Consider the following 59660-nt stretch of genomic DNA (forward strand, 5'->3'; position numbering starts at 1 on the left):
TCATTCTCTATCAGTTATTTATGAATACCAGAGCTGTCACTTCTTATTCAATAAAACAGGTACGTATTAATTTGAATTAATGCAAATAAGGACCATTGATTCCTCTGACCCCTTTAATTCATTAACCGGGCTGATTAGTTTTTTAGATAAAGTTGAAGCGAAAAAATATACCCAAGGTGAATTTTGAAACAACTGTGTCAAACTGAAACTGATCCTGGAGTGATCCTTATCAGCAAACTACAGGATATTTGTTCCATTGAACATCAGAAGGATAAAATCAGTCTAAAGTCTCATGTTAGCAATGGACAGCCACTTAAGAGCACTGTACTTGAGAACAGGCTTTACTTTATTGACCGTAAAAGTAAACAATGTGTCTTATCATGCTCCTACTTAGGCAGCAAAATACTTTGAGGGGTAATTTTCTAAGTTTTCCACACTGTAAGTATACAATTCTTAATGGGCCAGTACTTTACTGAAAAAGAGTCCTCAGCATAGATCTTGTAAAATCCAGCCATTGCATCAGTAAATATTCTGACCATGTATTCTGATCTTTGCTTCCAGAATTGGAAGATGGACAAAGGAAATAACATGAGACTCTTACAACCCAAGTGGGAATTTTCAAGGTGCTCAGTCTGGTGTGAACCACTCTGGCCCCAAAGGCTTTACTCACAGTAACCAGACACTGACTGTATTACATGATGATGGGGCACTTAAAAAGATTTCTCCTCAGAATATATGTCTCCTCTTACAATATAAAGAACACTTAAGAACAAGGCAGTCACAGAATTGAGTTTTTCAAATAAGCTCAAAAAGTTTGTCAAGGATTGTGGTAACACAAGGCAAGCCAGGCACATGATTTGAGAAAAAAAAGGAAACTTCCACACCCTGATCTTGACCTATCAAGCTTGTGCAAAGTGCTCACTGAGTCTGGCAGCTGGGATTACACCCTCCTACTCTGCCCATGAAGACTCAAAACCATGGTGCCTGACACTTTTCAGGGGAAGAAAGCTCTCTCTTTTAGGTTACCACAGGTTGCTGGGGGTGACAGGAAGGAAGAAATCCCATTTTTCCTGTTAGAGTTGCTCATTTTATATAGGATGATTAAATATTAATTGACCAGAAGATAAGCATCACTCTCTATACGCTCCTTTAGGCAAGGGGACAACTGTGTTTCTATCCTGCCTCCTGTTAATGCCTGCACAGGGACAGGAATGCAGATGTCTCTTCTGCTCTCTCCTCTAGCTCAGGAGAGTGCCCAGTGGCTGGGATAATAGACTTTCCCTTCAGCCAAAGGAACATGCAGCTACACAATGCAGTGCCAAACAGCTGCAAGAGGAGGATGGGGGAGTCCCAGCCTGAGGTACCCCACAGCCTGCTGCTAGGGCACTCACCCCTGCAACTGAGTACACAGGCAGAAGGAAGAGTGCAAACCTGCTCTTCTTACTTTTGGAGATGCAGAGAAGCTGTGTGCCCCAGCTTGATAGTTGCCTTTTGGTCCACTCCATACATCAGTAAAAGCATTGCTTTTTGTCCTTGGTTATTTAGCTCTGAGTCACCCATGAAAAAGGGAAAATATTCCTTGAAAAATTTTCCTATGTTCTTTATAATCTTATTTTCAAATGTGAGTCATAGGCCACAGTGCCTTCTAGATTCTTAGGTTATGCAGAAGAAATGAAAGACGAGACATTCCTGTGGATAAAGAGAATTTGTCACATCTATACAATACCATACTTGGCTATCACCCTGCAAATCCTGGTAACAGGGTTAGGAGCAGGCAGAACCAGCATGGCAAGAGCTCTATGTCCTTCATCAGATGCAGATCACCAGCAAGAACTTCACTTATACAATAAGAATTTAATTCAACCCTGTATTAAGCAAATCTATTGGAACTATTTATTTCTACCATGTAAATAATGAACTTTATATCATGTATCATAGAAGACTGATTAATCCTTTCTTACATTTCATATTACCCAAGTGTACTAGGTATGAAATAGTGTCTTAGATGGCTTTAAGAGACACCTTTGGAAATGCTAGGACAAATCTGCACACTATTTTTCTTCATACAAATGCATTTCAGGCTTTATTCAAAATCGTCTGGAGAAAACAGTGTTCTTTCTTTCCAGGTCAGATTCTTGCTCTGCAGGCAACATTTGTGCTGACACACCAAAACTAAGTATTTCTAAGCTTCGCCTAGATACAAATGAGGAAACATGGGGTTTGTGGGAAACAGGGTACACACATCAATTTTGGAGACATATTTACCACAGGTGCCAAAATCTTGAATATTGACCCTACAGGTCTTGAGTCTGTAAATACCAACAAACTGTAAATAATAGCAACTAACATAAAAGTGATCCCCACCTACCTCTATTTCTGAATTCCCTTCCTTTAGTAGGCTATTATCTCTGTTCTGCAGGAATAGTTTTTCCCTCTCAGTACCAATTCTTTTTAGTACAAGTGGGAACAAGAAACTGGCCAAGTCATTTACAAGCAGATTAGTCACTAATCCAACAGCAAATGTGGACTAACATGCAATAGACAAATCCGAGTTTCAATCCACTAACACAACTATATATACACAACTTATACCTAACTTGGATAGATATGAGTTAGAGACCTCTGGCACTGCTCATCACTTTTATGAGGGGGAACTTAGGTGGCTATTGTGCACTCTGACCTGGGGGTTCACCCTTTTCCTAGCCTCCCCTGCAGCTCTTAGCCTGGTCATAAGAGCTGCTGAAGGATTTCTCTAATTACTCTGAGTTCTTTGCTCACCTACTCCAGCCACCTTGGTTCACAGAGGTGCCATGGCAGTTGTCAAAATGATTTTTCCCAGCGCCATGGATCTCCCTGAGCTGGGGATCATCTGGATGCCATTTAAATGGCATTAGGGCTGCTTTGTGTGAATGATGCAGAACAAAGCTGCAGGAGTGTTAGGGCAACAGTATTTGGGACTCCTTCCAGTGGTATGAGATTTCCTGGGCATGGTGACCTGGTACTGGAAATAAGGTGCCTTACTGAGCCAAGGTTGCAGGACCTGATAAAACAAGGGTATTTCCTGCTAAAAGCTTAAAGGACCTCTCTCCTTACCTCCTCCTAATTAAAGCCCTGAGAAGGAAAGAAAAAAAAAAGGAGTAATTAATTTTCATGTTTTCTAATGCTACAGAAACTGACACATTTTAAGGGTTTTGTGGGTTTTCTTGGGTTTTTTTCACAAACTACTAAATAAAATAAAATAAAATAAAGGACTCCAGAATATTCTGAATTACATACCAATGCACAAATGTTTGCTTAGAAAAGAACCCAGGTCCAAAGGGAGATGTAAACAAACAAACAAAACGGAAAAGCTGATAATCAAGATTGAAGTCAATGTACATCTCCCAGACCAGCACTGCCTGACAGCTAATAGCATTTGCAGGAGCAGTGATTTAACTCATATTTTTATGCCTCATGCTTAAAGGCATTAGAAAGACTTCAGCATCATCAAGGAGAGCTACTAAAACAGTTGCATCAAATTCTTTTTGATGGCTCCAAATACTTTAATTTGCCAGTGTAAAATACTTACAAATGACCACCCTATAACTGCTTTGCCTCTACTTTAAAGCAATTGACTCTATAAAAACCATATATGTTATCCATAGAAGGAATGAGAAATTTTACCTAGAAAGGATAACACCTTCTAACAAAAATAGAAACCTATATTTAGGTTCTGTTACTTCATGTCTGGTTCATCTAGAGAGCATGTCCGGGAGAGCAACTGGTGTTAACCAGTCTGATAGTGTGATGCCCACAGCAATACGAACTTGTTAATCTTAAGTTTAAAATAGATCTTCACAAGGAATTCAAGTTAACTATATCTGATCTGACTAGTTCTATCTTAGACTATTCAGTTCCATGTCATCTCCTCTCTTTTGGTGCTGGGAAAGTTTGATCTCAATTTGATATAATGTCATGATCATTGAATTGTAGAGACAGGAAATTTGTAAACTTTCCAAACTAATAGCTTGAGCTCAGTGGAGTTAAATGAAACAGACACTTAGATATGAAGACCATTCAGGCACAGTTATGCGTGTTTCAGTGGTCCTTGCGGCTGAAATCATAAATTAGCTATGGTCCCAATCAAAAAAAAAATATTTTATTCCACTTTGGAGGTTTAGGAAGAAGTTCACCTTCTTCCAGTTTGAGCTACAGTACACCCCACAAAAGGTCCTGAAACTGATGAGGATGATAATCTTTTCTGCCTGCAGGAAAAACTTTTGTGAAGTGATGGTGACTATCTGCAGCTTCCACTGCTTTAATAGGATTTTTGTGCATTTGAGTTTTGGAAAGTCATACAGTGTGTCCACAGGTGCCTAGATATAGACTTTGGAGTCTGATATAAATCTCTAAACTGTTTTGCCTCTATCAGGCAATCTGACTAAACAATACGTATTATTCTTTTGCCAGCCTTTCTTCTCTTAGGAGAAAGAAAGATCCATTTGAAAAACTGAGCTGCAAAGTGTTACATTTTCACTTGTTTTCTAGCATTTGTTAACAACTTTGATTCAAAGAACAGAAAATCACATTTAGCTTACATTATTAATAAATTTATCCAGCCTCAAGAGATCTTCAAATATTTCTATATCACAACATCAGGACTCAGAAGCCCAGAACTTTTCCTCCCTAAGAAGTTTCAAACACTAAAGAAATGAGGTTTTTAGTTTGCTGCAATTCAGGCAGAAAATGTTCATCCAGAAGCAATCTTAAGATACTTTTTTATTGACTAAAAAAACTTGTCTCCCTTCTTCTTTTAATAAACTTTTAAAAATTAAGCTTCACACTCTAGTTTTTCTCATGATATCAGATATGCTCTCAGCAGCAACCCTCCCCACTGGGATGGGAGGAAGTGAATATTACTTGGTCCTTTCAGTCCCTGCTACCAGTGGCCCAGCCAGCTCCTCCCCCAGCACAGGACAGAAATATGTATAGATTCCTGTATACAACAGTGCTATGGGCTGATTGTGGATAAAACCAGAAAGCAGACCAGTTTGAAAAAATAAATCCATCATTCTTCCTCCTAAAAGCATGTTTGTATTTTTTCAAATATGTATTTTCTGATCATTGTGACAGGGGAATGATAAAGCCCCAAGAGCTATAGGTCTGGGTATATTACAACCATACTAGTTAATGAAAAAGACCATTTCTCAAGATTTAAAGACTTTCTTATGACATTCAAGACTGTCTTCAGACCCCTTCCAGATTGAAGTAGTGCTTTCCTATGGTCTTCACTGAGGATAAGTGCAAAAATCCTGCTTGAACTCAGGCTACTTTGTGTGGGTCACCTCTGGTGGGAGTTCCTGGACCGTGTCACCTCTGGTGGGAGTTCCTGGACCGTGTCTTCCACATGCAAGTTCCAGATACTTTCTAGTTTTCAACATTTTTAGGAGTACACTCTTGCTGTTTGCTTGTGCCTTACTGTCTTTTGATTATGTGGAGAGGAGATCATGAATCACAATTACCGGTGATCTCCACATGAAGAAGTCACCGTGAAGAAAGCTTCCGCCAACTTTATTGCCTAAAGAATCCAGACTGCCCACTATGCCATCCTGTGAAATTAAAGCCTCCTCCCACTTTCTTGAATTGTATCTGCTTTGTTATATTAGTTTTAGGAACAGATGACCTTGAAGATTTATGTGTAGCAAAAGGGAACAACATGAGTCCTGTGTAAGAAACAGGAGAAGTACTAAGGCTTTTATATCAATGTGCAAAGCATCAAGAAGCCAGACAGACACATGTTCATTGTGGCTGTGAGTTAAAAAAAGTCCCACCCCGGCATCCAGAGAAGAGATGTGGTTTGCAATATTTAATAATACATCTTCAGGTTACTTGAAACATTAATTATAAAGATTAAAGATTAATCCCACTCTATGAACTAGGCTTGTCAGTGGAAAGTGTATGATGAAAAAGATTGTTCTAAGTCTCTAGAAACAGTGCTGAAAAGGCTCGCTGAAGTTAGCAAACTTTCCTCAAAGACAAAGGCTCTAAGTGTACCAGAAAGTGAAGAGTAGACATGCAAAACACTCCTTATTCTTCCACTTATCTGTACCCTAGATAATATCAGAGAAGAGGAGAAGTATCCACCCAAAAGTCATGTAGGATATTCATGAAATAAAGAGAACAATGCAAATTTGAATGGAAAAACAGAATGAGCCTGCTGTAAAGTAAATGAGCTACCCACAGTGCAAGCTTTTGGTCAGTGAAGCATAAGCTCTGTAGGATAAAAGTAGGACTTGAATGGAGCTCAGCACCAGCACAAATATTTACTTTCTGGTATGTCTCTCCTTTAGCATGCAGAATGACTTCAAGAGAAGTTACTAGAGCTCTGTCTGCACCAGAGCAAGAGTAATTTGTCTTTGTACATATGGCTGGAGAAAGTCACCCTCAGATGGGTGGAGGGACAAGGATAATCCCTTACTGGGGCTTCCTTCAGGTCTAACACAGGTCTGTCAGGCTGCAGCGATGCTGGTGTTAAAGTTCACAAGTTTTACTATTTCTCAGTTGGTTTATTCAGTTCTTTGTAGCTTTTCTCTGCCCATTCTCGTCACAGATTCACATATTCACAGATTCAGGCTGCAGAGTACCTCCTTTTGAAGGCACAGCTTTTATCTGTCAGTTTTGCCCTCCATTATTCCTTACCCTCCTCCAGGCTGTGGGAAGAGCATGGATGTGATGAAAAGCAGAGGGACAGACATTTCAAAACAGTCATTTTGAAACTGAGTAACTGATACAGCCAGTGAGACATTGCTGAAAAGTTGTGGGAAATCTCTGGATATTATTCTCATTACCAGCAAGTTTGGGATATGTTCACTACAGACAAACTGGCATCTGGGAGCCAGTCCAGGAACCTGAATATGTGGGATTCCTATGTTTCAGGTGAAGAGCCCCACTACAGCTAATGGTGGATCACAAAGGAAATCAGTGTAAAAATCTTGCTGATAGGACTGTGGAAGACAGAAGGCTTTCTGAGAGTGTTCCTATGTTTCTTTCACAAGCAGATATGGGACTAGAAACCTGGAGCTGAGGTCAGTCTTGTGTTGCAATTGGTGAGACCAAGAGAAAAACACCTGGGCAAGTAAGTTTGTGCCCTGAAAGGACAGAACTAATTTCAAGTATTCATGAAACATTTTTCCTGTATGGTTGAGTGCAAAACCTGATCAGTTGGTATGTCCATAACATGTACTTTTTTCATGTAATTTCTTTAGTTTGGAGCCGTTTCAATATAGGGTTAACTTTCTCGAATTTACATTGCTTCCACCTGGTCAAACCGGCAGTCCTGCTGAAGGCCATGGCTAGTCCTCAGTTGAGAACAGAAAGCAAGCTCCTCAAAATCTTTTCATGACAGATAGTAAATACTCTCATTCACTGATGAAGAATAATGCAGCAGGTTGGTCTGCATAGCCCTTACATTCCTACTTGTTCCCACACCACCGGTATCACATGAAGCACAGTGGGAATCAACTTGCAGTCCAAGTCGACCTCAGTCAGAAGGAACAAAGAACTTTGTGAGTCTGGAAAAGGGCTGTGAGGCTAAAGTTGTAAACTGATAACAGGTTGGACGCACTGCACTGTTGTGTGTTGTGAAAGCCTAACGTTTAGCTTCTGTTTGCTTTAACTTGCTAACATTTTCCATTCTCTGGCTGTTGTAAATGTCATTTCTTTCCATGATCATAAAGCGAGGCCCTGATCTTTGCTCAGAAAAGGGTCCAGCTTTTATATCAAACCTTCTAATCATAATTTTACTGTAAACCTTGGACAATTTTGATAAGTGGTTATGTTATGAATTGTTAGAAGGAAAGCTTCTAATCTTGAACTTGAGTGCAGGCAGGTAGAATGGATCAAATTTTGCAATAAAACAGAATTAATGCTTTTTAATGTATCATTCACAAGCTTACAAGAAACCACTGTGCTTATCAGGTGCTGTAATCATTTCCAGGAGTTACTTAGAAGTAGCTGTCAATCCTCTTCAGAAGTGATATGCCTCAGAGAATTAATAAAGAGATTCCTTACCAAATTTCTCTTTTCTGATCTTGAACTCATCTACAAAGTAAATTATTTAAATTTCTAAAGAGCATTAAACTTTTCTTTAAATAGATCAGAGGCATGGAAAACACTGTTAGCAAGTCTGCTTTCCCAATGTAACATTCTATATTCTTGATAAAATCACACATATATTTTAATCTGTGGATAAGAAAGGAGATAAGATGGTGGAAATATTAAAAGTAAAAAGAAAAAATATAAAATAATAAAAGAATCCATAAGTCTATGCAAAAAGAGTTCATATAATTTGGGAGATAAATAGTATATTGCAGACTTATTATGCCTTTTATATGCAAGATTACCAGCCACTGATCTGCAATGAGAGCCATGCATAAGAATGGACCTTACAGCTGAACTACAGTTATGGTAATTGCATGGAAAAAGTAAACAGAGTTACATGCGTGCCTCAATAGACTTCCAATTGCAGTAATCATTGATCACACAGATTTCTGTCCATACCAAGAACCCCCATTGTTGTGCAGCAGCATGCAGTGACTGAGATTTTTATTACAACGGCGCTTACGTCATTTTTGCTGAGCTAGTTTTGAGTTCAGCACAGTTAGAAGATGAACCTGTTCACCTTATAATATTGTTTGCTTTATTTATTGTTTTTTCCATATTACCCTTTGAGACTCTCACCATGTAATTTTACGGCTTTGAAGTTGTGTGGGTTGACCTATAACTGTAATAAAAGAATTTGGAATGAGATAACACAAGTTTTTCCATTACTTACAAAAGGTTGAGGCTACTTATTAAACACCTTCATATTCTGTAACTTTGTCAAAATGAATACTTTTTCAAGCTACTGTTATGTTGTGGTAGACCCTTGCAGCACACGGATTGGATAGGATAGCTCTGTGCTGTGAACTCAAAAAGAAAAAAACTGCGGTTTAAGTTTTTAATTCAACCTTTATGAAGAACACTGCATTTCCTAGTTACAAATTAACAGTAAGTGATCATCCTGCATAGCTACTCTGGGACACAGGTTGTGTTTCTCATGATTCATGGTCTTCTTAAAGATCATTGAGTTCAGTTAAGAAGATGTACAGAGAGCAGAGAGGACGATATTTCTCCCATTCTGTCCACAGGAAATTGACCTATAAAACCATTTAACATGGACCCCATCACATCTAATGTACTCCTAAACTGCATCCCCAAGTTTCAGTCACACAATCAGCTTCTCCTCCAAGTACAATAATGCCCCATGGATGTGCCTGGACTGCAGAGCAGGTGTGCCCCAGGGTGCACCCCCATAGCCCTGGTCCCTCACTCACCAGGACTGCAGGACCTGTGGGTGTACTATTTTTCCTTTCAGCTGTCAGCTCAAGTTTCTTTGAAAAAAAAAAAAGTCACATCTCAGGAAGTGAAGACTCTGGGAACAGGGACCACTGACACACATCCAGCTCTCCTCCCATTGTGGAGCTAATGCTTAGCCAAAGCATGCATACTGCCTAGTAAACCAGACACAGTCTGAGTTCTCCAGGATGTAAAGAGAAAGTGTCCTAAATACTAAAAAAAGGCACTCTAAAACCCTCCAAAGAGGCAAGCAAACCTCCTAAATTAGGATCCTAAATTTCCAGCTGTCTCCCAGTAAGATGTCTCACAAGGTGGGTCTCTGAAATCTTCAGTAACTGCCACCTCTATTAGCATCACTGACATCCCAGATAATAACTTGCTGGACAACTAAACTGTGCTGAATCCACTTGCAATTATATGCAAATATACATGATCCAAATAGAGGAACAGAAAGAAAATCTAATAAAAAGTAAAACAAAAATGTGATCTGTCATACAGCAATATAATCCACTAAAAATCCCGTGGCAACTCACTGAAAATCAAGGACAAACGCTGATTTTAATAAACATTGGGTCAGGCTCTCACACAAAGCACTGGGCCCAGTGACCTACAGCCCATCCCAGTCAGTCTGTGCCATGCAGAGAGCTCAAGGCAACAGCTGAAGGTCTCCTGGTGTCAGGAGTATCTTTGGCTGTAGCAGTAACTTCACAGCACCTCACATGCCACCAGTGTAAAGGTACTGTGGTATTGTGGCAGGTAAGCAAGAGGAGCTGCTTTTCCTGGCATGAGTTAGGTCATTCCCAAGCTGCTTTCTACTGGTATCAGTTAAGTCATCCCTGAGAGTCTTCTATATCTCATAGAAAGGGAGGCATTTACCAGTAAAATACAAGAAAGGCATTATCTTGGAAAAGGTGGAGCCAAGTACGAGAATGCTGCATGGTTTCACTTGTTTTCTTCTTGCCTTCCTAGTTGGTCTGTAGTAACCCAGATCATCAAACAGATCCCACCCACCTCAGGTGCTTTTCCTGGTGGCACTGATGCATTGATAACCCAGTATAGCCCTTCATGCATATCTAGCACGAACATGGTAGCATATTCCTTCAAGATAAATGCTGTTTCCCCATTCCTGTAGCAACGGGTTGTCATGCTCCCAGCCCTTGGGAATGGTTGGGCTAGAGAAAGTTGCCGGACCAGTGCCACCCATGAGGGCTGTGCTGGGCATCCATGTAGTTCTTGAAGGAAGGGAGCTGCAATTTAAAGAATGAAATATTCTGATGGCTCTGAGGATCTTACGGGGTGGGAAGACCCAGCAAAACATGGTGACATGGACTTTGGACGTTCCTAATATTAAGAAAACTGTTGTTGAACATTGCCTTGTCATTATGCTGCTCCTTGGAAAGCTACAAATGAGACTATAAGGGTATAAAATAGGTTAAAAAGGGATGAATTAGGCCCTAGTTTCACCTGTCAAGGTACAGCTGGAATTCACAAATGACTCACCAATTTGCAGTTTCTATTAAAATACATTTCAAGTCCTCAAAATTATTTTGGACAATTCTGTCTTGTGCATGAAAAATGTATTTGTATATAATGCTGTCTGTGAAAAACAGTGAAGGCTCATGTACATCACTATTTCCATAATATATTTCCTGTACCAATAGTGGTTTACCATAAGGACTATATAAGCCAATGGCAGCATAAAGCAGAGTGTGAATTTCAATGTTGCATTTTCCTTTCCATTTTTAAAGAATAAAAATACTAATTGAAATGTAGATAAAGAAAAAGTAAGCAATAAATTTTTCTGTGGTATTAGCCAAATATTCTGAAAAGACACATTCCTCCACCCACAGGCACCCATACTTGATGGCAGTTGTACATATCTTCTAGGGCACAACACTACTACTGCAAGTCCTACCACAGCCCAAACCAGGTACCAAGGCTGTTACAGCTTCTCTGCCTGGTTTATGTGTCAGGAGTAGGTTTGGGGATCTTATTTGAGTACCTGGATCAAAGATATACCCAGAAAAAAAAAAGTCTTCTGTAGGTTTCGGATTGCTAGGATCACTTTATGAAGCACCAGCCCATACCTATCATCTGGTCTGTGCATTAGAACTTGCAATAGCAGAATGTACTGTACTACACTCTGTATAGGTACAGGTGTTTGCCCTTTTTCAGAATTAACATAATCTACACACTTTTTTTTTCTTATGGAAGACTTCCAGTTATGATGTTTTTCAGATACGTATTTTAATGTAGGAGCACAGAAGAGTAAGAGAGACCCTCTCTGTATCTGACAGTCATGAAAAGGTTATAGTTACAATCTAGGTATTCAACTGCTTCAAAATGCTTCTTACTCCTATGGTTCTCTATAGAAAGGTAGAACTGTAGTGAGTAACTACAGCCAAGGACCAGAATTTCCTTTCACATCTTTCAAGACTTACTGTTCTGCTATTAGTCACTAAGCATCAAGTGGGAAAGAAGATATTGATTAGGTAAATCCAGCTACAACTCAGGATCACACAAGAATTTGGCTTTTCAGAAGAGAGGTGACACAATGGTCTCTGTCTTTGACATATCTTCTGATGATGGACTGAGAATAGCTGAATTAACAAATTCTGTGGAGCTTTTGTGTCCTTTATGAAGGATGTGTTCATTTGAAAGTTCTTGCATTTGGGTCTCTTTTGATTTCTGTTCCACAAAATCAAGTTTGTGATGCTTGACATGATGCTGAAATGTTGGTGTTTTCTGACTGAAAATTACTTGCCCTGTTATTTCTTGTTTTTATTTGGGGGATATTTTAGGTTGAATTGCTATTATAATTGGTGTATTTGATTTCCATATGTCTTGAGAAACCCTTGGGGTCTTACTAGGCACTGCAAGGTGCCTTTCTGAGAGTCAAGACAGAAGTCTGGTAGTCAGAGTGAAGTCATCTCAGAAAAGCCACATACAAAAAAAAGAAATATTAGTGAAAAGCTTTTGAAGAACAGCTATGAACAACAAATGTTTTCAAATACAGTAATTTTCACTTCGATTCTGGGTCAAATTCCTACCTGGCTTCAGTGTAACATTTCTGATTTCTGCCAGATATGGATCTGGTTCATGTAGCTTTAGCTAAAATGAATGGCAAGGCTTAGGCTTCTGTATATATGCTTATCACAATACACATAAATTCTGAAAATATGAAGAATTTTGTCCTTGCATAAAGCCCTCTAGAATCACTGGAAAAATTTGCATAGACTTCATTGGGTTATGGATCACATCCTGTATATATCTACATTTTTAAATCTTTTCCAGTACTTCCTCTTTCAATGGAAATTAATAGCCTCTTGGAATTGAAATGACCAGTTTCTGATTTAGTTTTGCATAAGAAGCAGAGTCCAGTGGGATTAAATATGAATGCTGGCTTGGTAATTTATTAATCATGAAAATATGGTGTGCAGTTAGTTATATAAGTGATTATTTTTGCACGGAAATGTCTGCTACTTTTATGCCTGTGCAGAGGGATCATGTCAAGTGCAGCAGTGAGAACTTATGAACACATTCACCTTGATATACTGTTTTATAAAGAACACAAAAAAAATATATAAATACTCTGTAGCCAATACTGATTTTGTAGATGTTAGCATAATGAGAGGTCAACATGTCCAAGCACCTGCACTCAGTTATACAATTACGGGGAGAAGCACCATATTTGCAAAGTTCTGGTGAGACTTCTTTCAAATCCTCCTGGCCACATATGACCTATGTAAAATATTTTATTCTGAGAACTTCTGGAAATGTAAACATTGCAGCTCCTGTTTATTTAAAAGTCTGAACAGTCAGATGAACAAGGCTGAGCTGGTCCCAAACAATGTTAAATTTTTTGCCCCCATTCAGCTACAGTCTTCTGGGTCAGAGAAAAGGAACAAGCACAAGATTTGATGTGCCATTGGAAAATGGGATGCAGCAAGGAGCAAATCAACATAAGATGCAAGTCAGAGGTCTGTTGAAACAGGTTCAGTACTCGGTTTCCTTTCCTGCAGGCTTGCTGGAAGCTGAAATTCTGCACTGGATGGGGTAATTCAATATGTTTGGCGTATAAGAAGTTGCCTCATTGGCACAGACCTCTTCTATCTAAAAATGATGGAAATGCTAGTTCTACCTTTGTCTCCTTCCAGTGTCCTTGCGTCACTGGCACCCCACTGTCTTTTCCAAGCACAATGGATAATGCCAAGCTCAATTCACTAAGCTTACAATTCTCAAGGCCAGATCTGTACCTGTAAAAAAAAGCCTCATTAATTCTCTCTTTTCTGATCATCATTGCTACTTTATGGAAATGTGTTAGTTTCAGACTTTTATTTTCAAGGCAAGATGTAGGCAGATTACAGAAGTTTCAGGGTGGGGTTCCCACTGAAGTCTACTTCTCTGAGAAAGCCATGCCTGAAAAATTGTTCCTAGATGAGAAACTGGACTGGTCATAATTTTTTATTTCTTTTTTTTTTTTACATGGTGAAACACAGAGTAGGATTGTAAGGAAATATTTAAAATTTCTTCATTCCTTTTGCAAGTATAATGGTATTTGTGACTGCAAAACTAATCTGAACACTTTTCACTAATACAAATATTTTCAACTGAAGAGATTAATGATCATATTCTTGTATCTTTCCTCTTAGCTGCTGCTTTGTTCATCAGCTAACAAAACACAGGCCAACCCAGTGTATCTCTTGAAGAACTCACAGCCAAACAGCAGCAACAGAAGGAGAGAAAGCTGCACATAACAGGTGGAGAAATAGGAGAATGGAAAGATGGAGGGAATCAAGTATAAGGTCTCATGATTACTTAATCGCTATGCCCACATCTTGTTCCATAATGCATACAAGATTTCAGCCACCCAATCTACTGAAATCCCTCTCAGGACATGTCAGCCTTTACTAAGCATCCACTTCTCATCCAGCTGGGTTATCCCCCCCCATTGGCATTTTGCTGTCTTCTGCATTATCCTATTTATTTTTATGTTCACCTTGTACATGAGTCTTAACATACTGTTGTCCTACTGTTGCTAATGTTGCTCTCTTAACACATGGAGATTCCTGGTTTTCCCAGCTTTTCTCATCCCTCATCCTTACTATACCGTCTACTGTATTTGGCAGTGTCCTGTAAGTTTTGGTCATTTTGACCCTCATATGTAACTCAGTGTAGCATCTGAGAGATAGTGCTGGAAGGAGAAAGTCAGGTTCAGTGCACCCAGTGACCCTAATGGCTAAAATGAGTCATCCCAAAAGGGACTTAATCATCATTACTAGAACAGCAACAGGTTACCCCATCACAGAAGGAAGACTTTTGTGAGCTGCTCTGTCCCTTCCCACCAACCTACTCCTATAGAAGGACAAGTCTGCAAAACTGATCTACCAAAAAAAAGCTCTTACCCACTCAGAGCAGACTGGTGGTGTCCCTCACACCTATGAGCTGTATGTATACTGTCTCAATAAAGATATCTCAATACCCCATTATATCTCAGAGGGAGTATCACGTTTCCGCTCTTCAAAGATCAAGTCTGTGCAAAGCTGTCTGCAGGTCTGGGTTGGGGATGGAGCAGTGAAAATCGGGCTCCTTGAACCCTACATGGTGTCCCAAGTGGCTTTTTCTTTGTACTGTGATGTCCTGAGGTGCTACCAGCCACATTCTGACATTCAAGGACCCTCTTCCAGATGGAAACCTCGTGGCTAATCTGGGAGGTTGTCCTCACGTCTCATGGTCACACTTTCTACATCAAGGGATCCTCAGCAACTCCCTCTGCCCGGGGCTCCCCGCTCGGCACACGCACACCCCTCCTTGCCTCCCTCCCTCCCTGCCAAGTCGAGGGTGTCGCTTCCCGAGGGCTCAGCTTCGGGCCGGCCCCAGCCGCGGTGCCGCCGTCGGGAGACCCGGCCCCCCCCGCGCAGGGCGGGGAGGGCGCGCCGGGGCTCGCGGAGAGGAAGGGAGGGCAGCGCCGGGGGGAGTGGCCCGGCCGGGGCGGCCTCATAAATAGCCCTCGGCGGGGCGGCGGCGGGAGGAGCCGTCGGATCTGTCGGAGCCGTCGGAGCCGCCGCCGCGCCGGCCGCGGTCACAGTCAAGTCAGGACCGCGGACAGCGCCCCCCCCCCCGCGCCGCCGCCCCGCGCCCACCATGACGGCGGAGACCCACCTGCAGGGCGTGGAGATCTCGGCCGCCCAGTTCTTCGAGATCTGGCACCACTACGACTCCGACGGTGACTCCTTTCCCCCCGGGGCAGCGGGGGAGCGGGGGGCGAGGGGGGCAGGCCCGCGGGAGGCTGGGGGGACCCCTCCGCTCCCCGCCTGGCGGCCGCCGCCACAGCCTCGGGGCGCAGCCCCGCAGCCGTGAAGGGGTCCGGGCGAGGGGCGCGGGCGCCGCTCCCCCGGGAGCGAGAGAGACGGGTCGGAGACGTCCCTGTGCCGGCGCTGGAGAGCAGAGAGTTTGGAGGGAGCGGTGACGGCAACCGTAACTCTTTGTGTTGTAGGCAATGGGTTCATGGATGGGAAGGAGCTACAAAACTTCATCCAGGAGCTGCAGCAGGCACGAAAGAAGGCAGGCTTGGTAGGTTAATGTTTGGCCCCACTTTTCCGTCTTCTCGGGAAAGAAGAGTTTTCTTGAGCAAACTCCAGTGTCCCAGTTCCTTTTGTTCTCTCTTGCCATGACACGGGTCACGCACCTGCCTCACCAGGTAAAGGGAAGTAGCTCGGTTAGAAATGAGCAGGTTGCAAATGAAATAAATCGTCTTCTTTGGAAAGGTGAGAGCAGGGTCCACCCCCGTGGAAAGCGGGTCCCGCTCATGCCTTGCCAGGCTACAAGCTGATACTTCTGACAGTGCTAAAAAAGAAAAATCAAGAAATACATGGATGTTGTCTTTTTGTCTTGGATGGGACCTTATCCCATTGCAGTTAATCTTATCTGATCTAGATATGTACTCTTACTAAAATGGGAAAGAAAAAATAAAAAAGAAAAGATAAAGGGGGGTGGGGGAAGAAAAAAGAAAAAGAAAAAAACAACACTTCAAGGTAGTTGGACTCTGTTTTATTTTCATACCTAACGGGCAGTACAGGCTGAAATGCATTCCTGCCCCTTGGTGGTCACTAAATAGATCTGCAGATGACTCCTAATCACTTCTTGTTCTTCACTAGGAATATGAGTACCAAATCCTGGCTGTTTAAATTGTTCAGAGAGACAACGAAGCTTTTGACAGTGTTGTCAAAACTCCTATGTATATGAGTTATCGAAACATTAATTATTCATTTCCTCCAAACTATACCCATATGAGAAAAACAACAATAAAAAAAAGAGACAAAGAAAGAAATTAAAGATTCCATGTAAAGATTTGAATTAAAAGAGAAGGGAACATTTTTAACAAATAAATTGCCCTTAAAATAATCAGTTTCTAAATCAGGCCACTTTTAGCACCAAACTCCAATATATAACCTAAGAGAATTGGTTTAAATTAATCTATGCTGAAAGACTTCTGAAGAAACAGAAAATAAAATTATAATTTAACTGGATGACACATATGCATGGATGAAATAGATTAATACTTCATAATAAGAATGCCTCCAAACTGAGCAATAGCATTTCAATAATTAACTTTGTTTTGAAAGTTGCTGTATATTTGAGCAGTAAATGCAAAAAGAAAAAAAATAATCTTCATTGATTTTGTGGAAAATTGTATCTTCTTATTAATTGTATGACTGTAAACTTTACATATATGAAAATCTGTCTCCCAGCAGAGGCTCTAATGTTACTGCAGTTTAAGTACTAGTTAATTCTTCTTAGAGCTATTGGTGTAGGCTCTCGTTTTTGTAAATGCAAGTAAGTTTAAATTAAAATTAAAAATAAAATAAAACAAATCTAAAGTAAAAACAAACAAATAAAACAAAACAGCTAATTGGGAGTGGAATGTGGGGGTTTTTTAGAGGGAAGAAGTATATTTTTTTCACAGAAAAGATTAAACTCAACTTCAATACATTTAAAGTATCGCAACAGAACAAATCTCTCTGCTATACTAAAGTGCAGGAAACTTAAGTATACTCAGTAGAAAGAAGATATTAAAGCCTCTGTATATTTAGTATGAATGGCATTGTTAGTAGAAATGCTAATATATTATTCAGTAGTTAAAAAAATAATTAGAAGCTCAAGGACAAAAGTATTTATCATTTAAAAATCAGACTCATTTCTCTCTCAAATTAAGCGTGCATCTCTTAAAAACAGATCCTATTCAAAGCAACACAGAAAGCTTCTTAGGATTATTCTTATCTGCTACAAATGTTATAATTTATGTGGGTTTTTTAAAATAACATCTGCCTGTATCTCACGCTATATTTTAAAAATGCTCAGGTGTCTAAGTTTTCCTTTCCCATTTCTCTGATTCAAACCTAACTTTGGAGTGTTCTGCTAAGAGCAATCTACAGTAGCAACATCAAATTCAGCAGCTGGTCTGTGGTCTCTGGAGTACAGCTATATGTCATCTATATTTCAAATCTAACCTGATTCTTGGATTTGAAGGCTCATTTGCCAAACAAGCATTTCATTAGTTCATTTTTTGTCTCGTGGGACACTAATTCAGTAGCGTTGAATTTCTAATTTTTTTGCCAGAAGGGACACATTGAAAAACTAGTGTAGGTTATATGTAATTTCCTTGTTTGTCCTTCTTTTAACACCCCAAAGCTTCTTTGTCATCATTAACTTCTGCATTTCAGGTCATTCTCCTTCTCACTATTTTTGAAATATTCAATTATGCATTCTTCATAGCTGGATTTTGCATCAGTCATGCCATATTCTTTAAAGAATCACATTGATTCTGTCATCAAATAGGATGGTTTAATATTTCCCAATATTCTTCCCAACCACGGAACTATTTTAATTATGTTCTAATGCTAATCCCTGTATTAATCCACTCAGTAAGCCTGTACTTTCACAGATGTTTTTTCTCAGACAGAGCATGCAGCTTGATTCAGGCTAGTCCCAATGGGGGGAATGTGTACTCAGAAGTTTTAGGGCTTGGGCTTTGATAACATTAGGCATTATGGTAGACAGAGATTTGATCTGATCTAATTTCAATCATGTTAAAAGAACTGCCTCTTTTTTAAAGATAAAAGCTATATAAGTATATAAGCTTCCATTTATTGTGCTCCACATTTATGCAATACATTCCCTATTTGCCAAAAGAAACTTTGGGATATAAGTGATTAATACAGAAGCTGATAAAGTGTCAATAGGTGGATGTTGGCTGAACTATTCCACATTCGTTTCTCACTTTCCCTGCATATATAGATAGTGACAATATTTCTCCACAGAAATACGATTTATGAATACAGTCATGTAAGTGTTTCTGTAGTACCATCTAACCTTAGATTTTCAAATTATATAAAAAAACTCTATTTTTTTCTACAGTTCCACTTGTTGTACAAATTTCTCTTCTGAGGTGTCTGACTGAGGTGTGAAGGGCTAGTTTCTTAATTTCAAAAATTGAATACTGCATCTGTATCAAGTTTAGAAGTAGACTTGGTTAAATTTAGGCAAGTTTTTTTGACCAAAAATATTTATTTGAATAATATAACTCAAAAAACTCATCAAAGAGCTGAAGAGAGGGTGAAGTGAACACAAAAAAACCCACAATCATTTCTGAATGATGAACTAGAGGACAAGCATCCTGTTTTGTTTAACCTGTAATTGACTCTGCCTCCTTCCATGGCTGGACACTGTCTGGCACTGCAGAGCTGCTATTAGAAAGATTAGTAAAATGTTTAACCAAGACTAATTAAAATCCAAGTGTCTAAATTCTCCATTCTACGTGCTAAGCAAACTTGTCCCCACTTTGGGATCATTAGATGAAAGGTGACTTTGAAGTGCATTGTATTAATAACCACATCTCTAATTAAAGCCACGGCAAATTACTAACCTGCCATGGATGACTTTGACCGAAATAGGATACTAGGCCGTGACTGTATCAGCTACAAGGAACTGACATTTTAGTTAGCTTTGGTAGTGAAATTTGGGACAAACTACAATGGACTTTGATTCCCCATGTCTCCAGTGAGAGAATCACTTAGGTCCTATATAATCAGATTTATTATAGCAAGTAAACCTTTAATTTTCAAAGTTTGCTGTAGCTTCATCTATAACCATAGAACTGTCCATTGTATTATTATAACTGTAACCCTGATTCATGCTGCATGCTTTCAATAGCTCACACCTATAAGAAATACAATGAAAATTAAAGTTTGATCAGTATTTAAGGTTGATGGCAGCTCATATCAAAGCAAGACAAGTCAATTGAAGTGTGAAATCAAATATTTAGATATTCACCCCAAGGCTGGCATCTTTTTCACAGCCTAGAATGAGGATAGCCTTAAGAGAGCAGATGTATAGCAGGGACCATAATTTACATGAAGAACAATGATGGCTTTATTCTGTCAGATTTAAGATTTTGCTCAAAGTTTTCTTCCCCCTAAATCTGCCTCTCTACAGTTCAGCAGTGACATTTTGACTCTGTTTCCATGATAACCAAATACTAAACAGTGAAAAATATGATACTGTGATGAGTTCTTTTAGGACTAAAATAGCATCCATTGTTCAGCAAAAATCCACTCAAAGATGTGGAAAGACTATTTTGGTGTTCAGATGTCTTATGCTGATTTTTTTCTTATTTTGAAAGATTTCACACTGCCTTCAAGTTACTAATTTAAGAATGAAAACTGAGAAAATGGACTAATAATTGCCTATGAACTACACTGTCATGCTCTTAAACAACGGAGCTGTTATACACATCTTCCAACACACTTGTCTTTATAATTTTTTCATTCTGTAAACTAAAATAGAGTTCTAAGTATTTAAATGCCAATCATTCACACTGACTATAATATAATTCCTTAGGAAGTAAAATTTATCACAATGACATTATTCATGATTAAAAAATACTAATTTTCATTTAAACTTGAGGAGTCTAGCCGTGAAGAGTGTATTTCATTAAATGTAGTATATTATTTTGCAAATAATAGATTATTCAAGTAAGTTTACATATGTTTCTCTGCATCTTTAAGTAATGATTCTATCACTGTAACTTTGTAGGATTTGACACCTGAAATGAAAGCTTTTGTGGACCAATATGGGAAGACTACCGATGGAAAAATAGGAATAGTCGAGGTAAGACTGTTACTTTGTAACAAAAGACTGACATGTTCACTTGAAGAAAATACATTTAGCACAGAACAACATGAACATAACATGAGATAACCAATCTCTTTTCCTTGTGTAGCTGCTCAACAATTGTATCATTTAGGCAACTTGCTAGGAAAGGGTTTTCTCTCACTTTCACTCTTCAGTGCTGCAAGACAAAAAGGAGAATTCGTAGAGTTACAGTTTAAGAAGTCACTTTTTTGAGCTTAAATTGACAACTCGTTTATGTCACTCTGAGTGCGGTGAGACTGCAGTTTTATTATTAAATGATATTATATTTTTTCCCGATAATAAGAAATCTGACCTAGAGAGCTAATTAGGGAACAGTTGGAAACAAGCCAGGCCTGAAAAATTCTACAGTGACCAACTTTGGGTCAGTAGCTAATTTTAAAATAGAGGACTGAATAGAATCTGTAAAAGTCAATAGGAAGTATCACTGCTGATATAATAGATAATGTAAAGATATCTTTTCTGTCATATGCCTCAATTTCATATACTTGTTTAAATGTCTATGTAATTATGACTAAACTACCATAGAAATATGATCAGTTTGTTTCACTTGCAGCTGTAATTGATTTTTAAAAACGCATGTTTTGACGATACTTAGTATTGATCAAATAGCTCTGCATCTAGAAAGAACTACTGTTTATTTGGTCTAACAAAATGTTTGGGTTTGGACTAACAAACACATATTTATTTGGTATCAAGAAATCCGATTTAAATAGTCTTTTTGAATATGTGTAATAGCAAGCATTGGATGCAAGAAGAATTTGTGAACAGTGCCTGAAAAAGACTATGCTTCTTCACTTAGGAAAGATAACTGGAACATTAACCTTTCAAATTATTTTTCTGATTCTGGTATTGACTTAATGGGTAAAGATGAGCAAATCCAGTAGGGTCTGATATGGCTTACCACCCCCAGTGAAGTGCCAAGCATACTCAGCATCCATGGAAGCCACTGAATAGTGACAGTATTGAGTCCCGTGACTGAAGGGACTTTCTCCCTTAATATAATAGCTATATTTTATTTCACTTACATCAGCATGAAGCTTGATTTGGAAAGCGCTGATGGAACTCATGAAAATCTTGTACATGCAGAGCAGTATGAAATTAAAGTTGGTATTTGGATTTGATTCTCCTCCCTTACAAAAAAAAAAAAAAGTCCATTTATTCCAGATTGCTCCCATTTATATAGTATATCAAATAGTTTTTCTACAAAATGTGTATGAATGCTGTTTAAAAAACAAAATGATGTAAAGCATTCAGCCTCCCAACCATCGTAATGAATATCCCAGTATGTGACAAAAAATGTGCGAGCAAATAATGAGTTTTCAGGAAAGGTCTGTTGACTGAGATAAAGAGGAGGCCTGGGGGGCTTCACAAAGGAAGGAGTGGATTTTCAGATCAGATTAAGTGTCGATTCTGTCTTTGCAAGCACAATGCAGTTAGTTCACTGGCTTTAATCCAGTGCTCTCCAGCTAAAGGCAAAGTCTGACCTGTTCACTTTCTTGTCATTGTGTAAGAGACCTTTAATTCACCTTTTGTACTCATTCAGACCAACGCTTTCACTAAAACGTGCTTGTGAAACCCAAGGTTTCAAAACTCGGAACTGCGGCAATTCTACATTCAAATTATTTGAAGATTACTGCTGCCATAAAAATAACTACTCATTAGCCTAAAATATTCTTTGTCCTCCCATGCTCTATTATAGGATTTTAAAAAGAAAATTCACTGTATTAGGTGAAAGGAATTTTAAATAGCATTAAATATAATGGAATTTACTTAGAGAATGATTTCTAGAAAAGAGTTATGATTTAGGCAATGAGAGTATTTTTTCTGCTAGGTAACCTATAAAGACACATCTCAGCCTGCAGCTGAGCAGAGAGGAGTCAAACCAGTGTCAGGCTTTGTGATTGTCCTCTATTATTTGCGATACAGAAATAACCAATGCTCTCCATAAAAGCAGCAAAGTACACTAAATTACTATTGCTGCCATACACAGACTCGCAGTGGTCTGCACTCTTACTCAGACATTCTCATGAAGTCCCCCTATGCTTATCCTCACAAAGAAGTCATGACTTGAAATAGGTTTCCATCTTTCTTCTCAGTAGCGGTATAAAACGGGGAAGTTGAGCCTGTTTCCACACGACCTCTTCATCCCTTAATACTGCAAAGTTTTCCACGAAAAACAATTTAATGCTTTCCCCTGAGACATAGAAAGAGGGAGAGGTATAGCTTAAAATAAGGTCATATATTCTGTACCTCAAATACAGTTTGGTACTGCTAATAAGCTGTTAATGATTCTTTGGACAGTTACTATTTTACATTTACCCTTGCACCTTGTACTATTTTACAGTGTCCTTGCAAAACTCACAGGAGTTACCTATGTCACTGAACGACATCTTATTTATAATTTCCACACATGCAAACCCTTTCCCACTGTCATAATCAGTCCCTTCCCCCAAACTCTGCTTTTTGTTCTAAGCAGTTCTTCCATTCCATTTGCTGTTAAATAGGAATGTACTCTAAAAATCAAGCTTGTCTGTCATAGGAGAAATAAAAACATTTTTCCATAAATCAAGACACATTCAGCTACTGAGTCTGTATGAATATGTACTTACCCACATGTGTAAATGCCATTTATAATGGAGTAGATTTTGAAAGCTGCTGACAAAAACGCATTGTTCAAGTTGCTTTTGGTTTGGTGTTCAACCATTTAGCAAAAATACTCAGAAGGCTCTGATGGGTCTGACAGCCTGTCACCAGCTGCGCCATTTCTGTAAGGAGAGTGCTCTGATGTGTCTTTTCAGATATACCAACAATTAAAGAATATAACTGATTCCTTGCACAGATAATTGTAGAGAAACAAGAGATATGTCTCCATAGCCTCCTTGTGCCTGTGGGGTGAGAGCTGAACTCACTTACGGCTCTGCTGGATCCCAATAAAAAAGCCTCAGCAATTAGGCAACAGCACTGAAATAGGCAGAACAAGGGATTTGAGGATGTGAAATGAAGGCAGAAAAACAAAAATTTGAATCGAAATTTTAAGATGGGACTCCAGGAATTCTGCAGATGTCATTTTTCATTAAAGAATTCAGCTAAGAAATCTGTCTTTCTCCATTTTCTCTTCCTAGTAAGCACAGCTGGTCTATTCTTCAAGTAAAAAGTTTTCTTTAATCAAAACACATTTCATACATTTTGAGGACAGAAAAAAAATATTGGGCTTTTGTTAAAAACAAATCGTGATTTTACATTAAATTATACAGCAATGCTTTCCATCTTCTCCATTTGTCACTTGCCAAAATTGAGTTATAGTAAATGAACATTTGCAATAATCAGTACAATAATGTGTCTGATTTTAAAAAAGCCTTTTGTAGAGGAGAGGCATTGGAAGAACCACCCCTGGCTTTGCAGGGCTAAAAACCCTTTTGATTTCTTTCTGGTATTTATAGCTCTTCTTGAACACATCTCCAAGTCTGACAATTGAGCACTGGTTGCCAACCCTTACCCTCCCTGTTTTCTTTTTTTTCTCCTGGCTTTTCCTTATATTTAACCATTTGCCTTACACATATGTTCTTCATGTCAGCGTTCCTCTCTCTTCTTGCTCTTCCTCGCCATTGTGAGTAGTCTGTTTTCCTCACTTTCTTCATTCATAGTCCTTCACACCTATCATCGATGCATTCTCGCATTATGCTTTCCCTTCATGCCATTCAATGGTTTTCAGTACAGATCCTAGCTCTACATGGGTGAATTAATTTTTTCCCCTTTCCCCAGTTACCCTTTCGGTAAAGTGCCGCCTCACTCTCTCCTCTCAGACCTCAGTTAAGTTTGACCTTGATGAATATGGCAAAGCTGCAAGCCAGAAGCCTTTCAGAGCCTTCTTCCAAACATTTCAGCTAGCAGGATGAAGCTTCCTATGGGCAGTATGAGCACAAAGAATTTCATATGCTTTTAAAAAGCTTCATGCTCTATTACAGGCTCAGCTGGCCTAGTGAAGAATCAAAATTTAATCTTGCATAAATTGTGTTACAGCTTGCTCAGATATTGCCAACGGAAGAGAACTTCCTGTTGTTCTTCAGATGCCAGCAGCTAAAGTCAAGCGAAGACTTCATGCAGGTACAGTATGAAAAGTTGCCTGTTGTAAAACCATCCAAGACTTGCTTGACATAAATATATCATGAAAGCATTAATATTCTGATTGCAGACATGGAGGAAATATGACAGCGACCACAGTGGCTTCATTGATTCTGAAGAACTTAAGGTAAATCAATATCTCTGAGTATGCATGACATGAGAACAGGTGTTGGATTACAGCCTTGCTGCTATCTCTTTCTTCAGATGCATGTTTTTGCATTTCAAACACAACAAAAAAGGAATATAATTAGCTGATGTTTTTAACACCAGTAAATTACTGAAAGTGAAACCCTAATCTTATTAATGTGGTTTAAAACATGTTTTAATTCAGATCAAGTTTGTCTCAAGTGACTCAGGGTAGCAGGTAGCTTAGAAGTAAGAAAGATTAAGAAAGCAAGATGGGCCTCTGGAAGCTATGTTGATTATTTTTTGGGGTATATTAGGGAGGACGGCTCTTTTGTTGGGTTTTTCCTAAGAGCATTTCTACCATTAATCACTATGCTGCTGGACAGATTATGCTCTCTCAAGTACCATGTAACCCTACAGTTTCCTCTGTCATACTGTTAGACTAATACAAATGGAATTGGACTGCCCTTGCTTGGTTAGCCTAGTAGGATTTTGGCATCAGCTTTAATATGCACAAATAAGAGCAGAATCAAGATTATTCCATTACTCATCTCAGACTTGCAGAAACATTAAAACTAGAGTGATTTTACTTCCCTAGTTATACAACCAACAGCACTTTGTAGATGCTGTGATTCTCTGTCACAGAATCACAGAGTGGTATTAGGGACCTCTGGATGTCACCTGGTCCAACCCCCCTACTCAAGCAGAGCCACTTAAACCCAGTTGCTCAGTCACCCTCATAGTGAAAACGTGTTTCCCGATGCTCCTCTTGTGTTTCACTTTGTGACCATTGCCTCTGGTCCTGTCACTAGCCTGGCTCCATACTCTTTGAACCCTCCCTTGAAGTATTTATATGCTTTCACAATGTCACCCTGAAACTCCTCCAGGCTGAAGATCCCAATTCTCTCAGCCTTTCCTCATAGGACAGATGGTCATATTCAATAGCATCTGAGTAGAAAGGTGCCATTTTCCACAGTAAATTGCACTTGATTCATTACTGTAGCTTTACATTCAAAGGAATCAAAGCAATTCATAGCAAAAGGCCTAGCAGTGTTAATCCATCTAATTTGGACTATTCTCGCCATATGTCATATAAAGAAGAGTTATGTAAATTTTATTAACTAAAGCACCAGGAGATCAAACTGTCCAAAACCATTACAGATATTCTGTTCAGAAAAGGAATCCACATCAGAAAATTTACATCTTTTTTCGTTTTCCCTTCCTCTTTTGAGTTTGGTATCTGTGTGATATTTGCTGAGGACTTAACCTTAAGGTAACCCTCAGGCAGATGAGCCCATTCTCCTGATGACTGGTTGCAGGAGGTTGGTATGTCTAAAGTTGGTAGGATCAGGAGGAGGTAGCCCTTGAGAACTCTCCAGCTGTTAGATAATGCCTTAAGGACTGCTGCTGACTGTTATAATTTAAAATAGACTTAAAAAGGCAGGGCTGATTGAGAACCAGCTGAAGAATGAAGATATTTTAACTGAATCCCTAATGGTCCCATCTCTCTTCTGTTGTGAGATTTTGTCTGCCTCAGAGAAACAGGTCATTTTAACATGTTGAAAATGAGACATAAGTACACAGTTTTATTTTTAGATCAGCATTTCTTGACAAGCACAAGCATTTTAAGTATTTGCTATGTGAGGAGTACACCCACGGACGACTTTGTAAGCGAAATTCAAGCTGGAAATCAAGAAAACTTTCTAACAATAGTAATGGCAGTAGAATATGTTGTCTAAGGTGGAGGCAAACTCATCATCACTGTGTTTTGGAAAGGTTTGGTAATAGCTCAGATCAGACAGTAATTCAGGAAGTTTAGATAAATAGAATCCTTTCTTGAGACATGGAGATGGACTGGATAGCCTTTCAATGCCCTTTCCAGTTCTATTTTCCATCAAGGACACAAGATTAAACGTGTCTTCACAACATCCATTTACTGCATTTCAGTCATGTTCTTCCTATACAAACTACCAGGAAGGGCCTCCAGCATGGAAGAGGCCAAACTCAAACAACTTCAGCGGGTATTAGTTGTATGACTATCGACATGGTTGCATTCCAGTTCAGAACAACAAGTATGTTTTCTTATATGCTTCAAATATGTTTTCTTACATGCTTTCCCATTTTCTATCTTGGAATGTGGCCCAAAATTCCACAAAGATAATGACACTCCAATTGATGACAGGAATTAGGTGCTTCACTGAGCATTGACAGGCATACAGACATATCAGGTCTTGTAATGCCCTTGCTAAACAATTTGGTATCTTTCTTTTTTTAATGTCACAGATCTAGTGCAGAAATTTAAAACACTGAATAGGTGAAAAGCATCTTATTTTTTAAAGTAAAAATGGTTGGTTTCAAGTAATGTGACATCAAATTCTCATTCTAAAATGCAATGAAATTGGCTGCACACATTTAAAGTACAAGGTAGGAAGGAGCAATGTTCATATCTAGCTATGGGTACTGCCATAGGCAAGGACAAAACTTGATTAATCATTGATCCTTTCTGTAAAATTGTTCCTATGTTGCAAGAAGTGAATAGGCATCCAAGTTTAAAAGGAGACCCAAGGTTAATTAGCTTAGTTTACTGATAGAGCTGATTAGGAAGCAGTATTCTTGAAAGCCAAACTTTTTTCCAAATTCACAATACAACAAATGGCATACAATGCAGAAAGTTTTAGGAGTCACTTTTTCCAAATAAAATGCAGTGTACTTGAACTTATCAAAAGAAACTTATATTCATAGCTGTAACTATTTTTTTTCATACTTATTTGGAACTTCAACAGTAAATACTAAAGTGGAAGTAAAATAGTATTTTCCATTACCTTATTCCAAAGTTAGCAAGTCAAATATTTTATACTGCAGACAAAAATTCACCTATTACTCTTCTATTTAACAGAGCTTCTTGAAAGATTTATTACAGAAAGCAAATAAGCAGATTGAAGACTCAAAGCTAACGGAATACACAGAAATAATGGTAAGATTATTCAAAGGAATAATGGGTTAATCTAAACTCCGTTTAGCCACTGGAAGGCTCCAAATGACTTGGAGACCAACTAGGTCCCAATCAGGCTAACTATGTCATTGCAACAGAGAGACAACTGTGGCACTGCAAGTACTTCTGCAGCTATGGAGTTTCGATGGGCAGTTTTCAGTGCTGCTTAAAAAACAAAAGCCCAGGAATTTATAAGCTTCTTGTTATATATATGGCACATCATGCTATTTTCCTGTTTTGTTTCCTTGCACCATTAGTTGTAAAACTGAAATCTTCACAGTTAGGAGAAAAACTGTTGCTACTGTCATAATTACATTATTATGTTTAGATCAAATTAATTTGGAGTTCCTTTCTATATTTTGCCTTCTTACAGTGCTGTGATGTCTATCTCTTGTCTTAAAAGCCACTACTGCACAGTGGTTTCTTACCAGACTTACAAACATCTCATAATTTCCTTCTCCGCCTGCTTCAAGGAGAAATTGATGTTTTAGATAGATACTATAACAAAACTGTTGCTTCCCTGACCTTATATCAGCCCATCCTTGGAACACTCCTTCCATCTCACTGCTATGGTACTCCACAGTGAGAACCAGTACTGGCTTCTGTGTGGGCTTTTTAAGAAAAAAAAAAAGACAGAATTCTGGTCTTCAGGAAATGTATATCACTACATTTATTGTTTTATCAGCTTGTTTTCATCCTAAAATATTTTTAGCAATTTAAAACATGCTAGGTAAACACTCTAACCCTCACACTGGCTTAAGAATGGTTGAAAAAAACTTGTGTTTCTCCTGGAAGAAGTCTGCTGGTTTGTTGTACCAGAATAAACCATTTATTTAGAATTGTCACTGTTTATTCACTGGTGAAGATAAAATGTATCCTTTTCATTCAGAGAGCTTTTTAACCATCATCATAAAGTGTTTTATGCGTATCTTCTGTGGAGATACACAATCACAAAGAATTTTGTTATAAGAAAAAAATATAAGCCCAGTTCTCCCATAATCTCCTCAGAAAACAAAAGACTAGTAGAAAATGTACAGTCCTGAGCAGCTGCTGGCAGGTACAGCCAGCCACTAATAACCCATCAAAATACAAAATAGGGTGACTTCACAGCTGCCACTGCTTACCTTGCCCAAATGTAAATCTGCATTCATGGGAAACACATGCAAGGCAGATGCTTTTATACAAAAGGAAGAAAGTATTAAAAGGAACCAGGGTGTTACATAGAAATAAATGTTTGTAGAACTGGTAACTTTTTCTGGTCTATTTTGCCATTTATTGTCTAAAGTGAAATTAGGTCTTTTTCCATTGCATTGCATTAATTTTCTCTTTAAAAGGATATACACTTAGGTAGATATGTCAGTACAGAATGTTGCTTCTTCTCTTATGTATAAATTACATCTAAAATTACTGCGATTAGAAGTGATGGGATGGAGTGTTGGTGGAGGTGCTTTCAGCGTTTCGTAGTCTACTGCTTTTGTGACTCTTTTATACAGCAAATGCAATATAGTGTTTGAAAGTAGAAAAATGGAACTATACAGACATAAATACCAGGAGAGGAAGTCCCACGCAGGAGCAGTATCTCCATCTAGTTCTAATAGCTAATATAAGCTGTTAGTGCCTCTCAAGCAGCATACTTTCAAGGCCTCAAAGTAAAATACTTTAATACAAGAGAGTTATTAAAAATTACTCACTTATTTGGTCAAATTACATTAATATATTTATTCCTGTAATTTAATGATGTATATTTGGATAAATTTATTTTCCCATTTTAATAGCATCAACAAAATCTCATCATCTGCAGGATCTGTTCACTCTTTTTTTTTTTAAATATATCACAGTAACAGAACATTATCATTACTTAAATATTTAGACCTAGCAGTCAATTAGATGAAATGTCTATTATTTTCTGTCTAAGTAGAGCTGAATGCCTGGGATTCTATTGAACTTTATCTGACTTTTTTTCATCTTTATGAATAGAGAATAATAATTCTATTATCAAATCATGACATGAAGTCAAAAGTAAAGTGTTATCACATCAACACTCCCCTCATTTATAAACAATTACATGTGCGTTTCTCATACAGGACATTCATCACTGTCTTAAGACTTACCTTACAGTAGGTTAATCAGAATTACTATAAATTACTTAGTCAGTACTTAAAATAAATGTATTACACAGCAAATGTGACAGATTAAAACCCAGGGCCATCATTTCAGGATACAGATAATTCATTTTAAGTTTTCTAAGTAAGTGTTTTCTTCATTATGTTGATTAATTTTCATTAGCAATGTAAAATTATATATTTTTTCAGCTCAGGATGTTTGATGCAAACAATGATGGAAAGTTGGAGCTTACTGAACTGGCCAGGTATGTCTTCTGTTTCTTTTCATAACAAATACCATGTACCAAATGCTGTAATGGAAACAATTAAATATTTTGACCTTTGTTTTTTCTCTCCAAAGACTACTCCCTGTACAGGAAAATTTTCTTATTAAATTTCAGGTATGAATATTCACATTCTTCAGTTAACTTGTCGCCATCACACATAACTGGTGTCATTAATGGATTTCTTTTCCTTTCGGCATTTAGGGTGTCAAAATGTGTGCAAAAGAATTCAACAAAGCCTTTGAGATGTATGATCAAGTAAGTCTTCAAAACACCTTTTTAATAGTAGTGTAGTTTAATGGCACTTATTTTCTGAATCTGTGGAAAACTAGCCATAACCTCAGAAGTGAAAAATAAATTTTTTAAATTATCTTTAATGGTATTTTTCAGGATGGCAATGGCTATATAGATGAAAATGAACTTGATGCCCTACTGAAGGATCTCTGTGAAAAGAACAAAAAGGTAATCCTAGAGGACTTTTTCCCCTTAGAGATTAGATTTAATTTGGATTTTAAGGACACTTTAATCCATCCTAATAAGATAAATATAGAGCTTCTAAGTCATAATTCCTGAAGTCAAAGTACAACTAAAAATTGTGGTGGAAATAATAGCAGTGTAAATCCTGAACTAGGGAAGTTGTGATTACACAATGACACTGTCAAAATCTTGCTTGCTTCTGAGACACCAGCTATCAGCAAGCTAACATATGGCAATAACATGGATAACACACAAATAAATAACATTTCCAATGTGTTACATTTGGACAGGCTGAGAGTACCCTTTTTTTTTCTTCTCATTTCCTGCCACTGGAAGTAAACTTGTTCATGCTGATAACTAAACAGGATTATAAAGCATTATCTGTTCTTTAAATAGGAATTAGACATTACCAACCTTGCAACATACAAGAAAAGCATCATGGCCTTGTCGGATGGAGGAAAGCTTTACCGAGCAGAATTGGCTCTTATTCTTTGTGCTGAGGAAAACTAGAGCTCTTCTATCATGTCCACTTAACTAGTGATGTACTCTACACAATAACTGTGCACTGTAAGGGAGTAGGCTGTATTTTTAAACTGCATATAGAAAATTAGCCAGGATGTGTGGCACATTCCTTTCAGTTTGTTTCTATACTGTTTGTAATGTACAGTTTTTGTAACAATAAGACTGATAAAGAGAATGTCTATGTTTGGGCCAGTCTGTATATTCAAAAAGAAACTAAAATATGCCAGGGTTGGTTTTGGTTGGGTTTTTTGCTTTCATAAACATGGCTGGATAAAAATTAAACCTGCTGACATTGCTGTGGTCATCATATCCTTTGACACTTGCAACATTTCTTGTTGAACTACGTAACAAAAAGATCTACAGGCATCTTTCCCATTTCAACTAAAGGTGAGGTTTTTAAATATAACATGAATTCAGATTAAACATGATCTAGGTCTGAAAGAAGAAAGAGACATTGGCATATCTGATTTCCAAAACTTAATAAGGCACTAAGAAATATTTTCAGTCGTCAAGCCACCCACTTTCAGGTCTGTGCTCTCTGCAGTTTTACAATTACTCTTCTCATATGAATTCATAGCATATAGACAAAGCATTTATCTGGAATAGATCTCCATGCAGTAGTTGATAAAAATATAGTGTTTCCAATCTAGCTGTTTTACTGAATTTAAACACAGGCACTTCATAAATAAATGCCTTTAATCCATCTTGGAATCCTGGCTAAATGACAGGTAGTATAGTTAATACACAGATTAACATATGATATTATAAGTGTACCTTTCATGACTATTGCTGTGTCAGAGAATATGACAATCCATTTTCTAAACTATTTTCACATTTTGCAGGTTATAATTATTCTAGTCAATTGCTGTTTTTACATCATATTCTGTGTAATCTATAATTAAATTTAATATCCTAAGATTGTTGGTGTCTAGTTTGTGTATCTCCTGAATTCTTACTTCTGTACCATCTAAAGGACAAATTGACTATTCTAAAAAAATGTGCCTCCTTGGATCTTATACTGAATCACTAGTCTACAATAGTAGTGTTAAAATTTGACACTAAATGAAAAAAATAGTAAAGATTTTGTAACAATATAGTAACTTAATTTACATGGTCAGCTCTGCTTTTTATTATGTTAGAGATGTATTTTCTAAATGAGAACTATACTATGAAGCAGCCCTGTCTTCTTGCATCTTTTTTTTTTTTTTTTTTGACCTGGCTCCCTTTTCACTTTACACCAATTTTACGCCAGACAACTTCATGAATGTCCAGGCCATTGCTCTCAGTAAGTACTGGAGAAGGAAGGAAATTGGGCTGTCTTAAGGCCAAGAAACCTGTGCTGCCTCCACGTACAACTGTTTTGGAAGCAATTCCAGGTTAGCAGACTAGCTATGTGCAACTTCTCAGATGCCTCTCTGCATCTTATTTAACAAATGGAAGCAAATGCATTTTATTTGAAATGTGTCTCAAACAATGAGGCTCAGATCCTCTGGGATTACAGTCAATGAACTCCCACTGAAATGAATCCTTGAATTCCTCGGGTGAACTCAGGCAACTAAATACCATGTCAGTCAGGAAAGGCTTAATAGCCTTGGGCTCTCTCCAGGCTGAGCCTTGGAAAGTTAAGGAATAGGTGGTGCTGGATGGGGTCTTGCTGGCAAAAAACCACATAAAACATTAAAATAAGGTTAAGCTAGCTCATTCTCACTGCTTTACTCCCACTCCACGCACAGTGATTTAACTTCTCATCTGCTTGTCTCTTTTCTCTATGCAATGTGAAATACAACTGTGTACGTTAAGTGAAGGAACAGTGAATTTGCCTATCAGTACAATAAATGATTGATCTTGTTCATATTGTGCACTTGAAACCCTGGATTTTGCTTTATTTTAAGAGCGTAAAGAAAAAACCTTAACCTTGTGTGTCAAAATATGATGTTTGCTAAGTGGAAGATAAAGCATTTAAAGTGTTTTGACAAAGAGTTACCACCGAAACTGAAATCTGTCTTCCTGAACATGAGTAAAGTTGTGTCACATATCTGTTCTGAAGGCACCCTTCTGCTACTGCTGCTGCCCACGAGCTGGCTCTGCTGTGGAGCACGGCACCAAAACCAGGTCTCTGGCACCCACAGACACTGTTTCCTGCAGTTATTTCTCATAAATAAAACCTGGACTAGAAGACAGCAATTAAAAACCCCAGTTCTAGCAAAGGTGCCTACTATGTCAGTGCAAATTGAAGCCTGACAAGTATGGCTAAGTCAAAACTGCTGTAAAAACTCCAGATTTTAAATTCTCTAAATCACTCCTGGGCAGAGCTTTTAAAAATGTGAGGCTTAGAATAAAAAGAAAGGTGGTGAGAGGGAAGACTGCAAGCTTTTTTCTTCTGGTAGATATCTGGTGACCAAAGAAAAGTAAAATTGTAGCGTGCAAAAAGATGTGGTGCAAATATTCCATATTCCAGCTAAACAGAGAAACTAACACAGAGCTACTCGGGTTCCACTTTATTGAAGCTACTAACCATTTCTGCTAAAAATATGTATTTTATTAAAATAAACATTCAAATAAGCAATCAAGATAACAAATGCTCAAACTGTCCTACAAATTACACATATGCTGTAAAAAATTTTAGCCCATTCTAGTTTAAGTGTGTACAGATTAAAATTTAACACAGTGCTAGGTATTCAAATAAAAAAAAGTGATTTTCAAATAATTTTAAAGCACAAGCCAGCAAATTTTCAGTAATACTGAAAGAAAAAAACAAGAACAGTAACTATTAGGCCCTTCATAAACCTTTGGCATTATAAATGCAGTGTTTTCTGACAGAAGTAAACCTTAGCAGTACCAGGTCAGGCAAAGTGAGTGCCTGCTTCTAGCTGTGCCCACACCACTGTCCATCAGCCCACCTCAGGGGTCACTAACACTGCCCAGCTGACCACTACGGAGAATATCATGTGAATTTTCATCGATGACTTAACTGGGATTGAACATAGACCTCGAAGTAATTTGGCTTTTGTTCGTTCACTGCTGCACTCTTCTATCCTCAACAGTTCATGTACAGTACACAGCACTGATCTAATCCTCCCTGTTTACAATTTAGTTATGTGTCTTTAAAAAGATTACCCATGCAAGCTTACAAAATTTCAGAACAGCACATTCCATGGTAAAATGTCAAATACAGATCAGGATACAGACAGTCAGCAGCGCTTTTACGCAAAATGAACCTCGCCAATGAACAAGATACATACATGCTGCTGCTGAACTCCACTTAAACTTGGATTAAGTCTTTGTTTCGTTACACAAGGTTTGCTTTTTCTGATTTATACTAAGCCCTCATCATAATCATGGTTATAATCCCTGGTTATGGAGGCAAACTGAAATCCACATCAACTTGCAGTATCTATGAGGAAGCACAGAATCCCTTTCAGGCACCCAAACATACCTGGCCCGATTTTCTGAAATGCTGAGCACATCCAAATCCCTCTGAAATCAACTGAAGTTGTTCTGCACCACGTGTGCACCAGTGTACTGAAATCCCAAAGACTATTCTACTGCATATTAAACAATCACATAAAAGACTGTGGGGTTACCTTGGTTGAAGTGGGATTACACGCTTAGCAGTTACAACACAAGATGCTCCATGGAGTCAGATAAAGGCACAAACTATCTTACGATTCAGTGTCTTTACTTACATGTTATCAATATGTGAAAAAAAGTAAATATAAATGAGCAGTTCATGTGACAATGAACATGGAAGCCAGTATGGACAGGTAGGAACACCACTCAAATAGAGTCATCTTCTGCTCATAAAGCAAATTCTTGAATTGGAAACCATTAGCAATATTCTCAACAGTAACTGAAATATTTAAGAGGAGGGAACTGCCAGAAACAGGAGAACCAAAGACTGATGGCAGTTCTAGTATCACAGTGAAGAGGTAATACAACTGGTCTCTTTCATTTGCAATCTTAAATGATTTTTATAACCTGTTTATAAGCCTCTACTATAGCACAATACTGTCCTTACAGCATTGAATTAATCTAAGAAATTGTAACAGACAGGTTCAAAGACAGTAAATCATCAGCAGAAATAAAAAGGGTAATTTCAAGATTTAATCAAGCAGACAACATGTACTTTTCAGTTGAAAACAGACAATGAATCTCCTTTGTGGGCATCTCCAAGTTTAATTCATGGAAGTGATAACACCTTTGACTGATGGGTCATGCAAAAATCATTTTAAAAAAAGGTATTTGGAATCCAGGAAAGTTTTCCTTATGATTCATGAAAATTAAACTGCTTCTGCAACCCTACTGACTCCTGTTGCAATCTCCAATGTATACCATCACATTTTCTGACTCATTTCTCCACCTTCCTGTCCCTCCAACCTCATCGCCATAGAATGATTATGCCACAAATAAATACATTTTTTTCCCACTTCCCTTTACATTGTAGCTCACAGGCAATCTCAGATAGGATGAGGAATGTAACAACCTCGGGCAAATATGCCAGTCTAAGACAGCATGTTTAATGTGGACACTATCTCCTGCCAGCTTTGCTACCTTTGGAATAAAGCAGCTGTGATGACTGTGAGTTATGTCAGTCAGTGTGCAATACCCAGCTGTGGAGCACGCTTATGGATTGGGCACCTCTTGGGTTTTTGGGATATTTTATGCCTTTTCAGGACAGTCTAATTCTCATTAGCATTAGGAACAGATTCTTATGAAATTTTCAAGTCAAACCAGTTGCTATAAAGTCACTTGCTTTTGTTCTTCTCCTGAGCTCGGATGTCATATGTTGCTCCTCTATTTATACATTAAATTGCATTTAGGCAAAACAAAAACTTGAGATGTTTAAGAGATGTTTAAGATTCATGTCATCATTGTAATGTTCCTTTCCTGTCCCTACCAAGGCTTAATAAAAAAAATGCATCCCAGTCAGACTATTCCATTCTCCTGCAGACGTGGATGACAAGACCAGAGTTATGCTTTTTCACTTAACCAGGTCTATGTATTAGGCAATATTTTGTAAACTACCAAGTAACATATAACTCTTAAAACATTATATGCCAATTCTACAATCAGCATCAACACATTGTATACATCTTGATAGAATGTTCAGAAACTAAAAGCAACTAACTTGTGCAGTTTTAAAGGGATGTCACTGGTATAGGCAAGATAAAAGAAACTCTATTCTTATTACAGACGCTTTCTGGTTCCATCACTGAATAACACATGCTTTAAAAATGTTTTGTTGTCACATTACAATTAATAATTCATTTAGCTATGAACAGTAAACAGGTAGAAGATGATATTTCAGAAGAAATACCCATTTCTGCAAATGACAAATGTTCTGTTATTGAATAAATCCCCAGTATCTATTTACAAGAGAAGTTTTAAGATCCCTCCTCCAATATTTTGACCTTATCAGATAAAGCAACTCCCGCCATCCTTTAAGGATATGTCGCAGTAACTCTGATGGTTTGCTGAGGAACTTCACTCCCTTAAAGGTTCACTATAAATTGAGTTTCTTCCAGATGCAAAGCTGGCCTTAATCTCTTGGATGAGTAAAACAATGAAAGAAAAGATGTTTTCATTTTTTAATTTTTAGATCAAAAATCAGTCTTCATTTTAAACTGCAAAAGCCCTTGACATTCTTTAAGTACTTTTGCATAGGAACCCACTGCTTTTGCTGCAGAAGAGAAACATTTCCAAAATGAGCTCTGCCAAGTTTGCTTTCTAAACAAAGGACAGACCACGCACAGCCCAACTCCAGAGGATAACCTACTAAATACTGCAGAGAAATACTTGATGTTACCACAGCTCACAAACATATATTTGAATTTTTTTTCTGAAACACTTGTTTCTCAAGTGTCAAAGTCTTACATGCAACTGTGCCATACAAGGAGAAAATAAAAGTATATGCAAAGCATGATGAGCAAAAAACAGTATATCTGGGCCCAACTTCTGAATTAAATCACTTTTCTGGGGATAAGACATGGATATCATGTCAGAATTCAATCTTGACAGTACGCCTAACAAACCCAAGATACTACAAAAAAGCTTTGCATTATGCTCAATAGACACCTTGAAGGCTACTATGATAAACACACTTGCTTTTTTTTATTATCAGTGCCAGAGACGCTATTCAATCCCCCACATGGAAGCCTGCACTAGTGTAGTCAACACTTCAGGTAGAACACATACTACCTTGCTTCAGATTTGTAAAAAGGCAATCAAGTGACTTCAAAGTCAGATGTTGGTATATGTAAGTATGTCCTGAATTGTGAGGAAAAACACATGACCACTGCCAGCACCTGGAGGAAGACATCCTTGAATTGCTTCTATGGTCTGGACTCTTAAATCACTGTGTCAGTCTCAAAGCACACAAAGCTAAGTTCACACCTGTGTATGTAGACAGGTTGGAGCTCTGCTTAAACACAAAAAAAGAAAAAAAAGAAAAAAGGCATTGATTTCAGGCTGTAAAGGCCAGAGCCTGATATTTCTTTGAAGAATTCCAACCACTGTTTGAAGCAGGAGGGAAAACAACTGGCAACTCTCTAATTTGGAAAATGTAATACTAAAAGAGGGACAGCAACTTTTTTATCACCTGCTTATTTGGTATGGACAAACTGACTAAATTCAGAGGTAATGTCATCTTAAAATTTCTTTAGTACCAGCCTGTGAATGCAAATGAAACCCAGGGATTTTTTCTAAATCTCAACAAATGATGAGGTAGCAACACTTTCAGTCCCAATTTACCAATGTCCGTTACTAGTCTTATACAAACCACTTTTTATGGAGAGACTCCCCTAGTCACACATATGTTAATAGCAAATGATTTTTAGTTTCTCATTTTCAAGAACACTGTTAATCATGACAAAGAATGAGCTTCGCAGAAAGGCATTTCAGGTCCTTAAATGCCATTTTTAAAGTTCAGCATAAGCTAATTAACAGACTGAAAATGTCACAAAAGATGAGACCAAGACAGTTAGACATTTCAAGGTTTTGTAAGGAACCACAAGAGTTACATCCTGTCTCAGTGTATTTAGTCCCGCTAATAATTTGAAACTTTACTTGTAAGTTTACGACTTTTTATTGAAGTGTGAAGATCAGGACTTAATTCTGGGGGTTGTTTTCTTCAGATTAATAATCACATTCTGTTATGACAGCGCTGAAACACTATTAAAATTACAATATTAAGAGACACTTGCATATATCTGAGGAAAAAATCCTCTGAAAGATAAAAAAAAAAAAAAAAAGCTAACTGTGGACCACAGCTGTATAAGACAACCTAAAGAACAGTAAAATTTCAGGTACCAACTATTGTTCACTATTGGCAACAGATGAGATTTTAGATGGGGAAAAACACATAAGCTATATTCAAAATACAACAATTTCAAAAAATTTTATTAAAATTAGCATACAAAATATTTTGAAGGCTATTTCTCAAATGTTTATTTATAAATATTAATGAAAAAGCAGTGGCTCATTTCCAAGAATCTCCACCATACAGTTACGTACTTTAAGACCCTTTTGTTTTTCTAATCATTGCTTCCATCATATCCCACTGCTCTTTGGTAACCTAATAAAAGAAAAAGAGCATTTTATTGGAATTCCATATAATAATTACACATTCGGGTGTTTGATGTAAAATAGCAAGAAAGGAAATGAATACCCTTTTCAAATCATTGAATTCTCCTGCCATAGAAACATATTCTCCACCATCCATCCTAATAACCTAGAAAAAACATAAACAGTGCATTTAGTAATAGTGGGTTTTCTGTAGTCTTCCCCTGTTATGAACTGTGAAAGTAATTTTTATTGATTTGGGTGAGAAAACCCCATGCTCAAAATAATGCAATTCAATCACTTTTAAAAGTTCTTTTTAAAAGTACTAACTTCCATGCACTACAATCAAAAGGTGAATAATACTTGTAAAGGATTTCAAAGTAAGATGTTTTGCTTCATTTCTGAAACCAGCGCTTTAAAAAATATCAGCAAAACTCACACCATCATGGGATTAATTGTACAAACGAGATCAACCAAAACTCACTGCTCCATTAACCCAGCTTGCATAGTCACTGCAGAAATAGGCAGCAAGATTTGCAATTTCTTCTACAGTTCCCAGACGACCACAGGGAATCCTCTCAATCATCTTCTTCTCAAATGTGCCTGTTGGGTCAAGGCGGCTAAAAGCACCCTGAGAATTAAGAGAAACATTAAAGTTATAACTACATCAGAAAATAAAATCCAATGGAGATCTGACTCCGCAGACACAACATGAAGATAACATTTGTAAATAAGCTGTCTACACCCTCTTTGTCAGTAGCATGAATAAGTAGAGAGTGGGAAAGAGAAAACAATTTATCCCTGTTGCAACTACTGAGGATGATAAACTGGAATTTGACACTTTTGGGATACTCGCCCATCATCTATCTGTGAAACTCATATGGGATTAATGATCTTTATTTCTCAAACACCCTTGGTAAACATTTGAAGAAATAAGCAAGACTCGAAATTGCTGCAGGGACAGGGGAGAGGAATCAGGGGAGAAGAGAGTAGGAAAGTGGCCAGAAATGAATGATATATGACAGAGTAAATAAAATGGAAAAGAAAAAAAAAAAAATCAAGTTCAGTTAAATTGCAGCAATTGCTAGAACTAAAGTAAGCCACTGGAAGTTTTAGTATTTGAATAGCTTAGAATGGCATGCAAAATAGAAAGGTTTTTTTTTTGTTCTTCCTGGCTCCTTCACAAGGAAAAACCTCCTAATGTGAAAAATGTAAGAGTAATATTTACATTGTTACTGAAGTTATGAGTTAAAGCACACTGTAATTTATGTAAATATGGCTATAGTCATGCCATTTAAGTCGCCTATTGCCATGTTTTTAAAAGTCAGTTTATAACCTTAACGCTATTGAGCTTGTATGCCTTTTTGTTTTCCCATCATGACTTACAACAGTATTTTTTAAATAAATGGATACAGCCCCTAAGGCAAAAAACCTTGATTTTGCAATATGCTGTCTTAAGTAAAGCCTTTTTATGTTTTGAGGGAAATTTGAACTTGGAACCAGTACAACAGATATAGTACTTTATTAAGAACACACAGTATTTCAAGTGTGTTTTACACCATTTAAATGAGAAACATTAACAGGAGGTAGTAATATTGACATTTAAAGCACTTAACTTGCCAAAAATTATGAGAATTTATAAATGGAAAAGATCTCACGATGTGATATAGTGGATGCCAAACATTTATATGGATTCAAAAAGGAACAGGACAAGTTATGGAAGAATAAAATCTACGAAGAGACACCAACTGTATCAAACTCCCCAGAATGCTAGAGGCTGATGACACAAAGAAGAAATGTTATTAAATGTTTCTCTTCTACTCTTGTCTAAAAATCCAAAAGATACAAGACCTGGTGGACTTTTGGTCTGATCTTATAATGCTATTTCAACATTCTTATAACCCTGCTGATTCTGCCACTTGCTTTTCTTTACAGTCAAATGAGTTTTAACTAAGTCATACAGCGGATCTAAAACTGACAAGAGGGAAAAGGAAAAAAAAAAAGACAAAAAAAGAAAAAGTAAAAAGAAAAGTAACTCTGCACCCCTACCCCCAAAACAACAGTAAAACCAACTGTGAAACATTTTACAGGTAGTAGCAATACCATTATTAGCTGTTACTGCTCATAATTGTAACAATCTGATTCAATGGGAAACGGATCCTCCTCTCTCCTCCTGCAGGACTGCTCTCTTTATTCTTCCATTTGGTCTGGATTACTTCCTTCAAACCCTCCAGTGCTCTTTTTCACTCACATCAAAGGTTCTCGTTTCCTTGCCAACTTAAGTTTTTCTAGTTTTGAGATTTTCAAGAAAACTAGTGAGATTCTGTTCTCATATACCTAAAAGAGATTCTGAGATTTTGGAATTAATATTTTGTCTAATAATCAGGAGTTCAGGCAGAAACAGGCACTTTACTCCACCAACTGTCCAAATTCACTTTACTTGACAAACTAGGTACGAACAGTTGATAAGAATCAACATTAAGTATTTTGATATACAAATTCGCTGAAACACTAAAAAGGGTTCAGTTTAAATCAGCTGAAGTACAAAGGGCAGTGGCACATTTCTGAAGTTCAAGAAATCCTATCTTACAAAAAAATCTGAGTGAGAAGCGTGTTCAATGTTCCAGCACAGTCTTGACTATCAAGGAAATCATACTTGAATTTAACAGTTATAGAAAAGGTTAGACTATGTTAAAGTTAAGTCTGTACTACAAAGCATATTCAAGGCTGTGTTTTATTTCATGCTATGTACCTTTGTTTTTATTGGACCTGGTTGAATCACATTGAATCTCATGCCATATTTACCCCATTCAGCCGCAAGAGACCTAAAAATTCATTAACAGAACGCATCAATATTTTAAACAAAATATTTTAATAATCCTATTCAGAAAAAAACCATTAGAACTTTCCTGAAACAAGCATTTCTACCTGAAGGTTTTATTCTTGTTCTTAACAAAAACATTTCAGAGAAGAAGAAAAAAAAAAAACGCATTCACAAATAGGAATATTGATTTAATAGATGCATCATAGATAAAGCAGCATTAAGGAGCAAGTCTTTCTCCCCTGAAAATCACAGATGATTTCAGCACCTAAATTCCTTGACAAACAACTGTTAGGTCACCATCTTTCTCTGGCTACTTGGACTATCCCACAAGTATACGTTTCTAACATTTTCAACACAGCTCTCACATTGAGTGTTTTGAAACAACACAAAACAGAGGATACATTCTAAAATGGGACCACCAAAATAATTTTGCTTTATGACATTTTGTCTGCATAACAAGTATTTTGGATAGATGATTTACTATGGTGAATCAATTAGCTGAGTCATAAAGTCTCTGAAAAGTACACATTTCAGTTACAGTTCTATAGAACAGAAATCAAAATCATTATTCAGTCCTTCATTTTTTTCTGGATAAAGAATTCTAGCAGTAACTTTTCCAGCAGAAAGCTGCCAAACTACTCAATTCCTTCTGCTGAAGTGCAGAGGAAGGTCTATGTGCTATGGACTAGCGTGAAGTCAATAATGAGAGAAATCCTTCTGTTTTCCGAGTAACATGAATACCTTACACAATATTGTTCTGAATTAAGTATAACTGCAGACCTTAATTTAAAATAGTGACAGGAAACAAATTTCTTGATGAAACTAAACAGAGGTGAAGTCACAGTATAGTGTACCCAAATGCAAGTACATCTTTTCCTGAGACAAAAGAACATGCAAGGTACTATAGACCTTGAACAGCTCCCTTAAACACTGTCTTAAAGTGTTGGTTCAACTATGAGGACGCAAGAGAACCTGAATATCAAAACTCTTTAAAACTGAAACTTTGGAACTTGCTATTGCCAAAAGTAGTAGTCCTACTTGTCCGTATCTTTGCCTTGTGATAGAAACTATCACAACAATAACAGTTAATTTTTTCTGTAAGAAGCTGTCAGCATACTAAGATATTGTTAAGACAAGACTGGAGCCTGAAAGGATCGTTTATGGTACAATGGAATAGGAGGATTACACCAACTAGCTCCACTTTCACACACCAATTACTCTACCTAAAGGATGTGAAAACCAGAACACACATTTTGCTGTATTACTTACTTGCTCATTGCTTCTACACCAGCTTTGGCAGAGGCACTTGGCAACACAAATCCTGAACCACTCTCTGCATAAATTGTTGTAATAGCCAAGAATGCTGCTCCTAGAAGTTGCAAACACATTTAAAAAAAAATCCCACACTAAACAAACAAAAATACATGAAGATCAAACTGTGAACTTAAGGTAAAAGTAATATCAGTGGTATAGAAGTTAGCAGTTCAAGTGTTAGGGATGCCATTTCACTCTGGGTTGTGAAAAGGCATTTTAGAAATATAGTCTTGGAAACTTTATTTTCAAGCCTTTTTATTTCAGTTCCCTGTTTTGCAAGACTTTTAAGAGTTGTTTCAGGTAAGTGAGGCTCCAAAGGTCTAAAGCCTCACACTTCTACTGATTAATGAATTTAATGCACAAATCAGTCTAACTGGAGTGAAGACCTAAGATCTTACATTGTTTTTTTCAGAAGCTGCACTAGTCTAGTTGTCAGTAACCAGGTATTTTGCCCTAATTTCATCAATTCCTGTGGGGGGAGGAAATCAGCATTTCCCCCCCCCAATTCCTGGGGGGGGAAATCAGGTTTGGCATAATCTTAAAATGACACAGTTGAGGCCCTGAGTAAAATTTTATGCAGAAAAAAAAAAGACATTTTCAAAAGCTTTTTCTGCAGCAGAGTCTATTACAAAGTTAACCTGCATAACGTTCTCTGTTATTATCACAACAAACTCTGTTATAAAAAGACTACTTTCTTTTATATGCTGTATTTTGTAACAGGTTTAGCAAAAAACATTCTGGAAAATAATGGAAACTGCAACTGTTTATTTAATCTTTCTTTTATAGAATCCTGCAAATTCCAACTGTCTGGTCAATGACTAGTATAGTATGAGCTTACTGTAACTGGGAAATGGAGGACAAGGGATGACAGTTCACTACTTATGCCACAAGAACTAAAATAACTGTTCTACTTTCTATATTTTAAAAATAATTTAATTAGAAAAGCTACCCAGGGGATATTTCTAAAACAATATACATCACTGATAGCCTGTATGTGAAGTAGAAACTCAGGTAAAAAATTACAGTGTTACACAAAAGAAACTAAAAAGAACCACAAGCAAGCATGATTGAAATGCCAGCAGATATCCAGAAACCATGGACCCTGCTTATAAAAATGTAATCTACATTGAGAGACTCTGAAAAGAAAAATCAACACAAGGAAAAAAAACACAGAACAACTCTGAAGCTATCTAGAGATGATTGCTAATTATACATTTCACAGAATTAAACCACAGATTTCTTTTAAATACAAGTTAAGTAGAGATGAGTTAGGTGAATCTAATACAGAAGCAAGAATAACTGATAAATTTACAGCTCTGAAGTTTAAAGTACACTTCAGTTCATACACAACTTTTATTTGTAAAGCCTATATTCATAAAATGGACAACAACTCAGCAATTAACTTCTCCCTCATTGTAAAAACACGTAACGCACTAGGAGAATAAAAATTCCTTCTAAATACCAGCAAAAACTTGGGAGTCTAAAAGCAGAAAAGTTTTATTATTTACATTAGATTTAATGTAGGTCATGCTGCAGACCTAAAGGATGTGCCAATGTTTCAGAAACTGTCAGATTCATAGTATCCTCACAGACTGCTCTAAAATATCTGCATTAGTTAGCATCACCATCACATCAGAAACATGCAAGTAAGAAGAAAACGAAGGTGGAGAATGAGGGGACAAAGAGGTACACTTGATTTACTTGCAAAAATATGTCTTAAAGAAAGCCTTAAATAAAAACTCTTACTTACAGATGGAATCCCCTAGAAAGAAGGCATGCAAATAATAGCAAAAGAAATTCACACGTTTTATAAGCTTAGAAGCGAAAGCAAGAGAGATGACATGAAGGTGAATAACTTCTGAATTTTACCAAATTTGAGGATGGAGGAAAGGAAAGTAGTTTTTCATTCCACAACAGCAAAGCCAAAAGCACGTTTGAAGCCATATTTCACATTATTATACAGAGACACTGCATGAACCTGGAAGGCCATAAGGCAAACTACTAAAATGGTCTGTTATAATTATATAGTAAGTCAGAACTGGGGATGGGTTTCTAATGTGGGAATATCAACATTAGAATTGTGGAATGATTTTTTCATGTGTTGCTAAAATATAGGAGGGACATACCTATATACTAACAAAAACTGTTACAGACCTACCAAAATAACATTAACTTTATATTGTTATAATTAAATAGTATAAACTCAATGAGTACTTCTTGGAGAGAAGTTTTGAAGAAATTCAACTAATTCAGAAGTTAGAGAAATACAGTGCAAATACCAAAGTAGTACTGCAACACAGTGACTGTACCTAGAAAACAAGATTCAGAAGTGAGGGCACATGGAAAACCATAATACAGCTACTGCTTTTAAATGAATTTGAGATTATATAATTCTGATCAAAAAAACCCACCCTCATTGTTTTTCAATTTGTAACTGGAAGATAATATAAAATGAAAGCAGTTCTTTGTATATAATCTATGAAATAACATAGAAGGGCATACATTATCTTTCCCTTAAAGACAATAATCTGGTTAAGCAAATCTTTGGCTAAACAGTATAAGAAAGAACTGTCATATTTTTAAGGTAAAGCTATGATATTGGATTAAACTCCTAGGTAGTCTAGAACTAGGGTTCTGGGAAAATAAACTCTAACACTGATTTAAATTTTGAAATTATCTTTCAAATTATCTCAAAGGTAATATTCTCTACTACTATTAGTCAAATAGCACAGCTGTAAATTTTACTTATTTAAGCGTAGGAGGAAATTTCAAGGGGATATTCTGACTTGCTGTTCATGTAAATAAATATCTCATGTTCAGTTGCTCAATGAAACCAACATAGACTTAAAAGAAATAACAGCACTTGTTTTACACAAAGCCTTATTTTTTTAGTTTTAAAAACATTTTACAATTAGAACTCCCATTTTTATATTCAACCTCATGACCTCTGGATCCAGTTGTAAGGCCTGATGCTACAATGAAATAATTGTTAGCCAGATCTACTGTGTGATACCTATGTACAGCTTTCACTGATTGTGAAGTTCCTTTCTAGAAGAATGTATTAAAAATTGTATTTCTTTTCCAACTACTATAACAATAGCAAGGCAAGGAAAGCAAGTAATAACATGTCACAACGCTTATCTTAAGATACCTTTTTGGGCTTTAATGAGCTCCTTTCCGATTTCCAGAGTTACAAAAGCAGTACCATTAAGCACAATATCTGTTATTGTTCTCCATGCATTAGCAGAAAGTCGTTCAGAAGGGGAAATAAAGTTTCCAGCTGCGTTGTTGATCACAACCTGAAAAAAGGAAAATTTGAGAGTTAACTAAAAAGAACTATTCCCAAGACAAAACCAAAGAACTTACAAGAAACTTCCTAGTGTTTCCAGGTACAAAAGCAAAAATATCCTCATCAATATCCACCCACAGGGGGTGGGGGGAGAGAGAAAATAATCCATCAGAATTTTAACATCTGCAGCACAGACATGTGTCAGTAACAGAAAATGAGTCATATTTCCAACCTACTGTAATTACTAGTCTAGTACCGAGGAACCGTAAATGTAGAGGGTGACTTAAGTCACTGTTTTCCACAGTATCTCAAGTGCATCCTAACAGAAAAGTTTGTCCCCACCAAGTTCCAATATCACATATATTTAATATAATGGATGCATGGGAATACAAGCAAAAGAAGTTCAGGCAACCTGGTAACTAAAGTCTGGATTGGCTGACTGCTGCAAAACAGGAAGTCAAATCAGTCATGACAAGGAGATTCTGATACAGTGTGCCGCAAGCAACTGCTATGAAACTTTCACTGAATAGATGTACATCCCTCACTTGCTGCTTTTCTATAAACAATAATTAGGCAGAGAATACTTTCACTTTATCATTTGCTTAGCCCTTCAAGCCAGTAGAGTAGATAACATTTTAAGCATCACATCAGTAGTTTTTAAACCAAAACCTATGTGGTTGGATCCTGTATATTTAGTCATATAATGTGCTGAAGCAATAAAATGGTGTATTAGTTAAAGAATGGCACCTCGATTCATGAAGGTTTGCATGTAAAACAAAGTCCTGAAGAACTTCCAGGCTAAATGAAGACATCAGAATTTTTCAATAACAAAGCAGAGCACAGCACATATAACATGAATATAAGACTAGTAATATACAACAGTCATAAATTATACATATAGATAGCAAATGTAATTTAAAGGCCTCCCTGGAGTTATGAAGAAAAAAAAAATCCAAACACCTCAAGGTACTGAGGTGGTTACTTGAATCACTGAATAAATACAGCAAAGACATAATAATAAAACTAGCAAACTAAGGACTGCACAATAGAATCTTTGAGATATACAGGACTGAAAAATAATCCATGACAAAAAAATGATTGCTTTCTAATTGGGAGTAATGGTCTTAGGGACAGAATGAATAAAGCAAAGCTAGAAGGACTATCATACTGCCATTAACTTCTATTTTTGAGATCTCACCTCACATGCACAGTGGCAGGGAGTGATACCCAGGCTTGCAGTATTCATAAATTTACATCTCTTGTCTGTCACTAAAAGAAAAACTGGACAAAAAGAACTGAATATTCAATTTACTCTGCAGTCTATCTTAAATACACAGAATATGGGAAACTAAAGAGAAAGTAAATGCTAGTAAAGAACAAGTCATGGGAAGTACTTATTCAGAAAACCACTGGTGTACTAAAAACAAAAAATACAGGAAAAAGTCTCCTCTCTCTCTGCACACATTTAAAATCTGGAGATCATAACGTGTTTTGGCCAAAAATGGCATTTAGCAGTAGTCAAAAAAATCCCAGACTATCTTGTCTACACATCAGGACAGTGAGCTGCCTTATTTCTAGCACTGTTATAGCAAACAGCTGCAAGAAATAGTTTCTCCACTTCTTAATATATTTAAAATTCAGTAGTTTCTCTACCACACCTATAGGAAGCTCCTGGTGAGTGCAAATTGTCTACAATACACAATACAATATAAAACAATACAAAACAGTTTTAAATCTGACTGTCCTTTACAACAACGTTAACAGCCTCATCATACTTTCCATCAGCTAGTAGGATCAAAGTTGTTATCTCATAATCAAATCAAAATTTGGTGCCTATCATCCTTTGGACTCCACCAGATCACCCTTCTCAGAGTCTGATGTAAAGAGTCCTGTGTATTGGGCCAAACTATTAAAGAACAGATGCTTAGCTTGGCTGAATACTTTTTTCTTGATTTTATGAGAAATTAGTCTTCAAGTTTGAACTTTCTTTGTGTATATTAAAAAGTCTAAGCAAGGATCAAAGAAGATGTTTATGATAACTTCCATTTCTAATTTGAGAGACATTCTGTTAATAAGCAACAGCTGCAATTCAGTAAACACAGGCAAGTCACCTTTTCAGGAGGATTTAAGGGCAATATTCTGTTCACTTAATTAATTCAAAGAATCCCATCAGAATTGTCCTACTGTTTAAAAGAAAATGTTAATCCTCAGAGTAAAGATAAGGATGTTTTGTCTACCTGGCCTCTAAGTATTTTAAGAACCATAGAAATAGAGTAACCAGTCTAACTATTAATGTTTGCTTTATCTTGAAGTACTGCCACTGTTCGGTCTAGTGTCTCTTTAGATTCCACTAACTTTCTAGCATAGTAGTTTTCTTCATACCTACTATGCACAGTATATTCAGTAATGAAAAATGAAGTTCTTTCCTTTCTGTAAAACACTTACATCAGGATGTCCTGCCAGTTGGATTGTTTCAGCAACAGCATTCTTAACTGAAACTGGATCTCTCACATCACACTGGATGGCATGAACCTGCATAATAATCGAAGGGCAGTTGTTAGACTTGAAAACTATGTCACTCATAGGCTAAACAAGCCCACAGAAGCACATCAATGCAAAAAAATTCTAAAAAGTACAATAAGTAACATATTCACAATTCCTTAAAAATTTACCTTATTCCCTGTTTTAGAAGAAATTTCTTCTGCTGTTCCTTTCAAAACATCAAGCTTCCTAGAAATAAGCAGACAACATCCCTTATTTCAGTCAAATGCAATTACCGTTCAGATTAATAAACTCACGATTTGCTGAGCAAGGATGAGCTACTACTTAAAAAAGGTGTTTGTGCACATGCATGTTGCTGATTTTCACAAAAACTGAGCTTTAAGATTAAGACTACGTTGAGACACTAACTTGCTGGATGAAAACTTCAAAGTTAAGTAATTTCTGGTTAGTGCTACTTCAAAGCAACTCAGAAGTGACTACAGTAAGAGACTATCTAAAGCTAATCACATGTCACAAGCTAGAGAAAGTATTTTCTTTCAGAACACACAATCATCACACGTAGTTTAGCTACTACTCTACTAGCACTAATTAGAGATGCATATTGAGATTTCAAACTAAAACACTGTTTGGATGAATGTCACAATGCTTCTGTTTAATTTGATTAAAAGCGAGATTGTTTTTCTAGACTTTACTGCAGTGCTACTTAAAAGAGCTGCAGAAAGATCATCTTCATCAAGGGAAAACCAGGACTCTTGTTAAAGTCAGAAGAGGAATAGCTTTAATTCTTTATTGCGATTCAAACCTGTATCAAGAACACCTGTAATAGTACATTATTTTTTGTTCTCCTTAAGGCTTTAGTTGAATTTATGTTTAATATTCAGGGTTGTTTGCTGCCACATTTTGCAGAAAAACATTTGGTTTATTTCTTCCTATTGTTTTCTACCCAATTAGCCATCTGTAGATGGATCTGCAAGTTTACAGAATCCAGAATATGACATTATAATTTGAAAGTGCACTGAAGTAGAATAAATAGAATAATTTTTTCCAGTTTATGAAGAAGAAAACAGATCTATTCAGTATTTGGTACTAAACGACAGCTCTAAAACATCTTCATTAATATTTACCGGCTTGCTATAACACACTTGGCACCTAAACTGGACAAAGCTGTTGTCATCCCTTTGCCAAGCCCAGTACCTCCACCAGTTATAAAGGCCACTTTCCCTTGGAAGGTATTTGGTGGCAACATCACTTTTTGAAGAGGTGAAAAGAATGCAGCTTGTGGTGCACTGGTGTCTTGATGCAGCGCATTTGGCCCACGGCTGAAAAACTGAAAGAAATTAAGAGAAAAGTTAGTTTTTTTCTCCTTTCTGTATACAGGACTGTTATGCAAGATCAGATTTTCTTATGCCACTGGAAGTAACAACCATAACCGCCTTAATTATAAACTGAATGTAAGAATGAGCAGATTGTATTATAGCAACACACATGGACCTTCACTTTTATGCTAACACTAGACTAGGAAAGCACTTGAGCTATTTTTAGATATTCCACTGCAACTAGAGAACTACCGAAAAAATATTTTAACCATGATTCTTGCGATTTTGTGCATTTTTTGTCTATAGCTTTTACTAAAGCACGTGGAAAATCATTACCAACTAATTATTGACTCCCAGTAGGATTTGGGCTTCAGATTCATATCTGCACTGAACTTTACGCATAAACAAATCCACGTGATTTGGAGGTTACATCTGTACATATTTACAAATTCAAAAGCTTTTGATTCTTTACTACTGCTAAAGATGTCGATCCTCTACTACTGCAGGCAACAAAACCACCTTCTTTACTGGAGAATGGCACAGAATCAAACTCCACAAGACCTGCCCCAATTGGTACTGGTGCTGCTAAGGAAACCAGTGTCATCTCCTAGACAAAATTGAGCGTGGTTAGGTTACCAGCATCACACTCTGTCCCAGCAGAAATACCATTTACAGTAAATTAGCCTCTCAAGAACTGGTCCCTGCAAAAAGACATATTTGGAATGTGTTTAAAAACACACATGAAAACAGAAGAAAATTCAATATTACATCTAGCAAACTATACCAGTAAGAAAACATCCCACTAATGCAATGAGCAATTTTGATGTCATCAAGAAAGTCACAACAAAAACAGCTAAGAGGATATTTCTACCATCCCAATACATTAAACTAACTCAAGCCCTAAACTAATGACTGAATTAAATGCTTTGGGACAGCAGCATTACAGTAATAATTCAGAAATTTCCTTATTATTTAGAATACAAAAATTACCTTAACCTGAAGCTGCAAACACTTTCAAGTACGACAAAACTAGACTCGATTTGCAAAAAATTATTAGACTGTAAATTATATTTATTTTCTCTAATAATAATCTGTACTTGAGCCATAATGTGTTTATTTTAATACAAAAGAAATTCTAATACAATTTCAGGAAAGAAGACTGAATGGTTACTCCTGTATGATATTGTTAATAAAACATGCAATTGTTCAATTCAATTCAAACCGACACGAAGAAGAAAGGTTGTTTTAAAATAGTAAAAATATTACAACTTATTGTTCCATTTACTAACATTTTCAACACTAAAATTAAAAAACAACACTTTTAGTGGTAGACAATTAATCTGTACATGCCAAAGCTACAATGCACTGAGGGTTTCACAGGGTTTAAATCTGGTCTGAGAAAGTGTGCATGTGAATCTTTCTGTGTGGTAATACATCTACATAAGTAATACAAGTGAAAACAGAGAGAACAATCATGGAATTACAGTGACAATTTAATGGAGCCTAAAGTATGATGCTAATAACACCAAGGCTGCAGGTTCAATCCCTGTACAGGTCATTCACTTAAGAGTAGGACTCGATGATCCACGTAGCTCCCTCCCAACTCAGAATATTCTGTGACAAACTAAGAGTGAAGAAGAGTCGTGGGTAACAAAATTCAGAAAGTAAAGCTTGAACTAAAGCTAGAATTATCACAAAAGTAAAGCAGTGCAGTAAGTCCTACAGCATTTGTATCAAGTGTGTACTTTAGGGATTCTTTCTGGAACTTGGACTCTTCAGCTATGTGCAATAGGTTTGTCATAAAAAATTAAAAAAAGAAAAAAAAAGAAACAAAAGATAGTTCTAAGGAACACAAGTAGACCAAAAGGAAATTCTGAAGAATATTGCATTTTTCTGAAATAATACAATTCTTCAGATCAGATCCACTACTAAAAAATTGTAAAGTTTGTAAAATACTGATTATTTTTTTTTATTTTTCTATAGTGAAAATAAAATTTGCATACTTTGACAGAGTACCACAATATTACTAAGCCTCCAGAAAAGGGAAGTATGAAGGCTCTCTCTTGGGACTTTCTTAGTTTCTTACTCATCCTTCTTCAAGAGAAAAGCTCCCACTGGAGAACTTCAGCCGAAGGCAGAGACTGCAAATCAAGACAGCACTTGGACTCCCTCTTCCTTCAGGATATGGACATAACCCCTAGGCAGTACTGAGGCTCCCTGATTAGGTGCTCTGTTAAATGACAGACACAGCCCACTGGTCTTGCTCACCACTACAAAACCATGCAAGCAGCTTTCCTTCTGCTCCAGGGAGGAAGATAAGGAAACAGGCCATAGCAGGGGCTGGCAGAAGACTGCACCAAGACTAATAAAGTACTGTAATGATATCCAGCAGCCAGTGAAGTGAAGTTGGTATAATTCAGCAATCTTTTCATTAGACAGCTATTGTCTCATTGCTAGCTTGCACAAGGGGCTTCTATGACAGAATCCACTCAATTTAATCATTCTACTATTTAAGGTCAAGGTTTTAAATTATGCCTCAGGTGTAAACAGAGATATAAAGAAGCCAGGAAACTGTTTCAACAGAACCAAACCAGAACAAAAAAACCAAAATACCCAACAAACATCCAAATCATAGACAAGCCAAAAAACAACCCTCAGGAGGTAGAAGTGACTTGTGAAATTACTGCAGAAAGTCATCTCAGAAACACACAAGCGGTCACCGGTAAGAAGCACTGTGCCCACGGAGAACTCACTAGGAACAGCCTCCAGCAACCCCCAATCACAGAATGGCATGGATTGGAAAGGACCTTAAAGATGATCTAGTTCCAAAACTCCTGCCATGGGCGGGGACACCTTCAACTAGACCAGGCTGCTCAAATCTCATCCAGTCTGGCCTTGAACACTTCCCAGGATGGGGCATCCTCAACTTCCTGGGGCAACCTGTTCATATCCAATACAAACCTACTCTCAGTTTGAATACATTCCCTCTTGTCCTGTCACTACACGCCATTTTAAAAAGCCTTTCTCCAGATTTTCTGTAGGCTCCCCCCGAGGTACTGGAATGCTGCAATAAGATCACCATGGTCACAAGTCAGCCGCGCCACAGTTTGGACAGCAACATTCAAACCACGTTACCCAAACAGCTTTGGTATTGGGGGCAAAGGGCGACGCCAACGCCTCCACAGCCCGCACTGAAACGGGAGACGCGGGAACGTGGGCAGGGGCCGCGTCCTCTGCGGGGGCTCCGAGACAGAGCCGGGAGCTGAGGAGAACCGAGGGGTGTCCCCACTCTCGGGGGAGTTCCTGGCTGTTTCCCCAAGACCAGCGGCCGGAGACCTCCTCCGGCCTGAGCTGCCCCTCGACACAGCTCCGACGACAGCAAGAGCGCTTTCTCCGCGGCTGCGGGCGGAGCCCGGCGGGCAGCACCGTCCGCAGGGTCCCGCCGTGCCTTGAGAGGGGACAAGGGCGCCCCGGCAAACCGGGGCAGGGGGGCAGGAGGTGGCGAAGCACCCCCGAGGCGCCGCCGTCCCCGCTGAGCCCCAGCAGCGCAGGGACCGCCTTACCCTCCCGGTGCCACAGAAACAGGAGCCGCGCACCGCCCGCCGCCACAGCCCTGCCGCCGCCACAGCCGCCATCTTGCCCCGCGGGGGCGGCGCTGCGGGCGGCACCGGGCGGGCACCGCGGCCACGCCCGTCTGAGCCGCTGAGGGCACGGAGCCGGCCAGGCCACCGCCGCTCCAGGTGTTGCGAAATGTGGAATATGTAAAAACTTTCTTAAGAGAGCATGTCCTTTGGTGTTTGATCTTTGTACACTTTCAAGCGTAATCGACAAGAAAGGAGATTTAGTCCGTGAAACAGCAGCTAATAAGCAAGCTGTAAGCGACGTCCAGGTGTTAGAATGGCAAATTACTTGTTGGTAGAATTGCCTTGTTAAGGGTTTAAGGCTATCTGTGTTTCAGCTATCTCAGACGGGAGGTTAACAAAGCTCGGGAAAAAGGATGTACCACTGATAGTGGACACAAAGAATGCAGAATTTACAGGCCACAAGGACATTTGGCAGAACCCGAATACAAGAAAAAAAAAACTAATAAAGACAACTCAGCAACTGTGGTGAAATCAACTCGGACTGGGTAAAAGTTAATTCTGGCAAGGGAAGACGCCCAGGGACCCAAAAGAGAAAGACTGAGCCTGCGGACTAATTAGCTTGAGAAGTGACAGAATCATTAACCAGTAGAAGATAGAATACTCTTTAAAAAGAGGACAATGAATGTTAATGTCTTTATTTGCTAAAATGTATACGCAGTGAAAAGTTTTGGTAGTCATTGTGCTGGCTTTGTGGATTTATCACCCAGCACCCCTTTCTGCACAGAACTGTAAATCAATCAAATACCTCGACTCAATGAGGATTTGGCCTCTTGCACACTGGGAGAAAGAACCTATTTTGGATAACACAGGGGCACCTTCATGGCCACCACCTTGGCACCTCCAGTTCCAGCTGTGAGGGTCAGGGTTCAGGCTAATTGCTTCACTGAGTTGGGGTTTTATTATTGCAAGTGATTTACTCAACACTACTTAAAGGACGCTAAATGACTATCTTCTTCTTTTTGTTGTTGTTGGATTTTTTTGGTCTTTTTTTGGGGGGGGGATTTTTTGTTGTTGTTTTGTTTTGTTTTGTTTTCTTTTGTTGTTTTTTTTCCTTGTGATCTAAACCCAGGATTTTCTGTGCCCTCTACCCTTAGCATGGTGGCCAGTTTTTGGTGTGTGTTTTTGGGGAGGAGAGTTGTTTATTTAAGGAATGCGAGAAAAGGGGTGGCACAGCTGTCTGATAATTGGGATTTCAAATGGACTGGGTAACATGTGGCCTGATTTGGGGTGAGATTGTGAATTCACAGATCACTCCTGGCCAGCAGCACAGAGGCTCTGTGCTGGCTCCACTGCACACACCAACACTGGCTGACTGCCATGAGGCAAAGTTTATCAGAAAGATCAAGATTCCTCATTTCAAATTCAGCACTATCAAGGGAGTTCAGAAAAGGCCTGAGCAGTCTGTGAACATTAAGCCATTCGTGACAGGAGATTATGTTGAGGTAACAAGACATTCAATTTATCTGCGTTGAGCACATAGACTGGCCAACCAGAAAGGTAATGACTGACTGATACCTACCCATTTGCACAGCCTGGGTAATAAGGCAGAGAAACCTGCAGGTCATATCTGCCCATAAGGAATGAGAGGGTAAGAGTGTGGGGAAGATGAATGGTACCTGCAAGAACATAGAGATTTAATAAAGCTGCTGGTTTTGAGGGGAAGAGACAACACTTGATGAATCTGTGCAGTTACAAAACTTGACATGAAAGACAAAAAAACTATCACTAGGTCTATACTGTCAATTTTTGAATTCAGGGCAAACTGAATACACGCTGCTATGGGAGTTCAGAGGCATCAGACTTCACATCTTACAGCTTAGTCTTCATTGCCAAATGGCCAAACAGCTATTTTTCTAAATGCTCAACATTTAGAAAAAACAAAAAAAATAATGATGCTCTGTTGGTGCAGTAAGTTCTAGAGTACCTAACATCTTTGTAAGTGCTGCATACCATCTGGCAGCCACTGAAGCAATAGTGCCACACCACTAGGCAGTAGTTTTCCACAGTACCATTAAAAGTGCATATCTGATAGGTGTCAGAGACTCTGATATTCTAAGATTTACATGGTAACATTTCATTAAAATTAATTAATTCAAAACATACTGAGTCTCAAGAGATACGTAATCACTGAACTAAAAATAAAAAAAAACAAAACACCTAACCAACCAAAAAATCTAAAAATATAATTGAAGGAAGAACTACCAGCATTTTACAAGGAAAATAAATTGGCTTGATAGGCTACTAGCCCACTTTGTAAACTTCTACTTAATTTTGGGTGATTTACAAGTTTAGAAAGAGTTTAAGAACAGCTTAACTGAAATATTGAAGCATCCAATCTCTGTTTTAAAGCATGCCAGGAGGTTTAAAGCAGAAAGTATCTGTTAGGATTTTTGGTGGGTTTTTTTTTTGCATTTTTTAATCTTCCAGGGTAACATGAGAAATTATAAGACTAAATCTAACATCTGTAGGGGAAAAAGTAATCAAAAAATGTAATACCTAGAAAAGCATGATCTGAAAGTGTCTTGTCTATCACTAGATTTCTGCAAAGGTCATCATCATCATGGCTAGGCTTCGCGAACGAAGATTTGGGAAGGCACTATCCACATTTGCTACAGGCACGCTGGTGGCTTATGAGGCCAATACGTGACAGACATATCCGACTGCAAAAGGCACAGCAGAAAGACTCCTTAGATGGTGTATTCTGTGAGATACGGTTCTTTCTGCGTTGCCTTTTTTCCTCGAGAGTGATCCTGCGTGTGTTCTCAAAGGAGACAGCTGCGTTATAGATGGTGTGTCTCCAGGCCTCCCGATTTGAGGCCAGAGTAGACCAGTTATGGTGATCAATATGGCCAAGGCTGAGATGTTGTTTCAGGGAGTCCTTGTATCTTTTCTTTGGGGCTCCTCTCATGCGGCAGCCAGTGGCAAGTTCACCATAGAGCAGGATCTTAGGGAGGCGGTGGTCCTTCATCCTTGAGACGTGCCCTGCCCATTGCAGCTGCGTTCTCAGTGACATGGCCTCAATACTTGTGACTGCTGCTTGCTCTAGTACAGATGTATTGGTCACAAAATCTGACCAGCGGATGTTAAGGATTGTACGGAGGCAGCGTTGATGGAAGCGTTCTAGGAGACGCAGGTGGTGGCGGTAGATGACCCATGATTCGGAACCATATGAGAGAGTAGACAACACTATGGCTTTGTAAACACTGATCTTGGTGTTTCAAGTGTTTATTACGCCATACTCTTTTGTGGAGTTTCCCAAAAGCATTATATGCCTTAGCTAACCTGTTGTCTATCTCTCTGTCGATCTTACCATCTGAGGAGATGAGGCTACCAAGGTAATTAAACTGTTGGACTGATTTGAGCTCTGATTGGCCAATGGTGATGTGGGGATGATGGAAGACTTCCTGAGGTGCAGGTTGATGGAGGACCTCTGTCTTCTTTAAGCTGACTTCCAGCCCAAAGAGCTCAGCAGCATCTGCAAAGCAGGATGTTAAATGCTGCAGAGCTGCTTCTGTGTGGGCAACAAGGGCGGCGTCATCAGCATAAAGCAGCTCCCGGACAAGATGGTTTAAGGTCTTGGTGTGGGCCTTCAGTCGCCTTAGATTGAATAGACTTCCATCAGTACGGTATCGAATGTAGATACCGTCCTGATCGTCGAGGTCTGCTGTGGCCCTTTGGAGCATCATGCTAAAGAAGATGGTGAATAGGGTAGGAGCGAGAACGCAGCCTTGTTTCACACCATTCTTAATTAAAAAGGGCTCAGAAAGTGTGTTGCCATATCTGCAAAGGTAATGATGTCTTAATCACCTCTTACAGAAATACCTAAGAGGTGATAATATGTAAGAGCTGGCAGGCATAATTTAGACTTTCACAGATTAAGCCAAGTGGCATAACAGAGTTCAGCAGAAACCTCAGTCACCATTGTAAACTTGCATGCCAGTGCTGTTTCTGCCACTCAGACTACCTTGTTGAAAGAAATGCACAGCACCTGATGATAAAGTTTAAAAATAAAAAAGAGACTTTTGACACAAAAGACTACTAAGGAAAAAAAAAATCCTAGGTCAGGAATAAAATATGGACATAATGCTGACCTAAATTTCTGTTGAGAGCAAATGTTTAATGAAAGATTGCCTTGATATTCTGTTTAGATACGGTTTCACAGGCGTCAACTGGGGTACTATTTCAAAAGTTAGATGCAAGTTAAGCCTGCGGTTCATATTGTGATAAACTGAGAAAATGATTCGGGCTAATTAAAGGAAAACAGTGTAAGGTCAATATGACCTGGAGAGAGAAAAGAAAAACAAATCGTAAAACTTAATTGGACCCCTATAAAGAGATAAAACAAGTCACCTACCTCCCTTTTACCTTGTGTAAGATTTATAGTGAAGGAATTTTGTTAGTTAGCTAGATAATAGCACCTTTCTTAAAAATTTATAACTTTGTATAGATAACAAGCAAACATCTGCTGAATGTCTGACTTGACAAAATATTATAGATACTTATAGACAATATTCTTGTCTAAGAAAAACATCTGTTGAATGTCTGACTTAACCATATGTAATGTTTATGCTTATGTATAATGAATATTCATGAATTAGTTGGAAATAAATGTAGAACAACTGTCTTCTTTGGGTGTGACAGGCGTTGGGAGTTGTTGAAACCCCTCCCTGATCACCCAGCACTGAATTTGCTTTTATCATATAATAAATTCTAATTGGAAATCACCCGACTGGATTTCTATTTCTCACAATATGAGTGTCTGAAACACCCCTTTCTGCTCTGATAGTCTCTAACTTTTGAACTCTGCTGAATCATTTATTTGTGAATTGAAAAAAGGAACAAGTAGAAAACCAACAAATATCAGAGGACAGACAGCTAGGTCAGTCAGAGAGCAAGAACTCACAAAGTGTAGAAGGTAAATGAATGGGAAACCATGATACCAGAAAAATAAAGTAAAATAAAATTGGATAAATGCAGGAAAATTTAAAGGGGTTTATATGATTCATACAGTTTCTTATGATTATGATTTGTCCTATGAGTTGGTCACAGAAGTCAAGCCAATAGGATAAATAAGACATAAAATAATGACAACAATACAGAAAATACTTAAGTACAGTTATATAAAGCTGAGAAATGGTCTCATTCAGGTTATATTGTATATTTCTGGTCACCTTAGCTCAAAACTGAAATGGCAAAATTATGAGAGACTAAAAAGAACAAGCAAATAGGATGGAGAAAACTCAGAAGGAAAGAGATTAAGGAGACTGATCATTTATCTTAGAAGCGTAGGAAAATATAAAAATGTGTCTAAATGAACATTTAAGAACCAAGGATACTTAAAATCAAATGGAGATTAAACAGATTATGATACTACTGAAACATTTCTGACAGCTCACATTAACATTTCTGTATGTTTTAGATTAATATTTTCTATTAGAAAAACGTTATCCTGAGTTTCCCCTCCCCATTTCAACTCCACAGTGGTGGGTTTTTTTATACTAAAAGTTCTTAACTGTGGTTATAACTTCAAAAGATTTCACTATTTTGCAAAGTCAAGGGGCAAACAATTACCAATATTCATTATTTGAGAAGTAAGCCGACTGCCCGGTAGGAAGGAATTTGCTCTCCAACTGCGGCTGATGTGATCACGGACATGAGGAGTTTGATTCCCTGTGAGCTGCCGAGCACAAGGAGAAATTGGTACTTTGAGCCATTCCTCAGCTGTGTGTGACTGCAGACATGCACGTGTGGCTTCCTCTGCTGTTTCCAGAAAAGTCAGTGTAAGACAAGTCTTTGGTAATCTGCCGAATGGCCTTCGAACTCCCAGGTGTTTTTAATTTAAAATTCTAATTTTTTTTCCAAAATTTTCTTTCAGTTAAGAGTTGTCCAGAACGTTTCCTGTTCCGCATGTAATGCATTTTATTAGGGATATGAGCGCCCTGAGAAGGGCGGGACAGAGGGACACAACCCACCCGCGGGGCCTCGGCTGAAGATGTC

At 37.9% G+C, this 59660-nt stretch overlaps 2 protein-coding genes across 2 annotated transcripts; one reads left to right on the plus strand and one right to left on the minus strand.

Moving 5' to 3' along the window:
* The first annotated feature begins 15373 nt into the window (after window positions 1-15373).
* On the plus strand, window positions 15374-33082 carry CALB1 (calbindin 1). The gene is made up of 11 exons (XM_032712950.1): window positions 15374-15601; window positions 15872-15948; window positions 20470-20544; window positions 24610-24693; window positions 24782-24838; window positions 27734-27811; window positions 30142-30197; window positions 30293-30332; window positions 30420-30473; window positions 30606-30677; window positions 31089-33082. The coding sequence occupies exons 1-11, from the start codon at window positions 15520-15522 to the stop codon at window positions 31200-31202; spliced, it is 789 nt and encodes a 262-aa protein (XP_032568841.1). The 5' UTR covers window positions 15374-15519; the 3' UTR covers window positions 31203-33082.
* A 5200-nt stretch (window positions 33083-38282) lies between these two features.
* DECR1 (2,4-dienoyl-CoA reductase 1) lies at window positions 38283-53668 on the minus strand. The gene is made up of 10 exons (XM_032712835.1): window positions 53583-53668; window positions 49828-50030; window positions 48874-48931; window positions 48647-48733; window positions 46064-46211; window positions 42868-42967; window positions 41527-41599; window positions 39259-39405; window positions 38881-38943; window positions 38283-38787 (listed from the first exon to the last, which is right to left on the minus strand). The coding sequence occupies exons 1-10, from the start codon at window positions 53652-53654 to the stop codon at window positions 38728-38730; spliced, it is 1011 nt and encodes a 336-aa protein (XP_032568726.1). The 5' UTR covers window positions 53655-53668; the 3' UTR covers window positions 38283-38727.
* Window positions 53669-59660: the final 5992 nt, after the last annotated feature.

The sequence above is a fragment of the Chiroxiphia lanceolata genome, chromosome 1 (assembly GCF_009829145.1).
Source record: "Chiroxiphia lanceolata isolate bChiLan1 chromosome 1, bChiLan1.pri, whole genome shotgun sequence".
Lineage (NCBI taxonomy): Eukaryota > Metazoa > Chordata > Aves > Passeriformes > Pipridae > Chiroxiphia > Chiroxiphia lanceolata.

Coding starts and splice junctions, on each gene's coding strand:
- CALB1 (XM_032712950.1), top strand. CDS start 15,520: ATGACGGCGGAGACCCACCTGCAGGGCGTGGAGATCTCGGCCGCCCAG. Junction 24,839..27,733: donor TTGATTCTGAAGAACTTAAG/GTAAATCAATAT, acceptor TCTATTTAACAG/AGCTTCTTGAAAGATTTATT. Junction 30,474..30,605: donor CCTTTGAGATGTATGATCAA/GTAAGTCTTCAA, acceptor GGTATTTTTCAG/GATGGCAATGGCTATATAGA.
- DECR1 (XM_032712835.1), bottom strand. CDS start 53,654: ATGGCGGCTGTGGCGGCGGCAGGGCTGTGGCGGCGGGCGGTGCGCGGC. Junction 48,932..49,827: donor AAGTGTGTTATAGCAAGCCG/GTAAATATTAAT, acceptor GCTTATTTCTAG/GAAGCTTGATGTTTTGAAAG. Junction 38,788..38,880: donor AATTCAATGATTTGAAAAGG/GTATTCATTTCC, acceptor TTCTTTTATTAG/GTTACCAAAGAGCAGTGGGA.